At 40.3% G+C, this 72,089-nt stretch overlaps 1 protein-coding gene across 2 annotated transcripts; it reads left to right on the plus strand.

Moving 5' to 3' along the window:
- Positions 1-7,983: 7,983 nt before the first annotated feature.
- Positions 7,984-42,988, plus strand: LOC146614890 (calcium-activated potassium channel subunit beta-4-like). Of its 2 annotated transcripts, none has more exons than XM_085376786.1 (4): positions 7,984-8,367; positions 15,204-15,374; positions 38,383-38,510; positions 41,315-42,988. In XM_085376786.1, exons 1-4 carry the CDS (start codon positions 8,137-8,139, stop codon positions 41,637-41,639), a joined length of 855 nt encoding a protein of 284 aa, XP_085232912.1. In that variant the 5' UTR covers positions 7,984-8,136; the 3' UTR covers positions 41,640-42,988. The 2 variants fall into 2 exon arrangements, with proteins under 2 accessions (XP_085232912.1, XP_085232911.1); XM_085376785.1 differs by having other exon boundaries at positions 7,984-8,301.
- Positions 42,989-72,089: the final 29,101 nt, after the last annotated feature.

The following is a 72,089-nucleotide window of genomic DNA, read 5'->3' on the forward strand; positions in this document are numbered from 1 at the left end:
AAAATTGGAATTTTAGTCTCAGTTTAAACATTTAAACTTTTCTTTTAAACATTTCTCTCTGTGCTCTAATACAAAGGTGAACCTTTGCTGCTTCTTCTCCTTGTGTTAAATATGTTTTCATATTTTTATGTAACTGCCCTCTAAACACAGTTATGTAACCGAGCAACAAACTAATCTAACGTGAAACAAAGAGTGTGAGAGCGAGTGGGTGAATGTGAGAAGTTAAAACTTCACTTTATTTGTTAATTAGCTCGTTTCTTTTTATTAAAGCCAGGAAAAAAATTCCATCACACAGTTTCCTTAAAGAGTCTCACAACATTAACCGAGAACGACGTCGTGACTCTACCTTTGCTGCCTCAAACAAATCCAAACTACACTAACCTGTTTGGAAGGAGTAGAGACATTAATGAGCGTCACGTTCCCAAGGCGAGAGCTTGGATTATTTGTCCTGTTACTGTGAAATAATCTGCCGTGCATGGAGGGAAACTCACTCCATTTTGCTGGTTTCATTAAGTCTGCAAACAACCAGCCATTTATTCTCATTTTTAATATTAAGTCTTGAGTTTTAGGCCATGCTGGGAATTACAGATGTAGATTATCCATCCATCCATTCGCTTCCGCTTCTCCTTTTCAGGGTCGCGGGAGGCGCTGGAGCCTATCCCAGCTGTCATAGGGCGAGAGGCAGGGTACACCCCGGACAGGTCGCCAGTCTGTCGCAGGGCCAACACACAGGAACAGACAACCATTCACACTCACATTCACTTGCACATTCACACCTAGTGAATTTGGATTATCCAATTAACCTATCCCCACAATTCAGGACCTTCTTGCTGTGCGGCAGCAGTGCTAACCACCGTGCCACCGTGCTGCCCAGATATGCAAAATTCAAATCTACATCTGTTCTGGTGAACAGATGTAGATTATTGACACCTTAAATCTGAAATGTTTGTCCCAAATAGACTTTTTACATCATTTGTCTACAGAAAGCACTCAGACAGATCACAATAAACTTTATTAGACTTTCTCTAGCGCAGTGAGGCAAAATAACCCATCCCATTACAGTTCTACTCAAAATCAGGTAAAACTTTATTTATACAGCACATTTCATTCCACCACAGAGACTCTGACATAACACGATGCAGATAATATAAAACTTAACAGACGTAAGTGAATCAGTGGAGTCATTAAAAACCGAAGTAAAAACACATCAATCCAGCAAAGAAATTCAAGTTTAAGAAGCTGCTTATTAAAACCAGTGAAAAATTAAGTTAAACAGAAACAATTCTATTTAATTCGTTGCTGCATACTTTCATAATTCCCACCAATAGAACTAAGTCAGAAACAAATAAAGGGTCCCAAAATAGAGCCTTTTAGTCATGAATAAAGAATATTAATATTTGGTTCTTTAATTACAATAAACGAGAAGTCACAAATGCTTTTGTCTGAGGTGTTATTGTGATATACATGAACTTAAAAATCAAAGAAGTGCAAGGAAATAATAAAATACATTTTATTTATTTAATCTTATTCATTTAGGCCCAGAGAGTGGTTGCTAAGGGAAAACATGCATTCCCTAAGTGGTTGGCGAGTGGTTGCAGGGTGAAATCTGTACCAAAGAACTCACTGTGATTGGTTAATAGCAGGTTGCTGCGGTCGCCTGTAGTTTGCATGGAAGATGTCAACTTGCCTACAAATTTCAGCAGAACCAGAGACCACTCACCGCCAAAGTAAAAGCTGCACCTTTTGAAACATGCTGGTTGTGATGGTACGACTTTTACTTTGAGGGTGATCATTGGCTGATTCTGGTTTGTGAGTTTCAGCAGGGTTGGCGTCTTCCATGCAAACTACAGGCAATCTCAGCAAGCTGCTATCAATTTTAGGTGATTTTTGATTGTTTTTAGAACTTTGTGCTTAACGATTTACATCATTTCTTCTTTCCTTTACCAGCAGTCCACATATTGATCACAATCAGTCACCTTTGCATTATTGCTGTTTAAATCCACTTTGCACACAGAGCATACATTTGAGCTCTGGCTACAGATTCCAGGAGAAGAAACTCATCAGACTGAAATGAAATGTAATACGTGACAGATTTTCAGATGAATATTTCTGATGTGGCGATTCTAGCAGCAGAAGGCCGTCTGTCGCTCTGCGGTGCAGTGATGTGTTAACGCTGCCTGAAACCTGCAGACTGAGACCGGACTCTCTCCCGATGCTGTCGGAGGCCTCTGTCGCTCTGTGATGAGGGATGTTACTGTGTTGATGGAAGGATTTTTAGCCAAATGTTGCCTCTGCAGCGGCTGTGCTGCTGCTATATTATTTCAGGACAGTCGGAGCAAATGCTCTGTAGCCTAATCGCATCATCTGAATGCTGATTTCGGTCACAGGATGGCCCTGTTTTCTTTTCTTTCTTTCTTTTTTTTATCCATTTTTATTTGTTTTATTTCATGAAAGTCTAAATCCCATCCACAGAGGATGCCAACTGTTGCTCCCGGCTGCCAAAAGTGAAATGCTGCCTCACTTTCCTTTGCTCATGCATGCAAACTGAGTGTAAACCTCAAACTTGTTGAAGCTGTCGGGAGTTCCTCTCCAGTGGCTGCTTTCTCCTGCTGCTGCTGGATCTGCAGAGACAAGCGGCCCCAGTTCCTCCTCACTGATGTCCGTTATTATTTGTAATCTTTTGATCCGCAGAGATGATAATAATCCTGCCACATGCCTCTCTCTGATTACCAGTGCATAATGCTGAGCCTTTATTCTGGAGCCTTTCAGCTCTTGGCGTTTTATGCAACAGGCCGAAGCAGAGAGAGAAAACCGCACACCCACTGCAGATTGAAGGATATCATTATTTAAAAGGTGATATTTTTACTCTGCAGCTGCAGGAAGCTGCTCTTCTTTCACTGCTTCCAGCAACAAAATCCTTCCAGTGTTTAGTCTTTTCTGACCCACTCAGCTTTTCACTGGCTAAAAATATTTTAAAGACCCGACTGATCACTTCTCTTGGCCTCAGCTTAGACCGCTAAAAGTCACTACATTTAAACAGCTGGAGATTAGGATTCAATCTTAATATCTGCAGCAGAAATTTAAAGTTTGATCTCTGAAAAGCACTAGTCATCTGCATGTTGTTATCAAGCCGCAAGAAACTGTTTTCAAGTATTTTGGGTTTATCTTAAGAGAAGGATTAATCCACATTGGGTGTTCTGGTTTTTGTGGCAGTTACTGTATTTGTGATATCAAACATGGATGTCTTTTTTTTTTCTCACTGAACAGTAAATCCAGTGAGGCGCTGCCTAAAGGAGTGCCCAGTAGGAGGCGACTCCTCACCTAACCTCTGACCTCAGCAAACACTGACTGCTGCTGGTTTTTTGGGCCTGTTAGAGTCAAAGAGGGAATGAAGCAGAGGAGGTTTTAGAGACTGAATTTGCATTTCTTTGTGTCCCTTTAGATCTAATTCTAGACATTTTAAGTGTTTCTATGTTCATTTCATGTCTTTTCAGGATTGTTTTCTGTATATTTTTGGTCATTTTTCTTAATTTTATTCAATCTGCTTGCAGTTGTTCTTTTAATATGGTGGTCATTTGGTTGTTTTATGTAAGTTTTAAAACATTTCTTTTCACCTTGGTGAATTTGCAGTCATTTCACATGAGGTCTTGGTTCCTTTGTGCCTCTCCAGGATTGATTTTGTGTCTTTGGTGAAGACTGAGGTTTTGTACCTCAAGTGGTAAATTCTGGACCAATGCTTATGGTGAAAAACAATTCAGCTGATTGCTGAGGGTAACATTTGTTCAATTTATTTTGTTTCGTGCCAGAAAAACTAAGAAACCTTTATTGTAAAAAGTGACAAACTGGTTTTTAATTCTTTAAGGCATAGATCACACTGGCTTTGCACATTTATCCAGCACAAAATTACTGCAGCTGATTGAATAAATATGAGACTGATCAATCATTGGATACTGGGCGGCATTGAGCTGGTGCACTGAGGTCTCTCTAAAGGCCAGGTCACTGACGATATGAAGAGCTGGTTTGGGAGCCTACAGCTGACATGTGTCATATGTTCAAACATTACTGCAGTTATTGTTTGACAGGTTTAGAAACCAACTGGTGAACAAAGTGGAGAATTTACAGCTGTCAGTTTGTTGAGGAGCAAAAAAACTGCATACTCACTGACTAAAGAATTGTCAATTACAAGTCCTCAGAAAAATGCATTACCCCCAAAACTGTGTTTTTATTCAGCATGACCCCAAAATCAGTGACTGAGCCGTGAACTCGTCAAGGAAGTGGTTCCCTGGCCTAGCCCCTGGGTTTAATAGAAAAAAAAGCAGATTTAGCTCCACCCCCTTTAAGACACGTTTCTTCTGATTGGCAGTCTACTACAGCCAGGGTGTGACAAGCAGGTGGGTGTACCTGGGATGACCATATAAGGAGATCACCCCTCTGTGACATCACAGATCCAAGAGTAAAAAAAACCCAGTATTTCTGAGCAGTCTGAGCTTTTGGCTCACAGGGATTTCTATTCATACACCAACCTGATCTGTGTTTACAGTGAACATCCACCTTTAGTACAGGAAACATATGACAAGAAAATAAAGAAAGCTGCTTTGTGAGCGTCTCAGTGACAGCAGTCAGATATTTACGGCTCTAGCCGACATTTTAATCTTCTAATTTAATCTACTGTTGAATTTGTCTAGAATATGTAAAAAGCTTTATTCCTAACCCCACAGCCCCAAGTGACATCATCAGTGTCCTTGTGTTTACTTGTACTTCATTAGAAAAAATAAAGCATCTTTGAAGCAGGTAGTGTTTAAGCTTTGGTTTCCTGTTGGTAAATGTGATTTATCTGCTGTCATTAGTGTGATCTGAAGACTGATTAAGTCTTTTTTGCTGTAGTCGAATTTTGAGCTGAGGCTCCTTCACCCACTGGGAAAAAAATTCAAAACAGCTTCTGCATAAAAACCCAACAGAGTATTTGAAGGGGGTGACTGTGTGTCAACGGGTGCCTTTTTTTTCACTCTCTGGGCTCCTCATTCTGGCTGAGAGAGAGGGAAATCAATAGATCTCAGTTGGCTCATTGATCGTTTGGTCTTTGGAGACTACTGTGGTTGGCTGTTTTGGTCTTTAACAACAATCAACCTCTGTCTACGCCACACTCATCTCTCCTGCCTGTGTGGACGAGCAGACTGTGTCATCACAGCAACACTAATGAAGTTCTGACAGTTTAAAAGCACACAAACACCATCTTTTAATGCCAGGAACAAGATGATGATAAACGCTGTGATGACTTACAGTACGACTGGTTACCCACAGACTCTTCTTCCTATTTTTCATCCCTGAGGGCAAAACTGGTTTTACTGTTAGTATCTTTAAATGTTTTTTAGACAGAAATAGGAAAAAGGCTTGGTTCCTTGGATACAAAAAATCCATAATAACCTTTCAGCATGTAGTAATTTATCTAATCAGAGCTCTTTACTGAGCAGGTCAGAGAGAAGAAGTCCAGATAGAAGCATGTGGCTCCAACATGAACGAGAACAACAACCTGAAAATGTTAATCTGTCGCGTAAAAGTAAGAGGCAAAACCTGCAGTTCCTCTAGCATCCACTAGAGACCACTAGAGAAAATGTTAAAACTTCACAGCAGAGATAAATAGCATGATGTAACTTGCCTGTTTGAGTTGTATTAAGGCTTAAAGTTTGCATTATTAGTGGTGTGGCCTCTTTGACTAACACGTGGACAGAGTCTCTGAGCTGGACTTCTAAGCTGTGTTTGTGCTGTTGGAGCAGTTTAATGACACTATTTGACCAATAATATGGCTGCTGTGAGGTTACTGTGCTAACAGACTGTCCAAGACGTCCATGAGTGAAATGCTGGGATTTTATTTGGATGTTACTGAGCACCGTGTAATTAATGACTAAATTATCTTGAATTAGCTTATAACTCAACCCTCTTTCCCTATTTAAAAGGTTATGAAGGGTAAAACTATCCACAAAGGCCAAAATTCATGTTTATTTGTATGGCAAAGACATTTTAACAAGCGAGACTGTAGCCAGCTCCTAGTGGGCATCACAGGAAATGCAGTGTTCTGTTTTGAGGTTTTGGTTTTGTTCAGTCACAACCAAAAAAAACTTTCCTATGAAGTGAAATGTGTAAATCGTGTCATACTTTTACGTTTTACATGTTAGCAGAGCAACAACGGCATGAAGGTCTGCCATGGGCATGAAATCCAGTTGTTTCAGCCTGAGTCATAATGGTGAACCGACCAAACGAGTGTTTATTAAGCTTGCCTCAGCCACTCAAAGCCATAACTAGTGAAACTAACTGGAAACACTAACTCCATCTCTGAATACGCAGTTATCTCAGCTAAATCCTCACATCTGTCTCACCATCTGTGGGATGTTTTCAATTACTGCATTTCTAAATCCAGACTGGCGATGCTCCACTACTTCTGAGAAAGACAGATATTTGAGATAGATATAAGTCCGGTATTAGTTCCTGTGTGAAAGCAAACCTGACATCCAGAAAAACAGAGGATGTTTCTGAGAGTGTTGCGCTCTCTCGATCCGCTAAGAGGCTTATCTCATGCAGCATGTAACAGCGAGAGAACAACAAGGAGCCAGCGGCGAAATAAAACCTGATCTGGATTGAATCATCAAGCCACCGGAGTGATCGAGCATCACTCAACCTGCAGAGAGAGAGAGAGAGAGATGAAACCATAGAAACATGCCACGTAGCCACAGGCTGCACCACATGACCAAAAGTATGTAGACACCTGAGTCGCTGCTGGATAGAGTTCAGGTTAGGACATCAAACTGTTTCCCAAAGTGAAAGGTTTTCAGCAGGAGGGTTGAACTCAGACACGACACTCCTGCTGGACGTCCTTGCGCCGCTCTTTGGCTCCATTACACATGCGTCTAATCTTATAGCTTAAGTTCTGCAAATAAACCCCTAAAGTCTGACGACCACATGCTAAAACTGTCCACACTCATGGCTAAGAAGGATCAAGCTTCTGCAGTCTGTCCACACAAATGTGTCACTTTTGCTGCACCTCGCGTCTACGTTTCTCCACCATCTCCAGAGATGGGCTCTGGAAATGCTGCTGAATCTTGGCACACACATCTCCACAGAATCCAGCCAAGGAGGTTCACCTGTCCAGAAGCTGTTGACCCGTTAAGAACTGCTGACCCATTAAGACCTGACATAGATACAATCCCAAACTATGTGCAAGTACAACAAAGACTGTCTTATGCAGTTTTAAAAACACATAACCAATAAAGAAACTCTAACCATTTAAAACAAATCTGAACTTTTAGATTTTCAAGAGCAGGGAGCTTTGATCTTTCATCAGCTGTGGGTAGCTTCCTCTGTAGATGTGATGAGGTGAGGAGCTCATAGTAGAACCCAGAGCTTCTCCACCTCAAGACGAGACAGCTGAGGTGCTTCACCAGGATTGGTCCAACGAAGAGGAGACCTCTTCGTTTGACACAGGACACCCTGGAAAGACTCTCAGCTGACCTGTGACCTCTCTGAGGAGCTGGAGGGGGAAGTGTGGGTGTCTGGGTCTGATTGGACCTCTTCCCTGTGGTCACATCTGGCTCCATTAACATTAAAACTACACAGTGGCCATAGTTTATATACAGTCTTTGCTTTCTCTTTATAACGTTATCACTCGCTATGACGTCAGTGCATGCTGCTGACGCCAAACCAGCTGAAAGCAGACTTGTTGTTGACAGAGTTATGTGCAGAAGTGTCTAACCTGATGGCCACACAGGTGTCCACACAGTTTTGGCCACGTCGCTGAGCGCGTGTGTTGTGATTTTGGTGAGCTGAGCCTTTATCGTAGAAAGTTCCAGGGTTGTTTGGGCTTTTGCAGTGAAGATGAGAAGAGTGAGGAGAGTGGGAGGTGAAGGGTGAGAAGGAGGGCAGGCTGGGGTGAGGTGGGCGATAAAAGAGGCAGAGGGGGAGGAGGGAGGACAGATGAAGCGCTTACAGAACGAAAGCGGTCGCGTTTAAACTCAACAGTTTCTCAGCACACAGCGAGCAGCGCCTCCTCCTCTTCTTTCCCCTCCTTCATCCTCCGTGCATCCATCCTCCTCCTCCTCCTCCGTTCCTCCTCTCCATGCCGGCGGAGGTCTCCGCGGGGCTGCCATGGCGAAGATCCGGGTGTCGTACGAGTACTCCGAGGCCGAGGACAAGAGCATCCGGCTGGGCTTGTTCCTGATCGCCTGCGGGATCCTCAGCCTCTTCATCCTGGGCTTCTGCTGGCTCAGCCCGACCCTGCAGAGCCTCCAGAGCAAGCCGGCCAACTGCACGGTGAGCCCGGCTGCCAGCTCCGAGCTGCCACCGCCGCTGCTGCCGGAGCCGCCGCCGTACAAGGAGGTGTAGTAGATGTAGTAGTAGTAGTCAGGTTAGTGGTAGTATTAGTTAAAATACACACTGAACCCGACTTTTCTTGTCGTTTGTTGTCGGGGTTCACGCTGTGCTGGTTTTCAGAGGTGTGTTTATGTGGAAGTAGTTTTAGTGAGGACTGCTGCTACCACACTTACTGTAGTACTGCTACTGCACTCAGTACACGCTGCAGTTAAATACTTTTGATATCACACAATACATTTCTAGGGCAGGCTTTGACTGTCTATAGTACTTCACTTTAAAATATTATTTTAGCACACAGCCTATTAATAGTTCTTCTATAAAAAGAAAAAAAATAACTTGCAGCCTACTGCAGGATACTGAGAGCTGTTAAGGATTTCAGCATTTCGCAGGAACTGCTGACACAACCAGGACTTTAACTGATTAATTACACACATTAAAAGTACATCAATCACAAGTACTGAAAAATAGTAAACATATGTCTGCTGTAGTGTTGCTATAAGGCTACTAACACTCAGCGGCAGCAGGGTGGCTTTACCTGGAGCCTAAATTAGTGATGTGACTGTGTAAGTGTGTTATTATCAGCTGTGGTATTAGTGGTTGATAAAGAGAGGAGTGCTTCAGTGTTAGTAAAATAATAAGTGAAGTCAGGACCAAAATAAATGCAGTTTTTAACATAATACTGACATTATTTTCTTCATATGTGCACTCGTCTGCTTTCAGCTCAGTGTGGGAGTCTTTTTGCACTTATTTACAGTCTCCTTAGTTTCTCCTCACACACGGAGTGGAGTAGACACATTAAGCCAACTCACCACTGTACGTATGTCACCATGAGTTCAATAAAAGTGAGAAACACCTCCAGGCTGCCAACTCTCTGTTAGGTCTTCCGTTGCTGATGGTGGAGTAAACATTTCCATCGATACTCAATATCCAGATTTTGGAGTCAGGATCGGGACACGTCGGCATGATTGGAGATTTTATAAAGTATTAATGTTGATTCAGACAAAAAAAAGTATTTAAGGGAAAATAATGTTGATTCCTGTGGATCTGGGTCCAGTATTTGCATTTTTTCTGTTTTTAATCATGTGAACTTAATGAATTCACAGCTTTTTGAAATTCTATGCATTAACTGGACAAAGCTGCAGCTTTACTTATAGGTGAAAGGATCCACTTGCCTCTTTTGTTATGCTGCAGTTTTTAGGAAAGTCCAAATTGTTTACTAGAAAGTCACTGACATATTTACTCTAGTATATGTTGCACTGACACACTGACGAGAAGCACCATGTCGAAGAATTCCTGGTGTTGAGATCAATATTGAAGGATTTCTGTGAGTTTGACTCAGATTATCTGTGCTAATCTCCTTCAGCCACTCGAGAAGTGTCCAGTAATAACTGAGGGCAAACTCTAATGCAGATCAGTTATCAGACTTTGATGGACAGTGAGGGGGATCCCGCCGGTCTGACCGAGGTGATCTGACACAAACTGTCAGTCGTCTGTCAGTGAACGCGGCCCTCGCTGTTGTTTCTAAATTAAAGTCATTCTGACAGCTGAGTCTAACATCTGTAGTCCAGATTCTATGTTAGTCTGAGGTTTTGCTAACTTTAACCTCACAGGTAACATGCTGTAGTTCTAGTTTAAGCCTCAAATTTGGAAAATGCTAACTGGATACCCAGCAGTCAGACATTTTTTATCCCCCAGAGGATTATTTTTAACTTTCGGTATTTTCTCTTCCATTTCCTGGAAACCATCCTCATAACTCTCTAAAACTACTTGGTATTAGTTGGTATTTAGCTATAAATTACAAGAAGATCACAGAGAAAGTCCTACACATGGGATATTGAGAAAGAATGACATTGTTATATTTGTGTTTTTTACAAAGAAAATACGTATTAATGCATTAGAAAAGCCAAATATTGCACTTAAACTGATCTTTCTTTCTTTTTTTCAAAGGTAACCTTCACAGCTGAAGTTTTACTCCTGCTTTATGCTTGGAAAGTTCCTAATTTGTAGTAGAAGGAGTTCTAGAAAAAACCCTAATATACCACTTGTAAAATCTGCAGTTTTCTCATGCAGTTCATGCAGTGTAGACACAGAAAGAAAAGCATAACTCAACCTTAGTTGAACTTCAATTTCAGTGACTGTCTCTGCAGAATTAGAACATTTTAAGGTGCAACCTACATTTCTAGTAATGTTATGTTGACCTTGTCATTGTGTTGTTTTGATGTCGATGTTTCTAGTGGATCCAACCAGTTACAAACAAAGTTCTGTAAGATTCTTTAATCCTTCCATTGTGGGAATCCATGTTTTTGGATGGACCTTGCAGTGATGATGGTTATTTTTCCTGCCAGATTGATGGACCACGGCCAAAATTAAAGCCTTGTTAAGCTTTTACTCAGAGAAAGAAGGCTGACCTTAACATTTCCCTAAGCTCATCGTCTTTTTCTTGCTGTTAACTATTCAGTTCAGTTCAGTTCAATTCAATTCAATTTTATTTATATAATGCCAAATCACAAGCTTAAACGCTAGATTGACAAAAGCTTATATTAACAATCATTTAAGAATCTACTTTTATTTCTAGAGAGGAACTTCGTTCCATATGACGTTTCTTGAGATTGTTTATCTTCACCAAACCCATTTCTCAGGGAGTAAGACTTTCAGATGCAGAGGAACTTTTAGAATGGAACTACAGGTTAATCAAACAGATATTCAGTGATTTAAAATTCCGATGTTCTCAAATATTGTCCGGTATTGTTTTTTTCTTTATGACACACAAAACATAAACAGGCTTCTCTGATATTTGTTATGTGTACATATTTATTTAAGTTCCAACACGTGTTATTAGCAGGGAAGTTCCTAAGTGCCCTCTGGTGGACAAAGACAGCGATACGTATAATGTTTTTGAAGGGTGTTTTATTTTCCCTTTTTAAATTTCGGCTGGTAGCCAATAATATCGTCCTGCTTATAAATTGGCCGGGCTCAAGGTGGAACTTGGAGTGCTTTATGCTGTTTTACAGTATTTTGAGCTTCACAGAATATCTTTTGAAAGAAGGGCAAGTTCATATTCTTTTAAGCCTTTATCTAGAGGAAGACACCCAGTAGGAATTTGAAACGACAAGCTTGAATGAGTCAACATTTTGACAAGTTCGTCATCATTTTGTTGCTTTTCTGATGCTTCAACTGACTAATTTACCTGCAGCTGCATCTTGGTAACTTCTAAAGCTATTTTGCATTGTCTTGTTGCTGAATAGGAGGCCACCACTGTGCAATCAGAGGGATGATTGCTGTGAGAAGAAGGCAGTATAATTACTTTGGGAGATATTTTTACTGAAAGGGAGACAAACTTCCGTCTATTACCTTCAGTCTTAACAAACTCCACTGCCATCAGAAACATATTGAGAAAACACAAGCAGCCAATCAGTTTTTCTAGTTTCAGCTTTTTGTTCATGTAGCGAATCCATCTATTATTTTCAGGGGAATCTTTTTTGGTCACAGACGGTGTCTCTGAATCTCCTTCCAGACATCTCAGTTGTTTCATTTTTAAACTTTTTCTTCGATTCATATGCAGCAGGTCGGTCTGGTGTTCTGCTCACTGGCAGCTGTTTCCCCAGTTGGTAAAGCCAATCAGCATTCTCCTGCTTCGGAGCCAGAGAACCAGTGACAGAAAAATGGCAACAAGCCTGAATGAGATCAAGACAGCTGTGCAGGTTTTGTACGTTGAATTTCCCAAAGAACAACTCGTAAATCTCAGTGTTTCTTCAGATATCCTGGTCACGGATTCTCCGTCTTTAAAATGGATAAATTAGATTGAATGAATCAATATTTCCATTTAGAGCTCCTGCTGCTCTCAGAATACAAAATTACCCTTTAAATAACTTCTCGTTGGGTTCAAACATTCCTCTTCTTGCTGTACATGGCAGAAGAAAAAAACATGACCATTAGTTTTGACAGAAACTAAAACATATTGTTTGAAATCACAGCTCAAGCAGCCTGAGGCCTTTAATGATTGAGTTAGTCATTTATTTAGATTTTTGTTGTCAGGACCAGTGTTGGTCAAGTTACTTGAAAAAAGTAATCAGTAACTAATTACTGATTACTTCCCCCAAAAAGTAATCCCGTTACTTTACTGATTACTTATTTTCAAAAGTAATTAATTACTTAGTTACTTAGTTACTTTTTAAAAACACGATTTACAACCTGAACAGGTGATAAATATAGATAGATCTTTCAGCCCAATTCTACTTTTTCTACATAATCCATCATACAAAATGTAATCAAATGGAAAAGTCTCTTTTTTTTTTAACTTGTTTTATCAGTTTTAATCTTTTAACTTTATGCATCAAGCAAAAATTTAATTATATGCAACATTCTCTGAGTTGAATAAATGAGTTTAACATTTAAACCTATTTTCTACTCAAAGTAAGGTCAGTACTTCCACGCTGCACGCTCATACTCTCTCCCACAATCGATATGTGATCCATTGTTGATCTGCACACAGCTGTTGTCACTAACGGCGCACTCGCTTACGTCACTGTCGTGAGACATTCTTAGTAACGCAGTAACGCAGCGTTCCTACGGGAAAGTAACGGTAATCTAATTACCGTTTTTGCAATAGTAATCCCTTACTTTACTCGTTACTTGAAAAAAGTAATCAGATTACAGTAACGCGTTACAAGTAACGCGTTACTGCCCATCTCTGGTCAGGACAAAGCGTCCACCTTTAGCTGTTTCGGTTCGCTCGTGCTGCATCACTTTCCGCTCTGGATCGTTAAAAGTGTTTGCACAGCGTTTTGAAGCCATTGGGACTTCTCGTGGTATAAATTACAGGCAGCCACAGCCTGCACTCCCAGCTGTTTACTGTGGATGATGAATTCATACCGGCCTGATTTATTTGGCTTTTAGCTTATTGCATCATTTTGGAATAATGTTCATGCATTATGGAGACTGGAAGTCCAAAGTCATGTGGCAGAGAGCACGTCTGCTCTGTCATTCACTGATCCATTGCTTAATAACACATCAATCACGATGGTTCGACATTATTGCAGCTTTGTGACCTCTTGAGTGATGAAGCGGTCTGACTTTTATCAGATCTGCAAAGACTGACTGATTATTTCTCATGGACATTGATATTTATTTTCATGCCCGAGGTCGTTGTTTGAGTCCAGTAATGAGCCGGTAGACAAGTTTCCGCCATCGCTCATCATTAACATCCAGACATATAAAAGATTTAGACTGTACTCTGTGTCCACACATTTTTAAAAGCTGCATGAACAAAAGTTCCCACAGATATAAGTGTTTACTAAAAACTGATGCTGACTGAGCCTCAAGAGAGCTGCTGCTCCCACTGCAAGGATGTGGACTCCGTCAGAGGCTGTGCAGAAAGCACAGTCTCCTCTCGAGCGTGGAGATGTAGTTGGACACGTTCAGCAGGACAGGACAGGACTTGGATTTGGGACAAGTTGAGCAATGTGGCACAAGTCCATCTCCGATGCTGGGCCAGTGAACCAGCTGGGAAAAACTGAAACATCACAAGCTCAACTGGAAGGATCTCTGGAAAATGGAAGGAAGCAGACTCAGCTTTATAATCAGAGTCACCTACAATATCCTCCCTACAGCCCAAAACGTCCATTAGTGAAGTGGAGACGACCATATGTATGCTCTCTGCCAAACTCCAGCAACTCTCAGGCAAAAAAAGCCTGTCCCAAGGCCACAACACCTAGAAATGTACAACTTCCACAACCAGGTCCTGCAACAAATGGTGATTATCTCATAAGGAAGGAAAACTGACGCCAATGCCCTCGCTCCTACAGTGGTCTGAATACCAAGCCTCATTCCCTTCATGAGAGCAGGAGAACTTCTTGTGAAGTCATCGGCAAGAGTAAGCATAACCCTGGAAGATGCAGGTCAACCCTGATCACACTGGTCTTTCTGATAGGAACAATAACTAATCTCAGGCCAGACCTCATGTTGCGATCAGCTTTGCAGAAGATATTAGACATTCTGGAACTAATGGTACTTTGGGAATCTGGAGTTGAAGAGCCATATGAATGGGAAAGCTTGTCATAATAGCAGCTCAGGCAGAATCTTGCTGTGGAGGTTGAGTGTAGAGGGCTTATTGTCAAGACCAAAACTCCTGAAGAGGATGGGAGTGCGAGGGCACTGAGCGAAGTAGTGACTGGTTGTGGATCAAGAAAAAGGACGCCAGGTGTCATGTTGAGTCCTCTGGAGGTATTGTGGAAATAAAATCAATGAAATACTGAGGATGGAAGATGCCCATCTGATGACCCTAATGAAGCAGTTACTGCTCACCCACTAAGGACCCCAGGCAGGAAGCAGTGCTGATTACTCAAAGGATTGCACCATCAAGTCCTATAAGCTCCACTGAGTCAGAGTTCCTGTATTTGTTTTTAAATCCTTAAATGGTATTTACCCCGAGCTCTCAGGTCATCTAACCAACTGCTGCTACATATACAGAAATCTAAGTGGAAACTCAGAGGGGACAGGATTCTCTATCGCTGCCCAAAGGTTATAGAATAAACTGTCTTTGCATGTTAAACAGTCACCTCAACAGTCCATTTTTAAAACTCATCCTAAACACATTTTTCCTCCCAGGCCTTCAAATCAGCATGATACATTCAAATCATGTTATTTTTACCTTAATCCAACCTTCGGTTAAAAACCCAAACAAAACATTCAAATTTACCTCACAGAAAATTGGACAATTAGCAAATATGTATATTTCAAATAAAATTACCAGTAAAAGATGTTATTTTTCAACGAATCAGCTATCAGAATCGACGCAGTCCACTAACATATCCATCACTAATCGTGTGCTCCCCCTCTTGCAGGTGGTGTCGGTGTTGCGTCCGGAAGAGATGTTCGAGTGCGTGTTCACATGTGGAGCAGACTGTAAGGGAACGTCGCTCTACCCCTGCCTGCAGATCTTTGTCAACAACTCCGAGTCCAACTCTGTGGCTCTGCTGCACTTTGACGAGCAGCAGCTGGTCCTCAACCCAAAGGTAACGACACCTCGTTTTACCGTGTGACGTGAAGGCGTGAGCGGCATGTTTTTTATAATGTTTTTCTTTATCAGTTAGGCTCTGATGATGCTGAGCTGCTGTCCTGATAGTCCGAACTACTTTGTATCCGCTGTTTGGTCATTAAAACAGAGACGCTCATCGTGTTTCAGCGCTAAAGAGGATTTTATTGAACCTGTTTATTTCCTTCATTTACTTTTTAAATTAGCTCTCACATCAGATAAGCTGTATTCTCCAGTTTGAAGCATTTAATGTCAGCTAATTGATTCATTGATTAATCCTTTCAGCCCATATGACAGCTCATTCTGTGGATGAAATAGTTTATTAAAAAATCAGCTGTTCCAGCTCTTATATCAGACAAATCAACAGCCAGCCTTTTTGAACGTTTGTGATCAGATTGCCCACACGACCTTTAACGTCATCTTCACCTTTGGAAGCATTGCTGCTACTTTCAGATCACTTCCTGTTCACTTACTGTGTGCACTTGGTTGAGGGCTATTGCTAATGTTTAGAACTGGGTCTTCTTCTACAGCCCAGAGACCAAACAGCAGGTTTCAGTCAAAAAGTTGTACAGTTTGCAGTCAGGACAGTTGTTCTTCGGTTTGTTTGTGTTTTTCAGGATTCGTTGGTTTGTCCAGATCTCCAGGCTCAAAGTCTCATATTTGACTGATGCCAGTGCTAGCTTTGTATTAAAGGCTGGCTTTTAAAGGCCAGTTTTACAGCCTTTAAATGAAACTAATAAGCTTTGCACTGTGAATCAGTGTTGCTATTACACATCTGAATTGGGGCAGACCTGAAAACCAAGGCTGTTGGATTCAAAATGTCTGAATGATTATGGACGATAATCATCGTGTCATGAAATAACACGTAAGCTCATACGAGTGCTTAAAATTTGATTTACCAGTCTCTCTTTTCACAGATCATTTATTTTAGTACAATATACCTCACCTCACCGACGGTGTGAGAGATTTCACTACAAGCTTAATTACTGACCCTTCATTTAGCATCACAATGAGTGAAGAGTGAAAAGCTTTAATTCCTGCTGCCAAATGTGGAGATTTACAGCAGCTCAAACTACAAAATATTAACAGTGAGGCTGCCAATTACTCAGAAATGAAGTACTCTGAGTACTCTACAGTGGTATTTGTACTGCACGAACACCCCTAAGTTGTAATATCTTGAGGCAAATGCAATAATCCGGGAAAGCTGATTGTGTTCACTGAGAACGCCGCCTCCGGATGAACACAAACAACTGTCTGAGTTTTAATGGCAGCAACAACATATCAGGCAATCACCATATTAGGGATATCTGCTCTTGGTGACATCATACAGACCCAAGACTGGAAATTTGATGTGAAACTTAACATTTAGCTAATGGGTATAACTGTAGCCACATTATTTAAATCTTTGGCCATGTTTCATATGAACGTCACCACTGAAACAGCAGATTTAGGGCAGATTTAAAGTAAGTAGTTTGAGTACCCTGATAAAAGGTGGTCTATGCCTCAGTGGGTCAGAGGTTAAATGGCTGAAATGAGGAAAAAATGGAAGTGTTGCAGTGATCTTGCCATATTTTGCTGTTTTAGTTCCATCTGAGTGTCAGGAGATTTTCAGTCTGATTGTTTTTGTATCGCAGCATCTAAAGTCAGAGGTGAACCTAAACAGATCCGCTCACTGTGTGAATGAAGGACTCAGAGCGCCATTAACAACCAGCTGATGGTAAACACTGCACAGCTGCGTGACTCCGGGTCTGAGGGCTGGCTGTTTACAGTTTGAACCCCTCTGGGTTTCCACTTTAGCTGTGTGGGTCATGAAAGAAAGCACATCCATGTAGTCAGGTTCAATATCTGGTGAAACCAAAACAGCTGAATCTTTCATAGCAATGACACGCTTGCATAATCTGGATGGGTCCACATAAATTTGGATAAATAGTGCAGAAAACCCCCCACGAGGGGCCAAAAGGACAATATGCAACAAAATAATCAAACAGTAACAGAGATAAACACAGAAGTCTGTGCTGCTGCTGCTTCTTCTTCTTTGGTGCATGCCTGGGTCGTCGCTACAGCAACAGAGTAAATATAGAGGGGAGAGACGGGGCGTCATCGATGCTGCTCAGTCGCCATGGCAACCCATGATGTGGAGATGGAGAAACGGAGAGAGTGCGAGAGAGAGAAGTCACGCTTCATTCAGAAATCCTTTAATGTCGAGAGAGAGAGGCTGAAAATTGGAAAAGGACGGATGTCGCACCGTTCGTCGGCTGGGTGACCTTTACATGTAACTGAAAAAGGGGTGGGCGAGGGTTGGAGGGGAGGGTTCCTCGCTTCAAATATAAAACCTTTATTGCTCCGTCTCCTTCAAGACCAAAACATCGTTAACATGTTGGCAAAAAGACAAAAATGAGCTTGTTGGCGGGTCCTCAGCCTGCCTCACAGCGTCATCAGCTCCTCACAGATTCCTCAATGTAAACATCCAGATTCATAACGGGAATAATAAGCGCGTGTGCATCACACACACACAGGTATACAGCGATCATAAACAGACAGGTGCACCGAATGAAATATGATTTCATTTGGTGCTCACGTCCTCCTCCACGGGTTTGTTTTCAGACTCTCTTACAGCAGCTTTGTATGATTCATAGTTAAAAATAAGCCATATCTTATCCTGGGCCTCAAGCAGCTCCTTCGTCTCAAATAAGCTATAAGACAGCACAGAAGGTGGGCAGGGCTTCTGTGCCCAAGATGACCATCTTAGGGTTATATCTTTGTGTGACATCAGAAAGATCCAAGAGGAAAAAAAAAAACATGAAACTGAGTGTTCAGAGACGTGCTACACAGAGTGCTGTTTGAATATAATACCAGTGCTGGGTTCTGGTTGTACGGTCGCCATGTTTCACATGGCTTAACATGGGGCCGGTGATTGGAACAGTGGGGTGGTGGTTTGATCCCGGGCTCCTCCAGTGAACAAGTTTAAGTGTGTGAGTCTGAGTGCAGTAGTTAGAAAGCACTTAAAGAATACAGTGTTTTGTGATTAAAAACCTCTTTGAGTGCTGAGTTTGTGTGGAAAATTTGCAGTTAGACGGTTATGGTTGAAATTTGAATTTTACTCTATGTTCAGCAACAAGGAGAAACCAACAACAGCTCCGTATTTCTGTTCTTGGACTTTAAAACAGCAGCTTTGCTTGATCCACAGTTCAAAATAACCGTTCTTTATCATACACTGGTGCAGGCCCTCAGTCTGAAGTGAGCTGTAAATTTCCTCAGACTGGCTGTCCCTCATAAACAGGAGGCGTATGGAACTCCCATGACTAGATTATTAGAACTTCAAGGAGGTGTTATCAAGCTGTCTTTATGAACATTTTAACATGGTTAAAACCCTGAATGGAAGTTTGATAACATTTGAAGGATTTTTTTTAAGAACTGTAAAAATGTATAAAACGTAGAAATTACAAAATTACAAACATTCAAAAAATTGGAATTTTCACATTTCTAATTTTGTAAAAACACAAGAAAAACAAAAAAACAATCAACCAACACAAAAACACGTATTTAGTTTTTCAGTTCTGTGTCTGTAATTCATGCAGTCGATGGATAGATCCAGCTGACATCAGCTGATAACTTAGCACTCCAGCTTCTTGTTCAAATACGGTCACTTCTGGCTCTTTCTGGTGCTCAAAATGCTAAAGTTTAGGCTTCAAATGGCCAAATGTCCACAGCAGATGGGTGATCAGGGTGCTGGTGTGTCTTTTATATAGAGCATATGGTTTGGGGCAGTGCAGTAATAGATGGTTTGAACCACAGCTGTCTTAAGCAGCTTTCATGTGGTCTCAGATGACAAAGATTGTGAAACTTTGTCGTGATATTTTTCCTCTCTGAAGCTGTTTGGACTTCAGCTCATTGTAAAGGCAGATGAAACGATAAAAGGCTGTGTGCTGCTAGCTCTGCAGGGGTATAAAAAAAGACAGCGCTGGGATTTTAGCCAATCATGATTTTAATAAATGACATATCGGCAGAATGTGTCTTCAGGGCCACAGCAGATCTCAGACGAGCAGGCGAGACGCATCGATATGTCTGTTTGGTAACCTCTCAGAAGGTTATTGTAGACGACACGCACACACCGGCTGCAGATACACAAAGTGACGCACACCTGCTGAACCACTTCATGTTTATTGGGGTCAGGAGTTCATTTCATTTTTGTTGGAGGAGAAATGAACTGTGATGACACGAGCAGAGAAATGAGCTGCAAGAGATTTTATACTCAGCGTGTGTATTTAAGTGTACACGCCCAGCTATTCTCATGAGGACTCGTGTCATTTTCAGACCTCGTAAGGACCGTGGGGTAAAAGAAAGGTCATTTTGGCCATTTGTGATTTTGGGTTGCTTCTGGTTATGACGTGGTTTGAGAATTGTCACAAAAGCAGAAGTGAAATATGTGTGTTGGGCATGTCTAGCTCTCAGCTTGTGTTTAACCACGAACTGATAAGCTGGTGTTTCTGATCAGATAACGACTCAGACCTGCAGCTTTAATTAAAACCTGACAATCTCTTACGTGTGTGCCTACATTACTGTGTGTGTGTTCGTGCATCACTGCGTAAATCCAAGCGCCGTGTTCACTTGATTCAGCAGGTGTGAAAACAAATATGTGGCTGGATATGCTCTCCGTTTCCTAATTTAAATCTCTGAAGGTGACATGAAAAGTGCAGCAGGAAGGTTGTTGGAGAGCTTGGAGAAGACTGTTGCATTTTAGTCCCATTACATTAAGAATACTGATAAGTACTGATACAGATCAATGGAGCCAGTATTGATAAAATCCTGATGATAGCTATCTGTAATCCTCAGATGTGCAGATATTGATTTGACTTCTGTTTACTGCATTATTCTTAAAGCACCTCAGTTTTCCTGCCTTTGCTTTACATGAACAAATTCAGTTGGCCTGTGCTGCTGTTGATCTTAATGTCATGTCAGTCATTTGGTCCACAGGTGGCTCCATTAAGTAATCCCCCCCCATAGACACAACACCAATTAACTCAGAGTGTCTGTCTTCTTCTTCTTCTATCTCTCTTCAGCTGTTTTACAGCCACAACATCCATTTTAGACACAACTGCAATTAAGGTTCCCAGTCTGTCATTGAAAGGTCATGAAGAAAATGAGCTGAACCAGAGGTGCTTTTAAAGATGGAATTTGTTTAGATGGGTTCCCTGTTGGTTCTGTCTGGATTATATCCAATGCCATGTCAAGTTTTTCGCCTAACTTTCTTTAATTTCTTACAGAAATTTGTGCTGCCAGTCAGATCTATAGCACAATAACATGAAAACCATCCAACGACCAATCAGCTTTCTGCAATCTAACTCTATATAATGTCATCTGCAGGGCAGAGTGTGTGGATATTGACTCTTCCTGTTTTTTCTGGTGATGGTGATACACTTTGGGGTCCACAAGTACTCAGTGGGTTAGCAGAATGTAAAGGTTTCCAATGTTCTACTGACTCAGTAACTGCAGATCTCCAAACCTCTTCTGTCATTATCATCATTACAGAAACTGTGCACTAGGAGCTTCATGGCGTGGGTTTCCATGGTTGAGCAGCTCCTGTGGGTGTAATGTGAGAGTAGCCCAGTACTTTTCTTCATGTAGTTTATGTCAAAGTCTTTCCAGAACAAGATGTCATAAATAGGCAGCCATCTTGAAATTCCTCCCAGTGCTAATTTTTATTTGAGTAGTCACCAGGAAATAAAACTAAATCTATAGAACCACCAGGGAAGTCTCATCTTAAAATACAAACACTTAAAAGGTTTGATCCAAATTAAATGTTTGAAAAACATTTTTCCCCTGGGAGTTTTACTTCGACCTGCATTTCCTAAATTTTTATTTCAGGAGTGCTATGTCTGTCTCTTATAACATCTCTGCTTATGTCCCATTTTCACTTCTTGGGCTTGCTGTAAGTTGTGAACACCAGTGGGATACCATACAAACAGGACAGAAATAACAAGAGGCTAAACAGAATGAACTCAAAGCAGGACATGAGGATGAGTATAAATAAACTCAAAAGCAAAAAGAACATTAGAATGAAAATTCAACAAAAGTCAACAAAGCAAAATCTCTGGGTCCAAAAATCCAGGACCAGGAGAACATTAACAAGCATATAAAGAAAAGTTGAAGGTGGGGAAGAAATGAGAAACCTCCAAACCTCAAACTGCTGACGCTTTGCTATTACATGCTGATATAAACACAGTTATGGGAGGAGCTACTGAAAGAAATCAAGCAATTATTAGCAGATTCTCACAGAAATGACCCCAGACGTCTGCCTGTAATGTTCAGACCTGTTTAAATGTGAGACGGATCTGGATTAAAGCCGCAGCAGGGACAAAGAGACATTCTTCAAGGTTGTTCAGTTACAGAGCCACTCCTGAATTTAGGGGAGTGTTTAATGCATAACATAAAAAAATGTTTCTGCCTGGTCTTTGTAAGTTGATCCAGCTGAAAGTTATGAAGTCATAATGGTGATGGATTGATGTGTTTGATTAATTTCTCTGTCCTGCTCTGTTTTATTCTTTGTGTGCACTTCATCAGTCCAAACTCACAGTGTCCCTCTGGCTTTCTGTCAAACACACACACTGTTCAGTTCAAATTTAATGGAGTTTGCCAATCCAAGCTAGGCTGGTTACATTAGTGAGTGTGTGTGTGTGTGTCCAGCCCATAAAGTATTTCATGAGTGCAGAAATCCGACTCTAAAGTCTTAGCAACAAACTAAAGCAGCTTTGGCTTCGCTGCAGCTCGGTAATATCTCAGCACAGCGCTCTGCAGATGTTGGTGTTATGGCAGGATTACTTCTCGGCACTGACTGGTCCTGCTGCAAATGTTTCCACTGATGTCCACATCTGTAACCAAACGTGTCGGGTCAGTTAGATGTTGCATCGTATGACGTATGATTTAGTGAAGAACGATCATAAATGTTTCAAAGATTTTTTTTTTTTTTTTGGGGGGGGGGAATAAATCAAATATATGCACAGAGTCAGTGTTTACAGCAATGGCACTTCTTCGTGACTTCTTCGTCACTGTGACTCTCTGTGGTGTGCTGGATACTGATTGATGGACATGTCTTCCTGTCTCATCAAGTGATTGGTTTGTGGGCTTTTTAAATAGATTCTGGATCAGACTGTGATCTGGGGAGTTTCATAGCCATGAATTTAAAGTGTAGTTTGATGATCTCCAAGGTTCTTGATAATCACTTGTGCCAAAGGTCACTCCATCGTGGTTGAAAAGACACAGATTGAGGACATTTTTCCATATAGTCAAGAATCAAGAAAACTTTAGTCAGCCCTTAAAAAGAGATTGTGTTGTCAATTTGTAGGCTGAAATCTCTCCGCTGCTTCACTGGACACTAAAAATACCAGAATCATTTCATCCTGAGTTCATTATCCAGGAAAGCCATCAGAAGTCTCTAAATACTCTGCCTTCTGTCCTAAAATTTATCACTAAAAGGCCTCACAACCTGCAGAGGCCTGACACGCTCCAAGAAATTGATGGTGGTTTCTCTAAAGTGTGCCTATCGAGTGTGCCTATTTTACAGTTGTCTCAGTTTTTTGGGGGCCCACAGTTAGGAGTCAACTTAATTAGCATTACTGTAAGAAACAGATGAGATAACGCACAGCCCTGAATCACATGTTACACGGGACACGTGAGGTAAAGTTAGTTGCTCAGCGGAGAGAAAGGAAAGGCATGACTGATGAACCAGGTCAGTGTAAACTGAGTTTCAGTCAATACGTGTATGAAAGGTTTTTCTTTTTGGGATTAACATTTTATTGAATTTTCCAGAACACTACAGTCCACTTTAAATACAGATCACAACATGTAAAAATTGCCTCAGCATAACAGCAGAACAGTATTCTGTGATCTCTGACAGCGCTTGTCAGGACCCCAATGTCTGTCCCACTCTAAGTTTTAACCTAATCCTTTTATTCTGAACAGATACAGATCCCGCTTCAGGTGGAAGCTCTCCATTCTTCACTCCTTTAGTGGAGAATTGAAGAAAGTTAGAATCATGCAAAAGGCTTGAGTTTAGCCTCCATCTGGGAGACTTGAAGCGGCTACCAAATGAGGTCAGATGCTGGAGCACCGAGGCATGGTCAAATAAGTGTATACCTCCAATAGAACAAGACATTGCTCAGGGCATAATAAAATTTGACATAAGAAAATAATCAATCCTCGACGGAGCATTGTGGGGGGCAGAATAAAAGGTGTAATCTCTTGTGGATAGGTTGAATACTCTCCATGCATCTACTAAACCCAAGTTCCTACACATTTTAAGAGCAACTGAAGCTGATCTAGAGTGTCGCTGTGAGGGAGTGCTATGATCTAGTTATCATCCACTACCAAATTGAAGTCCCCTGCTATCAGGATTGGGTAATCACCCATATAGCTAATTATACATTCCAAATTACCAAAAAGGTAGGGTTGTCAACATTTGGTGCACAGATATTGATTAAAATCTTGAAATCTTGAATCTCAGCCAAGAGTAGCAATGTCCACCCATCTGCATCCTTAACCATCCGGGTGCATTTAAACTGTAGCTGCTTATGAATCAAAATTGCTACACCCCTACTCTGACTCTGACATGAAAAAAATACCTGACCCACCTAATCACGGCAAAGTTTATCCAACTCCTGGGGGGACAAGTGAGTCTCTTGGAGAAAGGCAATGTGAGCTTTTTTTGATTTGATAAATGTAATGATTTTCTTTTTTTTAATTGGATGGTTAAGGCCCTTTACATTCCAGGTCAATAAGGTAAAGGGCCTTTGGTGCTTATTCGCCATCATGCATTTTGTATTGGACATATAACAGTGGGGTAACATATTATTAAAACCAGGAGTTCAACACCGAGTGGACAATATATGGATGGCTGGCTATAAATAAAATAGGCTATAAATAAAATATGGAAGTAAATAAAAATAACAACTGATAAACATTTAAGCAAATACGTCTGGGGTGACAGAGAACACTAGCTACCCTCAGGTGGGCCAGGAGCCCCCAAAAGCAAAACATAAACTTTATGGTCCGTGACTCTAACCAGTCAAACAGTAATAAACAGGACCCGTTGCCTGCAGCAGCAGCATACCAAGTCAATGCATTGTGAGCAGAGCAGTCATTTCAGGACTTAGCTCCCAGAACACACCTCTGTGCAGGTTGGTTAGAACTGTCCCTTGAAAGACAGTCTTTAATAGTCTTAGTGAGATTCTCTACCAAGCAGATTGCGTCGTATTCTCAAAACTAAAGTAAGTGAATAAATCAAATCAAAGCGTGAGACCCTATAATATTGAAACTTAAACAGTTAGGAGGTGCAAAATATATCAATAATTTTAAATACTATAACTGAGCACCAGCCAAGGCCTGTTATTCAATGGCATGTTAATTACGCTATGGCAAAAAAGGGCAGTTTTTAAATCCAAGCCCTTGACTGTAAATAATTCCCTTAAGGTAAAGACAGAATGTAGTCCTGGACTTTTTTTGGGTCGATAAACTCACGTCTGCCCTCCGTCATTTTCAGCACAAGCAACGCTGGGAACAGTAGGGAGAACTTGATCTTCCTTTCGTGTAACAGCCTTTTACAGGGATTAAATGCCGCTCTTTTGTGCGTCCATACCCTTGCAGCCCTCTGGAAAGCAATCAAAGCGCAGGTGGTTTCTCCGTCCTCTGTTTTCGAGGTGGTGTAATTCCTGTCGTAGAGCGTTCACTTCGTCACTAGTTGCAGGAGAATTTTCCTTTCGTGCTCTGCTGGCATCCTCAAGGAAATCCAGGCAAGACTCGGCATTGCTTAAGCGAGTAGCCAATATCCCCTAACTTAGCCTCCACTGCCCTCGTAGCAGTTTGAATTGCATTGGGTTTGCTCTCTTGTGTCTCGGAGGTTTCCTTAAGTGTGCGTAAATACTTGCAATGTCCTTGGCTATTTGTTCAGTTGTAGCAATTTGAGTAGTATTTGACTTTGAAGGTGAGGGTGGCTGCACATCATTAGCTTTCGCCGAGGCTTCCTTGCTAACACCTTCTTGGCGTTGAAGTGTACGCTTTTGTTGGTGACTTGGCATTATGAGCTTTCACAAAGAGTCTTAAAGGCTCCCGCTGTCCTGAGGCGATATTTTGTAAATGTTGTGTAGCGTAATGTTCTAATAATAAAAATACATTTTATTTGAGGCGCCTTTCTAAAACCAAAGGTCACCTTACAAAGAGAAAAAGACATAAATAAAATAGAATCTAATACATTAAAATACAGAAAACAACAAATAAAAACAAAAAACACAAATAAACAAGATGACAGCAAGTAAAATCTGTATTAAAATCCACAAGCAGTAAAGTCAGAGATAGAAACGACAAGGAGCAGGTGCATCTAGTACAGGTAGAGCTGCTGCAAAAACCCACAGAGCCCAACAGCCAGCGCAACAAATTCTGGATCCTTGGCTTTTAGTTAGCATTAGCAGCACATCCTGTGTCCGATGTGAAAGGACTTTTATGCTGCACACTGTGACTCACAGCAATGGTCCCGGGTCAGCCCTGACTTTGTGTTAAACTAATCCTAAAGTAATAATGGTATTTCTAACCACTGATATACCACAACTTTATCCTTTCAACAGCTGCTGAAAGTTAGGGGACCTAGCTGCTATCGGATATTTATATAGAGATCCTCCAGCTTCAAACTGTATTACCCTTCAAGGACCTGCAGTTCAAAAAAGCGCCCCTCCGACAGCCAAACCCATCTGCTCTCTGATTGGATTGTTACATTTGTGATTGACATGACATTCCAATCAGATGAAAGGAAGAAAAATAGGGTCAAAATTCGTACTTGTAACTTGCAGGGTTTTTTTTGGCTAAGTCCACACCCAAATCTTTTTTACCATCCATCCATCCATCCATTCGCTTCTGCTTCTGCTTTTCAGGGTCGCGGGGGGCGCTGGAGCCTATCCCAGCGCCCTGTCATAGGGCGAGAGGCGGGGTACACCCTGGACAGGTCGCCAGTCTGTCACAGGGCTAACACACAGGGACAGACAACCATTCGCACTCACATTCATTCACACATTCACACCAGGTGACAATTTGGATTATCCAATTAACCTATCCCCACAAGCTGCATGTCTTTTTTACGCACACACAAATTCTTTTTACACATACAAATCCCGATTTACAAGTACAAAACTGATTTACAAGTATCTTATGTACCTATCTTAAGTATGGGCCTCACAGCCCATTGTTCCTTCAGTGGGCTGGTTTCAGTCATTATGCAAATGTACTGTTTATAAGATTGGGGAAACCTGCAGTCAGCTGAGACTGAAGAAGTCACTTGGATGAGTGACGAAACGTTTCTCCCAGAAAACGCTACGTCCAGATGGACAGAATCAACTTTGGTGATTTACAAGTACAAAATATTTATGACCACATTTTGAGCCCATATCGAGCCTCTAGTGGACGTTAGAGGAACAGCAGCTCTTGGCTGTTGTCTTTATTTTTCACCCACAGAAGTTGAAGTTTCCATTTCAAATCAAGATGCCACTAAATTCACCCCGTTCTCCTTTAATACAAATGTTAATCCTGATGTAAATAGCTAACGCTCCATTTTTTGTATTGTTGGATTAAACTGTTAATCAGACTGAATTAAGGTGAGCTGCAGCTCTGGTCACATATGTTTACGCAGAAGGCTGCTGCACGCACCCACTGGAAACTGCGGGTTTTATTTAGCAGAATAAGTGTGTGCTGTGTTGGTGATTAAGGAGTCATTGAGCTGTTTACTGCACATCTACTCTGATTTTTCTCTGTGACAAGCAGCAGAAGAAACGTCTCACTCTCCCCTCCTGTTAGGCAGATTGATTTAACACTCCCTCTCTGCTCCGGTTTCTGTCATGTAGCGAACAAATCGGCTCTAAATCATGTGTTTTGAGCAGTAAAATGAGGATTTGGCAGCTGAATAAAGCGATGACATGAACACAGTGTGACAGCAAAGAGAGGAAGGAAGCAAGGAGATGAAGGCAGGTGGGCGGTTTCACTCAGCTAATTACTCGCCGAGTAATTTCCTCGTCTGTGACTTAATTATGTCATAAATGTAAATGACAAGAGCTGCAGGTAACCAGAGGGCAGCTGCACACACATACATGCATGTTTTGTAATAATCTCCCCACCCAAAGTCCTACCTTTTGCATTATTTTAATATCAATAATGAACTTTGACCCCAAACTAATAATTTCTAAAGATAACCAGCAAAAAGGTTGCTCTGTAGACTTTGTGTTTTCTCATTTTTCTATCAGTATGAGGACATTTAACACAACGCCAAAGGAAACAGATTTTACTGGAATCTTTTAAAAGGTGTCTAAAACTTTTATTTTTTCTAATTATTTAATGTCAAAAATTTCTTTAAAATTATTTTTAATTATTGATGGTTGCCAGGGGTTCACCAACTGGTCTCTAGGCCTGTGTGAAGTCTAATGATTTGAACTAGACTCTACTTAAATATGGCAGATCAAATATGTCAAAATAATATAATTTAAAAACTCAAATATAAATAAATACAATAAGAAATAAATGACCCAGTTATAAAATGAATGCAATTAAATACTCAAAATATTACATTTCTTTTATCATGTTTCATTTAGTTTGGCATTGATTTACCTTTTTATGATATAATTTTTTTGTTTTTATCATTTATTTTGTATTAATTTATTCTTTTAAAATTTGGTGGTTCATCTTCTGTATATAAAAATTTATTTATTATTTGGCCAGTTTTTGTCCTCCCTACATAAATGTACTGCGGTTACTCATAAACTTATAACACTGAAACACATATGATTCTTTTCTTTTTTTTTACCTTGTGCTTTTTGATCAGTCATGAGATATACAGATATAACTCAGCAGTCTGCTCTGTTTCATGGAAGGCATTACATCTATGCTGCTCGGGGCTTTAAAAGAGTGCAGGTGTTGTGTTTTAATACTGACCTTTTTATGCTTTAATCCCAAAGAAGTAGGCAGCAAACATTTTTCATTTTTCTGTTCATATGAGGACATTTGGAGCTTACAAATACAGCAAATCTCAGAGCAGCTGGAGAGGTCAACAGAAATAAGCCGAACTATTAATTTATGAAAGTATATTTGGTTCATGGAGACAGAAAAAAAACATTTAATATAATCACTGAAGAATGACGACAGCAATAATGACTTGTGTGTGTGTGTGTGTGTGTGTGTGTGTGTGTGTGTGTGTGTGTGTGTGTGTGTGTGTGTGTGTGTGTGTGTCATGCTAAGTTAAACTAATTAACTGTGATGAGGCAGCTTCTGGAGCTCCTGGACGCAGTGGAGGTGGGAGGCAGTTGTCAGTATCTTCCTGCCCAGCCAGGAGGCACTGTCCCTGCGGACAAACGCTACCTCTCTCCACCTCTCCTCTGCCTCAGAGGAAATGTTCAGCTGAGGCTGTTCAGACATTTGTGTGCTAACAAGTGTGTTCGACCTCTACCTAAACTGTACTAGTTTATACTTTACTCAATTCCTGGACCTTAACTGATCTTTGACAAGTGGTAAATGGCCAGTTTTGTCTCTGGGTGCTTTAGAGAAATCTTAAGCGTGTCTCAAGTAATTTAATTTGAAGTTCTTGTGCAGGTGTCGAAGTTTCCAAAGAACCTGAATCAGGTTGAATGTTGATGATCAGTCAACATTAAAAAAAAAATGAGGTGCTTATTTTTATTTAATAGTGTTTTCATTAATTATTGAATCTGGATCCAGCGCAGAATTTAGTGCAAACTTTAACCGAACATTGTGATATTCTTTAAAATCACACATGAAGTGATTTTCAGCCACTGCTCCTACAAATAGGATTTCTTTGGTTTCCAGGTCAAAAGCAGGTACTTTATTTAACCACTACAGATGACAAGATGACAGACTGAAGTTAAACAGATGAATTATAAAAATATGGAAAGGGGGGGGAGGGGGGGGGGGGTTGTGGTTTATTCATTTTGCTCTGTGAGACTGTAGCTGGTCTGTTCAGTAATCCATGCTGAGAAGTATGAAGTCATCATCAAGTGGATCTATAAGCTGCTGCTGCGCTCTGATGGGCATGCAGAGAAATAATGCGCTCTCTAAATGTACTCGATGAATATTTAAAAGTGAGACGTCAACAAGACACTAATAAAAATTCAGCTGGATTTACGGCTGTCGTTGTATCAGCTGGCCGTCAGAGAGGCTGACCACCTTTCAAGTGAAGGATCTCCACATGTTCGTCTCCTCACTGAAAGCTTGAGTGGATGCTGCAGTGTTTGATCCAAGCATCTCTTCATCATTTACACACTGCCTGAGACTTGGCATAGAAAGTCAAATATATAAATTATTAAAGGCTCCATAGCACTCCCTAAAGGTGTGTTTGTATTCCCATCAGTATAGATTTTAATAAAAACTGTGACTATGAGGAGCAGAACTGAAGGGGTTAAAGAGACTGCTGAGCCACTCATTCATCACCATACTGTTCATCCACATAGAGGCACACAGGTGGACAGACAGGTCGTCATGACCTCATGTTAATCTGTTTAGCCGAGTCAGACTGAGAGGCGACAGCAGGTCACAGAAGACCAAAAACCTCAGAGCTTCCGATTATCTGCTTCAATTCAGGACAGAAACGCCGCTGTGCTACCGTCCTGTCTGTTAATCCAACCGCTGCAGTTCCTCTAACGTCCAGCAGGGGCTCCGGCAGTGGCTTAGTCCCCACAGACTCCCATGTTAAAATGTTACATCAGAAACAAACATGTTTCCAGCCTTATACCAACACTGGTTTATCTCTATAGATAATTCCCCACTCCATGTTTTTAACTGTTTGCATCATTGGAGGCGTGGCCTCCCTGACAGGGAGCTGTCTACTAGCTGCCTAGTGGTTTTGCAGCTATTGTGATCACATGCTGGTGATCACATGTTGTTGTAGTCTCAAGGCTTTTGTGGTTGTTGGATTGATTTAAATTTCCTTGCAGTTCTTTGATTTTTTTTTCCTCTCCAACAACAAATAATGACAGCCGCTCAGCAGTGAACAGAAAGCTCTGAACATGTGACCTCCTGAGAGCCCCCACGCGGCTGATCAATAAGAAATATAAAAATCAGTGAAGAGATCGATAACTCCCCGCAGCGTCAGCTAGAGCTGAGAATCCTGCTGAGAACCTTTGTCTTACAAGACACAACAACAAACACCTGAAAAAAACCCACCTGAGAGTAAAACATGAACCAGGCTTCCTAAAGTGAGAGCAAATTTACAGAAAAACCAAAGAGCAGTAATTCCACAGGTACAGCAGGTGACACTGTTGGTAAAGTTGGTGCTGTTAATCCATTACAGAAAAAAACTGAGCTTGTTTCATGTCTTAGTCATAGACTGAGATGGACATAGCAACTATGATATCATCCACTGGCCTCTTGGTGCTTTAGCATTTGCCATGAATGGTGTCAAAGGCTAAGCTAGCCTGTATCACACGGACACAGATACCTGCTAATAGCTAACTGGAGCCTCCGGTGGACGCTGGAGGAACTGCGGGTCTTTGTGTTTCTTTAAATTTCTAGCAAGTTTCCAGGTTGATGTCCTATGTCAACATGAGGAAAATGACAGTTCCCTCATTCCCTCCTGGAAGCTTCAGTGCAGTTAGCTGATCTTTGCAGGACAAAGGTCACATGTTCATTACCGTCCAATCAAAAAACATTTCTCCTTGTCTGATCTAATCAAGACAGACGGTGTTTGTGCTGTCAGCCTGTCAGAACATGATTGATGTTCTTCAACTCACAGCTAATTGTGTGTTGTCATGTCCCAGTCGTTTCCTGGTTATTTGGGTCAAGTGTTTGTTCAAGCTGAGTTTGTACTGAAATTTAGACTGAATGAAAAAAAAACAACACATTTTGTACAAAACTGCGTCAAACTAGCTTTTTACCTGAGTATCTTTGTGACAGATCATTCACCGTCTCACTCTTTTAATGCTCCTAATGCAGCAGGACCTCTCAAGTTCTTCTAACATGTGGTTGAAGCTGTGGAAAAAGTATCGCTTAAAACCGCATTTTCACCGCTTTTTCAGTGTTCTTAGGTTGATGGCTCCGTGTCAGAGCACTGGCTACGAATCTCAGACAGATCAGGCCTTAACTTAACGAAAAAGTTATCAATCGTTCTTTTCATCTTTTCTTATTACCCACAGCTACATCCACTTCTGTTGGGCCTAGGCTACTCACTAGGGCTGAGTATCATCACTGATTTCTATAATCCATTAGATTCCGATTCACAAGGTCCCAATTCGATTCGATTCAATTTTGACTCAGACATTCAGAAAAATTATAATTCTGATCATTTATCAGTACTGACACTTGTGAGACTTCATCTGAGGTGTGAGCATCACAGCAGATGCCTTTGTGTCAAAGTAAATGAAGATAAAACACAGAAAAACATGTAGCAGATTTTCCTGGCCTGGCTTTTTATAGCAGATCAAAAACTGAAGAAAACCATGAATCAACATTTTAACATTACCTGATGCTGTTGAAGTGAAGGAGAGCAAAGTTACAGAGGGTTTTATTAGAAACACAGCTAACTCTTTTGCAATTTGCCATCATTTTAAAAAGTTTAAATTTCTTCACTATTAAACAGTAGAAATTAGGCTTTCTTGTCGGAGGTAATATTTGGGAGAACGAAAAAGAAAAACAGCGACCAACTGTGCAGTACATGACTTGTGCGTAATAAGCAAACAAATAATGCAGAAAACAGAGATTTGAGATGGGAAACTGTTCTAGAATTACACTGATAGAAAGAAAGAGCTGTGCAGGAAGTGGGAATTTAATTGTGGTGGAAGCAAAACAGCAAAAGAGGGAATTTATGACGATGTTTATCAAATGTGAAGTGTAGTTTGGTTGCTTTTGTTGCTGCTGGTTCAGTCAATTTTGGTTGGAGAGAGAAAAAGCCTGCAGCTTCAGAATCTGTGCAAAAAAGACGTAAACACAAAGTGCGGACCCGACGCATCAGAATCAGTGAGCTGTCGGCTTTAAGCCCTGACAGCTAACCAAGTATGTGCTGTCGGTTGAGAAAGCCGACATCTCGCTTATTCTGATGCGTCGTGCTCTGTGTTTACGTCTTTGTGCAGAATCTGTTTACCTGCTCTCATTTACTGTTTGGTTGTTGTTAAAATAGTTTTATGAGCTTTAACCTGAGATTCTGGCGTTTCTGGCAAAATATATTTATATTTAAAAGTCAATTCAGGATTTAATGAATCGATATCGCTACTCACCTCCCTCTATCCACCTGCGCTTTCAAACTTATATACACGTAGGCTGACAGGAATATCTGGACCAGGCCAATCAGAGAGGCCCCGCCCCTGACTATCTCTGATTGGTTTAGACCATGATATGGGCATAATGTGTGTCTGTTGTTGATCACACAGAGACTTTCAGAGTTGCAGAGATTTTTTTTTGTACTCGAACGGCTGGTCGAACCAGTGCGACCTAGGATTTTTTTTAGTCACACCACTGAGAAATTAAGTTGCATATGTGACCAATTTGGTCGCACTCTAGAGCCTTGCATAAGTTAGGCAAAGACCTGAAAAAGGTCATGCTAATGCCTGCAAGTCCACTAGAGGCTCCAGCAGTGAGTCAGTCCCCATAGACGCCCATGTTAAAATGTTTAAAGTGTTTACACAATGTCACATTCCTATTTATCAGGATGAACATGCATATTTCTCTTAGTGTTGTTAGCTTTAACAAGCTTGTTAGCTCTAACAACACTATTCCATATTCCAAGCCCTAGATTTTGTACATTTTTATTGATTTTAGTTTTTGATTTTAAAACTGTTTCACTGTTTCCAATGTCAGTGTGAATAATTAAGATGAATTTTGCTGTATATCGTCAAATAAATTAGATTTTTCCTGATTTAAAAGGAAACAAACACAGACTGATGTTTGATTCTAAAGAAGTGCCGTTAAATGCCTGAACGAGTCCACGCTTGGACTGTGAGGAAGGGGAGATAACAGCAATCAGAGGCTGGAGTGAAGCGAGCTTGTGCGTGGAGCAAACCTGCTGCGTGTTCAGAGCGCTGCTGCTCGCTGATCGCCGCGTGATGGTTCATCCTGGCTTATCACACACTACAACACACACACACACACGTAATTATAACCTCAGCCTGTTGGCATGGCAACCGCAATCATCTGGCAGGGAGCCTCACTTATGATGTCATCAGGCGAGCCGAGTGTGATTGGACGGGTGATGAATGGCTGCTGAGCTGAGAGGGCTGATGAGCGGGCGTTTACCTGAAACACAGAGACAGAGCGATGGTCTCACTGACTGCACGACAGGCAGAAACTAACCCCCGACGGTCTGACGTCTCTGCACTCTCAGTAACTGTCCAACATATCACAGGCAGACCACTTCACACCCAAGCAAATGAGAGCTGAGGAGCTCAGATTTTAAGTGTAAGTTTTTAGATAAAAGACAAAGGTCTCCAAAAAATACCACCTGTGGTTAGAAAGTGAGCAGTGGGCACTTTCAGACACGAAGTCCACTCATTCAGATAATCTAAGATCAAATCTAGTTAACTATTTCTCCTGTATTTGGACTGGATATCCATAATAGCCTTCTGCAGCAGCCCATTCATTTTGCAGCAGTTGATGTGGGTCCAGGCTGTCAGGGCAGCAGTGATGTTCAGGTCTCACTCTCCTCAGACGTCACCTGCAGCTCTTCTCTGGGGACATAAAAGCATTTCCAGGCCAGGATTAAAGTGTAATTCAGGTTAAGCAAAGGGTCCCAAGGTCCCTCAAATGTGTCCATCTGCGTAAAAGTTAGCATTTGCTAGATGTGGATTGGTTGACAAGTGAGGAAAAAATAGGGAACGAGGGAACCACAAAAAACTTAGAACATCTGTCTTTTCCTTCTGGCGGACCAACAGCAGCACAAGCAGGAGTAGCCCCCAGACCGCTCACTCCACCTCCAACTCTGCAGGCAGACAGTGAATGCACCACCCAGGAGTCCAGGAGCCATCATAATCACATGCTGAACCACCTCAGCTGCTTCTTTGCCAAGTGGAGGAATGGTGGCTCAGCTCTGAGTGCCTAAGGCCGAGCCATCCTCCAGAGGAAGCTCATCTCTGCCACTTAAATCCACAGTCTCATTCTTTCAGTTACCCAGAGCCCATGGTTGTAGCTGAATGTTTAAACACCAACTACCTGGTTTCATGCTCACTCGTTTGAGACAAGCTTTCTGTTCATCCCACTGTGAGCAGCACCTCGTCCCTGTCCTGGAGTGGGTGTGTTCAGTTATCATCTTACAACCACGGCCTCAGACTTGGAGGTGCTAATTCCCAGCCACTCTGCTGCAAACCACCCAGTATGAGCTAACGGTCATCATAAAACAAAGCCAGCAGAGCCACATCAGCTGCGAAAAGCAGAGAGGTGATCCTGACACCACCTGAACCATCTCCCTTCTCCTCTTACCTGCACTTACAATTCTGTCTATGAAAATTATGCACAGTGAAAAACCGCAGCTCTCATCATCATCCTAACAACATATCGAGGCTTGTAGATCAATAAAATCATTGCTCGCATTCAGCAGAGAGAAAGTTGCTCCTGACATCAAACATGAGAAACTTTATATCTAAAAGAACTCTACTGCCATCAGGGCTTTTGCAGGAATGATGACATAATTTTCCAGGGAGCTGATTGGTTAGTAGGTGTTGGTTATGTACATGTTGAGTTGTTATGTCACATAAGTGAAACACCTGCTTCATAACACATGAGGTTACCTCACTAAGCCAGTAATCTTGCAAGACTCTCAAAGCAACTCAGAGAAATTAGAAAATAATCCTCCCCATCACTCCTAAAACTGATGCCATATCAAACTGTTTTGATTTGAAAGGTGTGAAAACAACCATAAAAATATTTCTGAATGAAAGTGGTTCGATGAGGGAAGACCCACATTCAGAGGCCAGCCTGAAAAAGCCTGAATAAGAGCAGTTCAGTGAGTCACACAAGCTCAGCGCTCACAGAAGAATAAACCTTAAAAGAAAACAACAGCATCCCTGCTGAGAAACATGGACGAGGCTCAGGTGTGTTATTGGGCTGCTTGGCTGTGTTGAACCTGCGCTGGACTCATAATCAGAAGATTATCAGTAAAACCTGGAGGGAAACAAACCACCTGGTGTCAGAGAGAGTCTGACTTGGTCGCAGCTCAGCAATCCTGCTACAGGATAATATGCATGTAAAAAGCATGGAGTGTGCTGAGAAGGGCCTTACTTCCTGATCTTAATTAAAGTGAACAGCTGTGGAAAAATCTGAAAGTCCTCAGAACACTGGCAGGATTTCTCAGTGGGAGGCCCACGGGAAATCAGAAAACTGCCCCAGAAATTAATTAATACCAAACGAGATGAAAATTCATCAAGTTCTCAGGATTTTAACTGTAGACAGACCTACCCCACTAAACATGCACTTGGAGTCATGGCCACAGTGAAGCGATGACCCCAGGGTCTGAAAAATAAATCCATTGTAGTGAAATCAAAACCTGCAGTTCCTCTAAAATCCAGCAGAGGCTCCCTCAGTAAGTCAGTCCCCACAGACTCCCACATTAAAAAAACTCTTGATAGATAATAAGGGACACCCCCATTAGCCCCTCCGGTGAATCAAAGCTGCAAAAAAAGAGCTTAATTTCTAGCACCGTTCAAAGGTCTACTGTATTTCTCGCACCATAAGGCACACCGGATTATAAGGCACGTTAAGCGAAACAAAACAGTCAGATAAGTCAAACTTTACTCAAGCCACTCTTCTTGCTTCCTCCACTTCTGTACCATTGATTCATTCTCTTGCAGCTGCTTTATTCCCATGTTTCAGTATATTAATGACTAACCTCCTATTGTGGATGGATTATCTCAGTTGTTCTCCTGACTGAAGTTTGGTCCGTTTACAGCATCCTGCTATGTGATTGCATTTGTCTCTAATTTTCAAACAAAATTCTGGAAAAGAAGAAAAAAAAAGACGTGCCCACTTTTTTTTTTCTTCCAGTGACCCTAATCCTCGTTCGTAGATTTGCATTAGTTTTGGTTTTTAGGTGATTTTTTTGCTCTACTAAAGAATAAATGTAACGTATTTCGGCAGTAACACATCTGGGGCCACAGCTGTGCACACTGGTACCTCATCTGGAGAAGAGTGGTTGATTATTCTTGAGCTTTGTTGGGAATAAATGTGCATTAATTAGCTCAAAGAGATTTTTTTCTGCTTTCATACGGTGACTACACATACTCAGGGAGGGACTGAAGCCAATCCAAGCAGCTGCTGTTGCCCCTCCAGAGGAATCATTTAGCTGGCTGTCATCTTTAATTTAGTTCCACCTACTATCCACAAACTCAGGTGTGGCTCCATGCTGGCGAGAGATGCTCCGTTCTGCTTTTGACCTTTGAGCTTCTGATTCGGTTAAAAACATCCACCACAGTTCCACAGAGTCCACAGCTTCCATGACTGATGGAGACGACCCCCTGCCCCTTCTCTGCACCAATCAAGTCATCATCATGGCAACCAGTCGATTCACAGGAACCAGCCAGACACCAATCAACCTCCTGCTACATGAATCTGAGTGTGTGTGTGTGTGTGTCACAGAGGTTATTTTTGTTCGCTGAAAATAAAACTGAAGAAAAACAACGCGATGCTGACCCCCCTTTAAACTTTTCAGATTATTGTGACCTCATTAGAGCACCTCCTGCCGAGTAATCACTGTCATTTATTTATTCATTTAAGAGCTGCCACAAAATCAATGTGATGAAACACTGAAACAATCTGTCAAACCCTTTAAGTTTTGTCTGCACAGTTTATATGTTGTATATTTTGAATCTTGTTTTCACCTGTTTGCATCACAAACTGTATATTCAATTTAATTCAATTCAGTTTTTTTTTTTTATATATAGAGCACCAAATCACAACAACAGTCACCTCAAGTCACTTTATACTGTAAGGTAGAGACCCTACAATAATACAGAGAAACCCGACAATCAGAAGACCCACCATGAGCAAGCTCCATGATAGTAAGAAGGAAAAACTCCCTTTTAAGAGGAAGAAACCTCCAGCAGAACCAGGCTCAGCTTTTTGAACCCCATTGTGGTTTTCACCATCTTTTTTCTAAAACCAGAAGTGTTATATTTGGATACGTTATTAGCCAGTCCTAGCTAGCAGTGTTGGCAAACTACAGGAAGTAGTTTGTTTAGATGCTGTTAGTACAGTTACCTCACAGCAGCCATAATATTGGTCACATCATGTCATTAAAATGCTCCAAAAGGCTTCAGCAGCACAAACATGGTCCAGAGATCCACTTCAGTTAGTTGAGGTGTAACCTAGCAGGCAGCTATCAGCTACAGCTGGCTGTGTCGTGTTGTGGAAATTTTAATTACCAAATCCTGCAGACACGATGAGTTGTAACAACACCTTTATTTCAGCTATCTTATGCATAAGGAGGGACGTCAGTCAGGGGGCACTGAAAGTCGTCTCTCACAATGAACAGTTCAGGTTCCTTTTATACACAGTCGCAGAACAAAAGGCTTTTACAGTTGCAGTTCACACCTTGGCTCTAAACAGAAAGACTCTCTATCATCTGTGTGAATCTCCCCCCCTCTGGGGTCAAGTCTTCCTGTGTGAGGTTCCGTCTCCTGGTTTTCGTCTCCTGGAAGACATTCACCAGTTTCTCACCGTCTGTTTTCCAGCATGAATGAGGTGTGAACCAGATGTACTAAACTAAGTAACATGAAAGCATTTCATCAAGACAATACATTAAAGGACAATACATTAAAGATAAATCCCACAACAGTCGCCATTCACCTGTCAGTCAAAGAAGCCACGCCCCTAATAATGCAAACTTTAAACAGGTGTGTTATTAAATACAGGCGTTAGGAAAAGAGAACAGTTTCTGTATCCGGCTGTAAACATGTCTAAGTGTGCTGATGATGTTTATATGATGTAAAACTTCATGTAAATTAAATTGAATATTTGTGCTGAATTTTTTGTCGCAGTGTTCGTTTGTGCCTCCGTGTGAGAGGGACAACCAGAAGAACAGAGACAGCGTTCTGTGGTGGGAGGATTACTTCACCAAAGAGGTCAACAGCCAGTCGTTCATCTGCTTCTTCAACCAGCAGCGGCGGTGAGGCTCACGCACACGTTTACAGCTCAGTCTATTTGGAGGTGCGATTCAGATAAATTGGAAATCAAAGAAAGTGTGAGCCTGTCACATCATTGTTACCACAGAAGACGAATGACCGGACTTTCTGACAGACACACTTTCCACTTTCAAATTTGCTGTTCCTGACCTTTGACCCTCAAGAAGTGACCTCTGACTTCACTTTAATAGTCTTTCCACTTCAACTTATAATTAAAGTCATTTTTTTGTCAGTGCCCTAGAAGGATTCAAACTTCATGCTTATACTTAAAATTTTAATATAAATTCAAATTTTTATTTCTTTTATGCCATGTTTTACCTACTGTCTAATAATACCATCATATTATTCATTTAAAGGTTTATCTTACTATAGTTTTATTGTAATATTCATCTTTTCTTCTGGTTTCATTAGTGCTCTGTGTGCATTATACATGATTTCTATTTACATTTTGCTTTCAGGGTGAATTTATGTTGCAGGTTCAGATGAGAAGTGGTATCTTAGCTCTTTAACTTTGATGCATTTTTAAGAAATGTTCATTCATGCTTATTTGAATATTTAAATACATAAAAAATATACATATAAAACATGATGAAAAACAAAGTGATTATACTGCATTTTCAAACAAAATCCTGTCAAATGCCAAAAATCCTCAAACCGTTGGTCTTTCAATCGTTGGACCAAAAATTGTTTAAATGAATAAAAAATAACCTTTAATTAAAATCCCAGAGCCACTTCATTCATTCAGATTTTAAATGCCTTATACATTATTGTTATTTTAATTAAAAAATGTGAAACATCAATTCAGGCTCCAGCCTGAATTCTCAAAATATATCTTGTAACCAGTGAATAATTTCAGTCTATAGAACATGGAACAAGTACAAAATTAAACCTAAAAAAATCAGTCGTGTACCGTCAGCAGTGACGTTGTCAGGAATTCGAGTAGATGATGCTTCAAACTAGATTATCACACTAATCAGAATGATTTTTTCTTCCAGAGTGAAAATAAGACTGCAGAGTCAAATAGAGACCAGCAGAAAAAAATGACTTTGCTGTTCATCTAAAATAAGATATTTTGACTTTCTGAATTTCCTTTATCACACTACCGATGACATAAAGGTGAAAATGTAGGTCAACAGTATGATGAAGGTGGATTATCAGAGGTGAGCAGGAGATACTGAGCAGAACAGCAGAAGGATGCTGAGGTTACAACCTGAAAATAAATACTGCAGTGAAACATAATAAGAGCAGGAGGAGAGATGTTTGAAGAAGCTCTTCTTTCCTCTCTTTTTATTCAGGCTCTGTCCAAAAAACTGATGAGACAAAGAAAAGCCAGAGATCTGCTTTAGCGTGTCAGCTTAATCCTCCGATAATTCACCGTCAGTGCTTACCTGTGACCTTGGTTAGTTTTATTTTTATCTCTGCACCAGAAAGATCCGAATGAGGAAATGCTGGTTCATAAATGAGGCCCCAGTGGGAGCTCATTGATGCTACACATCAGCTCTTCTTTGGTGTTTTAGAGAACAAACTGGAACACGCAAAGTTTCTTTTTTCATTAAGTTTAGAAAAGCATGTAGTCTCTAGATGTCTGGCTTATTTCAGAGGTGGCATGAAGGTTATATCCCAAAACTTTTTGGTGGTGTCAGTCAGAGTATGAGAGCTTAAATTAGACTGTGCACAGCTGGAGGAGATCTTTCTTCTGGTCACTTCCAACTCCCTAATTTTTATTTTGGGATTCCACTAGAGCATCGGTATGATTCACAGTTCACAAAATCCTTACTGATCTCATAATGGCCCAGAATTTAGATGCTCACTTCAGCATGAACTTTACTGAACACTTTTTAACCCTCATCCTCCATTTTCCCTCCGCTAATGTGTTTGTATTAGCCTAACCACAGCTCTATAGCTAGCCACCAGTTATCACACCACTATCTGTCAACTAGTAAGACTTCACCAGCCGCCCAAACATTGCTGATATTTAATTTTCTGTCTTCATTTACAAGTAACAGCAGTGCTGTACATTTTAACTTTTTTGGACCCTGAAATGATTAAAGATGCTCCACAGCTAACTGTGGAGATGAATGTGTGCTCAGTTAGACTGCAGATAGCTTAACTCTATTTTTGGGAAATTTGCTGTTAGTTTTTGTTGTTACATAGAAGCAGCTTTGCCTTTCTTTGTTAAATTGTTAGGTGTACAATTCATTTTAATCATGTGAAGATTGAGATTCAGAAATGAGACAATGCCACTTTTCAAAAGGAGAGATAGATTTTGTTTATCTTTAGTAAGATGTCTATTTGAGTATGCCGATGTTGGATTGCAGTTAACGATATCCAGCTAATGTAACATTAGCTATACTACCTAAATGAATAACAACATAAACACTTGTTGAGTTAAGCAAGCTAGTCATTAAATATACTCCGAGTGAGGCCCATGGACCTTAACTGCATTCTTTCTAATGACCAGCAGGGGGCAATTCCTCTTATAGAAAAAAATCATTGTCATTACTGTGGAAAAATTACTCTACTGCTCACCTGATTCGGCACTTTCAAACAAAGCTTTCCTGATGGGATGTGATTAAGGGGGTGCTTGCTTCTATCTTGCTTTCATTGTCTGTAACATGAAATATTAGTAGGAAGCCTTTAATTTTAGTGACAGGAGATGGTTTGGTATGAAAAAGGAGTAAAAGTAGAAGGACCTGCAGGAGGTCAGTGAATTAACAGTCAATCCCAAGAGTAGTGTTTTAACACCATGTTAAATTCGTGCTTTTACTTTTTCTTCTTTTTATTTCAGGCCTGATGACGTGTTGTGGCACCGTTCCCATGACACCAGTGTCCTGTTACACTGTGTTCTTTGGCCAATGGTTTCCCTCCTTCTGGGCACACTCATTGTGCTCCTGACGGTATGTGCTCGCTCCCTGGCTGTTCGAGCCGAGGCCCTCCAGAAGAGGAAGTGCTCCTATGAGGTCTGCCAAGACCTGTCTGCCATGCCACCTGACCGCTGCGGCAGCAAGGCCAGAGACCCACTCACGACAAACTCTGACCCCGAGCTGTCATCGCCCTCAAGGACCCTGCCGCTGTTTGCGGTCCCAGTGCGGCGCAGAGATCGGGAACATTAGAGCGAGCAGAAAGATGTTTCTTCAGCATGAAATCACTAAGAATGCCAATGAGCCGGTGGGCGAAGTCGACTTAATGGCTAAAGACGCCACCAACAACCCATTGCTGTCCGGACTGGTTGGTATGATCAGAATGTTTGAATGAGGTGAAGATGAGGGGACATCCACTGTTGCCTATAGATTTCAGCAGGAAGACTATACAAAACTTCAGACTTTTTCCTGATTTTAGCTTAAAGTGGATCAGTGGAAATCTTCTGACTAGCAATGAAAGGCTGTTTAAATGAGGGTAGTTGGTGTTGGGTACTGATAGCTGATTCTACTTTGGGTCTGGTTTCTAGTCATCAAGAAACCCAGACTTATTAAGTTCTGGTGTTTTAAGGGTCTCTTATCAAGTATCTTTATCTGTTATACTTGTTCAGTCATTTCAGCTTACTTGTGAGCTCCAATATTTGGATTATATAATTTGTTATAGACCAGCTATATAAATAAGTTTGTTCCAACTATTAAATGGGAAAAATCTGTATTCATCAGAGATCTTTCAGTGATCATCCATCAGTTTCTGGCTTCGTCCAGCAGCAACTAATCACATATAGAACAATATATGTTCAAGATATTCTGGGAATGGGCTAAAAGTTATTTAAATTTAACCATCTCCAGTTCAGATTATTGAACTGGAAGTCCCATTATGACCTACTTTTGCCTCAGCGATGAGAGCTGGATCTCCTCCAATCTCAAAACGATAAACACTGATCTTAATTTCAATTTTAGAAAAGTGGACAAAGTTGGATTGAGGTGAGTCTGGCAAATACACTGTCGCAAGAAAATGATTGAGATCAGCCAAATTTGAATCAGGTAGGGTTTTTGATTCTTAGAAATTTTTGACACCTTGTGCTGATCTTTGACTTGTGTTTTTAAGTTGTTATACAAAGCATGAAAGCTGAGATTCTATCAGAGATTTAGATTTAATAGGATGCTATCAAAGCCCAACCCAAACCCTCGCGCTGTGATTGATGATGCAGTCAGGACAAGACAAGCATAAGGACTGACTCTTGGGAAGTAACTGCTCTTCTGTAGCTCTCTTATTAATGTAGTTTCCCTTCAAGTCCCAGTAGCCATGAATGTTTCTTAACAGAGGTGCAAAGTCCTGATGTTACCTTCAGGATTGTCTCTGCTGTTCTAGCTTGTGCAACTCAAGGCAGTCTTTTGCTGAGAATTTCTTTCATCAGTCTTCTAACAAATGAGACATATTACATATGTGAAGATAAATAGTTGTCTACTACAGCACTTTTATAGTACAATTTGAACCCTATAGGAGCTTAGCAATGATTTTGTTTTGATGAAAAAAGTTTTTACCAGCACACAGTCACAACTGTTGTTTTCTCTTTGATTTGTATCAATGGTCATAGAAAATATCTGGATTGTTTAGTCGTCTCTTGTGCTCTTGGTTGTTTACTGGGGGGGGGGGGGGGGGTTGTGCAAGATGTTTTTAACCTCGTAACATCTGCCAGATCACTAGTTTAGGTTTACATCAACTTTTCCTTGTAATTTTCACCTGTTTTGCATACACAAATGGACATAACTGAAGAACTGTAAGACTGTGAGACTGACATTTAACTCTCATTTAACAACTCTAGTTTTTGAAGCCCATATAACCCTAAAGTAGGGGTCCCCAACTCCAGGCCTTGAGGGCCGGTGTCCTGCAGGTTTTAGATCTCACCCTGGGTCTATACACCTGAATCAAATGATTAGTTCATTTCCAGGCCTCTGGAGAACTTCAAGACATGAGGAGGTAATTTAGCCATTTGAATCAGCTGTGTTGGATCACGGACACATCTAAAAACTGCAGGACACCGGCCCTTGAGGTCTCGAGTTGGGGACCCCTGCCCTAAAGTTTACACTAAAAGGTTTGCCAGGTACCTGGTGGATATTAGAAGGTTAAATCCAGTTGGTTAAAACAGTCTTGGAATATTCTGGAAATACTTTCAGAGACAGAGTTTCCAAAGACCTTTTTGAAAGGTCGACTGGTGTGGGTTTTTCTAACATTTTGGCTGCTCAGCTCTGTGACTGGATTTTAAGGTAAAAAGTGAAGAGGTGAAAAATATAAAGAGCCAGTAAAAGGCAAATAGACGGGTATTTTTAAATCAATATTTGGAATTCAATTTAAATAATTAAACCTGCACTATTAATTTATGTATTCAAATACACTGGTGACTCATCAGAGTGCCCATTAGTGGATCCTATTGCTTCAGGGACTCGAATCCTCTATAGGGTTGACGATGCAAGAGCTCTTTGAACCGTGAAGGTGTTGGCAGACAGCAGGGAGCTCAGCAGAAACAACCACAGCTAATGTTACTGACAACGTTACCCTTCAAGTCGCACCCAAAGAAATACAAAGTTCATGTATTCAGCTCAGTAAAATCAGCTGCACCACAGTTTCCCTTCAAAGTAGAGTGTAAAAGAGACCAGGCGCCTGCAAGTCAGTTATAACTTTTTTACTTTAAGATATAAAGCATCCTGAAGCAACTGACAGATTACTTTTGTCTGATACTATATAATTAAAAGTGAATGTTGGAGGTAGAACATTCTGTGGTCTAAATTTGGCAATTTATTATTTCCTCTAACTGGGCTGAAACTGCCCTAATTATGTCAAAAGAAAGATGTTAAACGTGCTGTCCCATTTCACTAAGCCAGGTTTCCATCCAGTTGAAACCAAACCTAAAGCAAATCATGAATGAATCATGAGTTGGTTCATCAAACTGCACGTGGCTTTAACTTACCGGTCAGTACCATTAAAATAATAAGACACAAGGCAAAAGCTCAAAAGGTGGAAATGTAAAGTACACTTTTGCTATTATTATTATTATTATTATTATTATTATTATTATTATTATTGTTGTTGTTGTTGTTGTTGTTGTTGTTAAGGTTTTCAATCCTTCTATGGACATTGAAGTGGTGTTTCAAGTACATCATAAGTCTCTTTAATTGAAACATCACCAATTTTGTCATATTTTGGTGATTATGGATTAGACTACTAGTTCTTAATGTTTTTTAGTCTTCAATCCTTCTATGGACATTAAAGCTAAACACCATAACTAAATATTACTCTATGAAAAATATCCATAAATGGATAACTTTAGATCCCAATGTTATCTACAGGACTGCAGTTGTCAGTATAGGGGTTCTGGCCCATTAAAAGATTAGATTAGATTAGATAGAACTTTATTAATCCCTTATATATATATATATATATATATATATATATATATATATATAATACACACACACACACACACACACACACATATATAAATACAGAGACAATATAAATAAAATATACGAAGGGGATAAATAGAATAAATAGGAATAAAAATACAAGTGAATTGCACATTTCAAGTATTGAGTCTATTGCACCGTTGACTATTTACAAAAGTATTGCACAAAAGGTATTGCACCGTGAGGTGAAGAGGCACTACAGCTTAGTTGTTCCCCCCTCCTTTGTCCTCCTGTTTCCCCTCCCTCTCCCCTCCAGGGAGGAGTTAAACAGTTTGATGGCGTGTGGGACAAAGGAAAAACTGCATTTTAAAGTATTTAGAAGTAGAATTCTACTTTAATTTATGCCACATTGTTCACTTTTCAACGCTTCAAAACAAAGCAAAGCGTCAGTAAGTCTAATTAGGAGGACAATAACAAGGTTGTAGTAGGATGTTAAACAGACACGTTGTTGCTTGGTAAACACTCCAAGGTAAAAAAAAAAACGACACATGCCCATGGCCCGGGGTTCCCTCCACATGCTGCCTTCAGAAGTAATGAGGACAGAATCTAGACCATGTGAGTAAAGTGTGCGGGTGCTCGGGGGATTCTCTGTGCTGCAGATGGTTTCGCTCGGCTTCAACCCTGATTGTACAGGCAGGAAAAACCTCTGAGCTGACAGCTAAGGGACAGGAGGCTTATAGCTTGTACGTTATACAGGTACCCACAGAGGCAGTATGTACTGCTTCCACAGAAATGTCTCACAAAATCTTCTTATTGGTTCCCAGTCATAATCAGCTTGTGAAAATTTAGAAATATTCAAATGTACCAAGGAGCACTACAATAAATTCCAGCTCAAATTATTTCTTTTTTTGATTTCCTGGACGATGAACGTTCATCCTGCTATCCATTCTCTTCCGCTTATCCAGCTCAGGGTCAGAGACTAGTGTGCAGCTCGGTGCCCTAACAGAGATACATTACACAAAAAAAGGCACCGGGCAAACGTTCAAACATTGTTTTATCTTAAATAACAGTTTTACAAATTGGCGAAACAAGAGTTAGAGGCTTTTTCAGTGAAAGTTTTAATCCTCCTTAACAGTCCATAACAGTTAGGATCTAAATTAAATAAAAATATTTAAGTTATTATGTATCATATTATTATGTGTCATACACATGCTAATACTGGATCATAAGGAAGGATTTATTTGTGTGTATAAAATTTTAATTTTGCACTTGGTATGATTTATGTTAATTTGAAGGGCCACCTGAGTATAGCAAAGTATGTAAGTTAATTAAGTGTTATTCTTTTATCTTTTATTTCTCGAGTCAACAAAAGAATCAGAAGTTTAAAAATTTTGGGAGCAGTAAACGTCTTAGCCTCATATGCCACAGGAGATTTTGAGACTTGAAAGTTGGCCTTTGAACTTGCAAGTCTGGAAATGGCTGATCTATATTAATACAGCATCATATTTAAGCAGAATTATGTTTCAAATTTTGCTAAATAAGAAATCACAAACACTTGTTTTGAAGGCATCAGCAATTCCTCTTTTGATTCGTGATGACGTTCCTCCATGGCAGCAGTTGGCACCCCACGTCACGTCCTGTGGAAAAGGCAGCCATGTTTGGTGGTGCTGAAGCCTCTCTGCTTTTCTCATTAAACGGTCTGCAAACTGTAACGATGCTGAGCAGCAGACAGCAGGTGGTGGAGAAGCTGTAGGGAGTTTTAATTTGAATATCTTCACAGCTCCCACATGTTGGCGAAGACATTGAAGTAGCTTCTCAATCTGGATCTGTTCAAGAACGATCAATGTGAAACATGTTTCAGGAAGTCTGCAGAGCTGCTGGGACATGTGATGTTTGGTTTGCACAGCTGTGTTTGCCTGGTGTTGCTGGTATTCGTGACAGTTGCTGAGGGAAGAGTTTAGACAAAAAATTAAGTGCTTTAAACATATTTAAGCTCATCTCCAGAAACGCTCTGGGTAAAATTACTTAATTTTCTGCCAAGTAGCAGAGTTAACAATAGACCTGCAATCACGAAGTGTGATTCATCTTGTATCAGGGGGAGTTTTTAATCATCAACTGTTGTTTCCAAATGTCTACCACCGCCTTTCAAACATGCCCAGCAGTCTAAATTCGACCCTGCTTTAAGCAATATTTTTGCCAAGCTGTTCTCTGAGCGAGTGAGCTGTTATTGTCCTGTCATCTCCTCCTCGGGTTCAGCTAGGAGACTGCCATCATGTTTCGTTGTAAACTTGAATTTTGCTGCTGTAACACATTTTATTCACATCACTTTTCATGAGAACGTCCATCCTGTCTTAGATTTGTGTTGACTGTTGGACACCTTTTAACCATTCCTTAAAAAAGCCTGAGAGCATGAATGTATTGTTTGTTTAATACGTCAGATTCATATCTGATTGTTCTTTGTCTTCATCAGTGATCTTTGTGCAAAATTCAAATTTATTCACAAGTGGCGTTCCTCTAATGTCCACTTGAGGCTCCAAAAATGAGCGTCTGTCTCACTTGCAGCGCAATGACCCAAATATGTGTGTATGATGACGGGAGGCTTTAATTTCTGATCTTAAGGAAACTGAACAGCTGTGGAAAAAGCTGAAAGTCCACAAACCTGAGAACATTGGTGGGACTTCTCAGTCTGCTGACCCATGAGAAATCAGAAGGTTACCCCTGAAATTAATTAATACCAAGCAAGAATTCAGTTTATTCTCTGTATTTTAATTGTAGAAAGACCTTTTCTCTCAACAAAAATTCATTGGAAGTCATCGCTTAAGGGACAACACATGGGTCTGAAAAGTAAACCCAACATGGAAGTACCAAAAGCTGCAGTTCCTTTAACGTCCAGCAGGGGCGCCAGCAGTTGGTCAGTACCCATAGACTCCCATATTAACACTTTACAACAGAAATAAACATGTTTACAGCCTGATACAATCACTGAATTGGCCTTTATACTGTATTCACCCTTTAGTTTGTAACTCATCTTTTTAAATTGTATTAAGGTTTAAAGTTTGCATTGCTGGGGTGAGGCCTCTTTGACTGACAGGTGGATAGTGACACAGGTGGCTATAGCTGCTAGCTGTTTGCTAGGCTTCGCTTCCGCTAACTGGTCTCCCTGAACTGGACCTCTGTTTGTACTGTTGGAGCCGTTTGGAGCCTTTTAATGATGTTATCCGACCAATAACATGGCTGCTGTGTGATTACTGTACTAACAGACTGTCTAAAGAAGCTACTTAATGTAGTCTGCCAACAAAGCCAGCTCACGTTGGCTAATAACATATCCAAAGATGGTACTTCTGGTTCTAGAAACAAGATTATACATATAGCACCTTAGTGTGCCACCACATTTCAAAATTGAGTTGAACCATCTGATGCATACTGTCTGTCTGATGCTCTTCAGAAACCTGTGAAGAAAAACAAGCTTTCGTCTTCTGGTGTCCTGTGTGAGACACCCGTGACCCTAACACACTTTCTTTCTAGCACAGGATGTCTGGTTCCCACGGGCACTTCTCTGGAGTGCTTCCTCAGGGAGAGTGGTCCATCCTAATCCCCTAATTAAGATAAAAAGTCTGAGCTTGGCTGGGCTAATGTTCTCCAGACCGTTTAGGGAAACATAAACACCAGTTTACAAAGATATTGTGTCAGTCATTTAAACATGTAGGGGGAATAACCACAGATCCAGTCACAGTGAGAATGAACAGTTTGACTCCATGAATGTAGAGAGGCAGAAACACGACTGAGTGATGTAGCGTCATTAAAACATAATCAGTGCCTGAAGGAGTCAATCAAAAGTCATCAATTCTTTACCTTTTCTGCTTCTTGGACCCTTTCTTCTATTTGTACAGCTGCTCCTTTTAATACTTGTCCTTGCTTGCTTGCTTGCCTTGTTTTTGCCACTTTTATCATTTTAATTCTTCTGATTCTCTCATCTACTTTCTTTCTGCCCTTTTCTCCAACATTTTCTCTTTCCATTATGCTGTTGGATAAAAACTTTCTAAAAACAAAACAAAAACTAAGGGATGTTTATCTGAAAGAAAATTTGTGCACACTTTGAATCTGTTTCTACCGTTAGCTCCTGTTTTTCTTCTTTAACACCATTAAAACTTCCTTATAATCCAGGATCCAGCTGTTTAAAAGCCATCATGCCGTCAATGAATTTCATTTGTCCTCTCCAAAGAAAATGTAGCTTTTGTAGCATTTATGTGTATTTTCGTGAGACTTGATGAGGTTTTATTGTCTCTGTTTGAGGTCTCCATGTTAGATTTTCTATCTAAAGCCATATGCTAAGCTGTGACCTGCAGTAGCAACTAAACGCTGTATTTAGCTTCTTAACACAAGCAAACGTTTCATTTCATTCTGACAGATGTTTCGGTTTTAATCCACAATGTAACAGTCAGTGACTGAAAGGTGGATGATGGTTAAATGTTTTAATTCTTCATTGACTGTTTCTCCATAATTATTCTCGGTGTTATTCTAATGACTGTCAAATCATTTCTGTTTTTTGTGTTTGGATCATGCCTCTGTACTAAGAACTGTGTTGTCTGCAGGTATCTTGTCGTCTCTCCATCTTTTTTGAACCTCAGCACTGTATCATGTGACCCAGGTAGCCGCTTCGCCCGTGTTTTCACGATAAAAATGATAACTATTGTGCCTCATAGAAATCTTTAAATAAAAACAAACTTTTTGTCTTCAAAGCCTCGCCATAGAAGATTCTTTTTTCATTTTCAGATCTTCGTGACTTTAATTTATTGATATTAGCTTCACAGAAGCAACTGTGGCTAATCAAATTAAATGTGTATATGAGAATATCAGTTATCTATCAATACCAGATATAGGCGTTTACTTGCTAATGATAGCTCTGTTTATGTTACAAAACACACCGTTCCTAACTGATCTCAGAGTTGGCAGCCGCTTATATAGCATGCTAGTCCAGAGATTTATGCACAATATGCAATTAATCAGAAATGGCTGCTGGTCTTTCAGCTTAACAAGCTCAAGCTCAGAATACAAACTCTAGTGGCTCACAGTCAAGCAGAATTACAAGGTGACAGTAATGTAAAGGATGGTACTAACAGAATGAGAGTTCACTTTCACTTTGACATATTTTAAATGACGTCTATTTTTAGATTTCACAAGATAAACACTTGCTTTTCTTGACCTGGTGGTATGTTGCTGGTGTTTGCATGAATTGGCTAAACGTATCTACTCAAGATAGTATTTTACAATAGCCTTGAGATTAGTGTTTCCATTGTTGGTTTAAAAAAAAAACATATGATGAGAAGGGGCAAGTCTGACTATGAAACCAATTGGCCATTGGTTAATCACAAATCAATAGCCAATGAACATACCATGGATAATCCTTCATTTTGAAACAGAGTTTAGAGTGACTGAGCCCATAATCTCTGTAGGACTAAACTAAGTGAACTAAACAACAGAAGCGTAAAACCCTGTGTTGCGCGGGAGTTGATGATTTGAAGACTTAATTTCTAAGCTAATGTTACCTGGTGTTTTTTTTTTTCTTTTTCCGCATTAGGACTATCAATGAGAGGCACTGACTCAAAAAACCTGTTGTGGGAAACAGAAACGACTCCTCGGGCCTTTAGACTCAAAGGGGACAACTCAGACAGAGCTTATTTTTTTCTTCTATAGGAAGTTCTGTTCACACACTGGCAATAAAAATGGCTTCATGCATTAAAAAAAAAAAGCAAGCCCAGGCTATACCAGAAGCAACCAGATGCAATCTTCATCAGCAGTCTTCAGGCAAGGTTCAGTTTCTAGGCCCAGTCACCAGACTACAACCAGGCTCCACCATCAGCCACCAGGAAAGTCAACCAAGGCTAGGATCAGGCTCCAATGGCCCAGGACCAGACATCCTTATTAGCCTCCAGGCAATACAACCGACTGAAATTTCAGTTGTAGCTTAGGCATTTAGCCTTTGTACAGAAGAGGTAAGACTGTTTGCATTATGCCACCAAGAAAAAGTGTAGTCAATGAAGAAGCAAGCAAGCAATTTAATCATATAGCACTTTCAGAGCAACTCCCAGCTGAACACAAAGTGCTGTACACTTGACATGCCAGAAATGATACATTGAATAAGTGAAAAAATAAATAAAAATAAAATTTAAAAAAATAAGATGATAATTAAAATGATCTTAAAAATAATAAAATTACCACAAATAGCAAAAAATAAAATAGTAAAAAATGATAATTAGAATTACATTTAAAACAATAAAATCAGCACATTAGATTAAAACAATAAAATCAGGGTCATATTGTGTCATATGCCAAGGAGTAAAAATGGGTATTAATAAGACATGTTTTAAAAGTGGACAGTGAAGGGGCCTCTCTAATGTGCTGGGGCAGATTGTTCCAGAGATTAGGAGCAGCGATAGAGAAGGCTCTGTCCTCTGAGCTTTCTCTATATATCTTCCAGAATAACTGGAAGATATATAGAGGTCAGTTAACTTCATGTCTGAAGAAATGACAAAAATCTCAAAACAGCCAAAAAGTGATTCTGGACTTAATGGGAGAGATAAAAGACCTTAAAAAGCAAAACGAGGAGAGGGTTAAAAGGATTGCTCTCTCGAGTTTGTGAGCTGGAACAATACTCCAGAATGAATGGCCTGATAGTGAATGGGCTGGAAACCATGCACAGATCATGTGCAAATGTTACTGCAGGAGAAAATAGGCAACCTTCAGAGAAAGAACAACTCTCCTTAGAACAACAGGTATTTGCCTTTTTTGAAACAAGGGTATAAATTTAGAAAGCAAGGACACTGACGTATATCACTTTCTTCCAAGAAAAAACTTTTGAGAAAAGTTGAGAAACCTCTCATCATAATTCATGTTATTAACAGAAAACAAAAGAAACAGTTCCTTAAACAGGGACAAAAACTGATAAAACTATGTTAACGAACACCTAACAAAGAAAAATGCTGACACTTGAGAAAGCAACTAAAAGTAGTACTAGTGGAGAAGTACTAGTCAGTAAAAAAGTAAATGTTACAGCTATTATAGAGAGGATGTCCTGTGAATGATGTTGACAGTTATATATTGCAACTAACACAATATACATGTTAGAAATTGAAAATGAGATTGATCCAGACAACAATTTACTAAATAAAATGGAGACTAACTGTTGCTATTACAATGAACAACAGTTTAATGACACAATTCAGCATGTGCAAGGAATATCACTTATTCATTTCAACATCAGAAGTTTATATGCACATTTCCAGAACATAAAAGAATACTTGGCACAGTTTAAAAAACATTCATTATAATTGCAATCTCTGAAACATGGCTTATGGCAGATAAGGTAACCGATATTGAGCTGGATGGATATGAATTAAATTGCATGAGGAGGTGTGGCTCCATATGTTGGAAAGAGCCTCGTGTATAAGATTGTTGACAGCATGACAGTGTCTATAGACAATATATTGGAATATGAATGGAAAAAAAACGAGAGATATAGTTGTCAGTTGTGTATAAAGAACACCTGTCACGGTCTGGCTGGCAGACCGTGGGGGTATGGGGAAAAGGAGGACCCAGGCACGGAGCTCTATGTGTAGACAGTGCGTTTATTTACAGTGAGGTAACAGATGCACAATAAATCCCGTTTGCTCCCTAGACTCCCATGTGTGTCTTCCCCTCCGACGTCCATGCTCGTGCTTCCGGCAGTTGTGTTTCTGCACACCCTGTGCGTGCTGCCCTTCTGGTCCCTCGTTCCACCTGCAGGACAATAACAGAAGCAGCCGTTAAACACTGAACCCGTGCGCACACACAATCCGCACTTCCTAATACTACGCACACACACACACACACACACACACACACTGACTTGGAGTCTTAGCTTAATGATCCCGTGCCGGTGGGAGCTCCAACACTCTCCCAAGTAGCTCCCCCGACGAGCCCTGATCACGAACAGGTGTGTGGCAGGCAGTGTTGGGAAGGTTACTTTTAAAATGTATTCCACTACAGATTACAGAATACATGCCCCAACATGTATTCTGTAACATATTCCGTTACGTTACCCAATGAGAGTAACGTATTCTGAATACTTTGGATTACTTAATATATTATCATGCTTTTTACAGCTACATGAATGTACCACTGCTGTGTGATTTATTACTGTTACTGAAGGTCCGCGGCTCCGAACCGTAGTAAAGGGACCTTAGTAAAGGTCTAATTCCGTGTCGGCTCGTAGCCGAAAAATAGCTTTACTTTGTTGTGTGGCTCAACTTTGCTTACAAGAGACGCGAGAGACAGAGAGAGGCGTTGAAAGGCTGCTCCAACAGAACTTATTGTTTTGGAGGAAAACACGAACACACTGTACAGTCGAGTCTTAATAGCTACTTATAACTGGGCTCGTCAGGCACTCTTCTTGGCTGCAGTGGTTATTATTATATTTACATGCTTCCAGCTCCCGTTTTTGCTCGATTACAACTCGTACTTTTCCACTCACTTTTTTCTCCCTCCTCACGCTCACAGACACATAATGTGTATGGCAGTCCATTCTCCCTGCAGCATGGACTACACTGCCCATGAGGCTACATTCTTTAGGCCAGGGGTCGGCAAACTGCGGCTCTTTAGTCCTTTTAGTGCGGCTCTGCGTGGTTTGGGAAAATAAATTAGAAGTATTTAGCTGAAGTGTATTTTATTTATGTTAGTTCTTTTTTAACTTGTAGTTCTAAATTGGAAGATTATTGTGATATTAAAATATAAAAATAAAATTATATTCTATTATTTTTTCATCGCTCAAAATAAGCGTCATACTCGCGGAAGCTGGTGTACACGCTGAAACGCCGTGCATTTATCGAGACTTTCAACCCGAGGTAGGCCAATTATGGATCTTCGGATCCACATTATGTCAGCAGCTATTCTCCACCGTGAACTATGTTAAAAACAAACACTGCTCACGCCTCACAGATGACAGCTTACAGTCCTGCGTAAAGATGAAAGTGACTTCGTACAGCCCCGATTTGCACATTCACCAAAATGTGTTAATTACATAAATAAAATGTAATTTTCTCTGTAGCACTTCATGGATTTCATAAGCAACACACCTTAGTTGTTCACACAAAGCATAAAGGTAAAAAACAATATATACAGTGTTATCTTCATTTTAGACGTCAAAAAGTATTTGCGGCTCCCAGTGTTTTCTTTAGGCGTGGAAACCGGGTCCAATTGTGGTGAGCTCAGACAAGGAGGAGACAGAGGTGTCGTTTGGTCTTGCGTCCCCGAGTTTCCAGGGAGCACAGCCGTTTATTTTCCAAAAGAAACACACTGCCGCTAACCAAACTGCTCGGCATAGCTTAGCACAACAACAACATCAAAAAGGCGCTCTCTCAGCCAGGAAACACACAGTCGCAGAGAGAGAGAGCGTGTCACCCTGTACCTATGGCAACTGTAATGATGCCGCCTGGAACGACAGAACATCGCTGTCAAACAAAACCCAAATGGTCCTGACCCGCCAAAATATGAAACAGGAAAGTACCGCAGTGTAATCCATTTATTTCAACAAAGTAACTGTATTCTGAATACCACCTTTTTAAACGGTAACTGTAACGGAATACAGTTACTCATATTTTGTATTTTAAATACGTAACGGCGGTACATGTATTCCGTTACTCCCCAACACTGGTGGCAGGAACTTCAGGCGTGGCCAGTCCTCCTGCAGGGCCACACCCATCAGGCCTGCATGTGGCTGTCCTCCAGCCACACATGTACACACCCACACCCTGACTATACATATAAGTGGAACACAGAAGCATAGTGCAGAAAAACACACATCCCCAAATAATAATAATAATAATAATCCCTACTGCTCACAGAGACCTCCCGAGCCGGGTCCATGACCCACCAGGATCAAACATACAGTGGGGCAAAAAAGTATTTAGTCAGCCACCGATTGTGCAAGTTCCCCCACCTAAAATGATGACAGAGGTCAGTAATTTGCACCAGAGATACACTTCAACTGTGAGAGACAGAATGTGAAAAAAAAATCCATGAATCCACATGGTAGGATTTGTAAAGAATTTATTCGTAAATCAGGGTGGAAAATAAGTATTTGGTCAATAACAAAAATACAACTCAATACTTTGTAACATAACCTTTGTTGGCAATAACAGAGGTCAAACGTTTACTATAGGTCTTTACCAGGTTTGCGCACACAGTAGCTGGTATTTTGGCCCATTCCTCCATGCAGATCTTCTCGAGAGCAGTGATGTTTTGGGGCTGTCGCCGAGCAACACGGACTTTCAACTCCCGCCACAGATTTTCTATGGGGTTGAGGTCTGGAGACTGGCTAGGCCACTCCAGGACTTTCAAATGCTTCTTACGGAGCCACTCCTTTGTTGCCCGGGCGGTGTGTTTTGGATCATTGTCATGTTGGAAGACCCAGCCTCGTTTCATCTTCAAAGTTCTCACTGATGGAAGGAGGTTTTGGCTCAAAATCTCACGATACATGGCCCCATTCATTCTGTACTTAACACGGATCAGTCGTCCTGTCCCCTTGGCAGAAAAACAGCCCCATAGCATGATGTTTCCACCCCCATGCTTCACAGTAGGTATAGTGTTCTTGGGATGCAACTCAGTATTCTTCTTCCTCCAAACACGACGAGTTGAGTTTATACCAAAAAGTTCTACTTTGGTTTCATCTGACCACATGACATTCTCCCAATCCTCTGCTGTATCATCCATGTGCTCTCTGGCAAACTTCAGACGGGCCTGGACATGCACTGGCTTCAGCAGCGGAACACGTCTGGCACTGCGGGATTTGATTCCCTGCCGTTGTAGTGTGTTACTGATGGTGACCTTTGTTACTTTGGTCCCAGCTCTCTGCAGGTCATTCACCAGGTCCCCCTGTGTGGTTCTGGGATCTTTGCTCACCGTTCTCATGATCATTTTGACCCCACGGGATGAGATCTTGCGTGGAGCCCCAGATTGAGGGAGATTATCAGTGGTCTTGTATGTCTTCCATTTTCTGATGATTGCTCCCACAGTTGATTTTTTCACACCAAGCTGCTTGCCTATTGTAGATTCACTCTTCCCAGTCTGGTGCAGGTCTACAATACTTTTCCTGGTGTCCTTCGAAAGCTCTTTGGTCTTGGCCATGGAGGAGTTTGGAGTCTGACTGTTTGAGGCAGTGGACAGGTGTCTTTTATACAGATGATGAGTTCAAACAGGTGCCATTCATACAGGTAACGAGTGGGGGACAGAAAAGCTTCTTACAGAAGACGTTACAGGTCTGTGAGAGCCAGAGATCTTCCTTGTTTGAGGTGACCAAATACTTATTTTCCACCCTAATTTCCAGATAAATTCTTTACAAATCCTACCATGTGAATTCATGGATTTTTTTTTCACATTCTGTCTCTCACAGTTGAAGTGTACCTCTGGTGCAAATTACTGACCTCTGTCATCGTTTTAAGTGGGGGAACTTGCACAATCGGTGGCTGACTAAATACTTTTTTGCCCCACTGTAAAATGTTTAACAACATTATGGAAGAACTGTTCACAAAAACAACTCCAAAGACCAATTTCATCCGTGAGGATTTCAATATAGATTTGTTGAATCCAAACATAAAAAGACTGATGATTTTATTGAGCTAATGTACAGAATGAGTTTTTTTTCCAACAATTACAAAACCAAGCAGACCATCACCAACCATCTTATAGTGCCACTCTGCCACTATTTCAATTTACCTACAGGGAGAAGACAGGGCATAATGAAGTGGAGTATAGGAGAGTGAGAACAGAGTCTATATATGCTCTTAGAATGGATTTACTAAACCATAACTGGAAGAGTGTATATGAACAAACTAATGTAAATAAAGTATATCATTTGTTCTTGCACACATTTAAAACCTTGGATGGCAAACACTGTCCCATAAAACAATACCGCTTTAAAAGTAAGTATTCAGTCGCTGGATGTCCAATGGTTTACAAAATGCTTGTAAAAAAAACAATAATCTGTATCAAAAATGTAGAAATTGCAGAACGAAACTGACAGAAGTATAAAAAATATAAAAATGTATAAAAATGCATTAACTAGAATTAGAAGAGAATGTAAGAACGATTATTATAACAAAACGCTAGAGGATAATAAGAATAACACTAAAGGTAAATTGAATATATTAAAAGTATTTTTAGAAATAAACAAACCAAAGCTAATTACCCAGACTATTTCAAAAAACATGGTTATTACAAATAGGAATAAGGTGATTAACAGATTTAATGAGTTCTCTGTCAGTGTGGTCCAAATCTAGCCAAGGAAATAAAAAATACACTGCCTAAGGAGAACAACGTACGTGAGGACTACGCTAGTTCTTTCTAGAAGAAATAGTTAATAAATGTAAAACTACATTTTCAACACTGATTGATGACATTGATATGACTATAGTAAAGAAAGTAATTGATGGAATTCTATCACTACCAATATATATATATGTAATTTATCATTCAGAACAGGTACTTTCCCAGAGAAAATGAAAATTGCCAAAGTTATCCCATTACATAAAGCTGGTGATAAGCATAATTTTACTAATTACGGGCCATTTTCCTTATTTTCACAATTCTCTAAGATAATTAAACATCTATTTGTTGCAAGACTTAACAACTTCATTGAGAATTGTAATATTTTAATGGGGAGTCTGTATGGCTTTATATCAACTGGATTAACATCTATGGCAATATGGAGTTAATGGAAAATATAACTGAATATATAGATAACAGAAAACATACAGTGGGGATATTTATTGACTTGAATAAAGGCTTTGATACATTTAACCACAAAATATTGTTACAAAAACTGGAAAGATATAAATACTACACATAAATTGCACAACTCTCACGAGCAGAGATGGGCAGTAACACGTTACTGTAATCCGATTACTTTTTTCAAGTAACGATTAAAGTAAGGGATTACTATTGCAAAAACAGTAATTAGATTCCCGTTACTTTCCCGTAGAAACGCTGCGTTACTGCGTTACTAAAACCGTGATTTTTTTGCGAGAATGTCTCATGACAGCCACGTTCGTGACAACAGCTGTGTGCAGATCAACAATGGATAATATATCGAGTGCGGAGAGAGTATGAGCGTGCAGCGTTTAAAGCGTGGAAGTACTGACCTTACTTTGAGTTTGATTCCATAAAAAGTGACAAAAACATTAGTGTCCGTTGTGCGTGGGAAGAAAACTTCTTTTTACAGCGAAAAAACCCCTAAACTTCCAAGCAAGCACCGAGTGCGCAACGACGTAATGGGAAACTCACAGAGAAACTCACAGAGAAACTCGCGGATTCTTCCACTGACCGCCGCGGCACACCTGCCGCCTACCCAACTCCTGCTTTACAGGTGAAAATAGAGCAAAAGGAGCGCTAGTCTTTGATCTTATTTATTTTCTGCTGTGTTTTACTTGCATCTATTTGAAAGAGTGAGTGTAAACACACACAAAAAAAATTATGTGCTGGAATGTGCAGAAAATAGGTTTAAATATTAAACTAATTTCTTCCAGTCAGAGAATGTTGCATATAATTAAATTTTTGCTTGATGCATAAAGTTAAAAGATCAAAACTAATAAAACAAGTTTTTAAAAGGGACCTTTCCTTTTGATTACATTTTGTATGATGGATTATGTAGAAAAAGTAGAATTGGGCTGAAAGAGCTATCCTTTATCAACTATTCAGGTTGTAAATCGTGTTTTTAAAAAGTAACTAAGTAACTAAGTAATTAATTACTTTTGAAAATCAGTAATCAGTAAAGTAACGGGATTACTTTTTTGGGGAAGTAATCAGTAATTAGTTACTGATTACTTTTTTCAAGTAACTTGACCAACACTGCTCACGAGTCATGCAATTTATGTGTGGTATTCAAAGCAAGTAATAATATGCTTCCAAGTAATGTTCAAAATGTATTTAAGAATAGAGAAGTACGACCTGAGAGGAAAATGCAATTTAAAGCAGCTATGCGTTCGCAGCACTTGTTAAAGCATGTGCACATCAGCTTTTGGAATAACTACAGGCAATACATATTTGATGAGTATACAAATAAAGAGATTAGGTCCATCATGTATAGTTTTTATTCTGGTTTTTTATGTTTTCCATTTCCTGATTGTTTTGTTGACATTTTAATCGTTTGAAATGAAATAAAGAAAGAACGTTGCATAAAGAACATTTATCTTCGCAAATTTTTCTTTGTTTCAGGATTGACCATGATGTTTCAAATCCTTCTGAGCCTAATTTAAGACTGAGTAAATAAGTAGGATAGAAAAGATAATGGTATGTTTTGTGGGAAGTGGAGATGATGAGAAAAAAATGGTGATGAAACGAAAGTAGTTGGTAAATGAGCATTGATGCTGTGGGCAGCGTTGACCGTGTAATCACAATGTTCCTGTTTGATTACCAGTCAAGGATGTTTGTTGGATTTAATTTTCACCCTCTTTCCCCTCACTTCCTGCCACCTCACAACTACCCTCCATCAAATAAACCTAATTAGTAATATTAGACATATTTAGTGACAACAACAATCATACTGTGAGCATGAAAAGTCTTCCCTTGGAAGAGATGGAAGATTTTAATGCTTCTACCACAGGTTTGGAAAGTGGAAAATGTTTTTTTGTGTTGTAATAAACTAAAATGATTTTAGCTCTTATTATTCTACACGTTAGTCAAAGTGAAATCAGTGCTCTTAGACTTGTCTTTAATTTGTAATTGGACAAAAAGAGGAGCTGATTTATTTATTTTGTGTGCCCATCAAATGAAAACTCAGTCATTGCTTGCTGTGAGTCAAAAAGGGTTAACAAGCCATTTCGCACAGTTTTTTTCTTCTCTTGGATTTGTATGATGTCACGGTGGGTTGACAGCCTTATACGGGCATCAGAATCAGAACACTTTATTAATCACTGAGGAAATGATGTGGTCACAGTTGCTTCCACACAGTAAGAACAATAACTAACTAGAAGCAATCAAATAAATCAAATAATACAATAAATTACAAAGTATAACCAAATTACTCTAAGCATCGTCCTTACAACACCACCTTACGGCAGTCCAGCTCCATCCCCACAACATTGCTGGCCTTAGGATGTGTTTATTGAGTCTGTTGGCATCTGCGACCCTCAACCTGCTGCCCCAGCATGCAACAGCATAGAGGATGGCACTGGCCACAACAGACCTATAGAAAATCCTGAGCAATGTCCGACAGATGTTAAAAAATCTCAGCTGCCTCAGAAAATAGAGACGACTCTGGCCCTTCCTGTAGAGTACAGTGATGTTTTTACCCAGTCCAGTTAATTATCCATCTGTACCTGCCCCAAACAATAGTCTTTATCAAACCAGATTTTACAGTTTAATTAATTTAAAACAGTCTCTTTCAGAGAGTAACAACCTCATACTCCTCCTTAAAAATTAGATGCTGTAAATTGTAATCCTTTTGCCCTCCCTTTCTCCGGACTAAACTAGCACTGTTTACACATATTGCATATTATATGTACATAAGAAGAGCAGAAAACATCTCCAGGGTTACAAACCGACTGTTCAACTGAGGAAAATATATCTAATTGCAAAGTTTTAATATTAGATATCAGGCAGTGAAGAAGGTCCAGCAGTGCGCTTTGATGTAAATAGAAATATTTCTGCAAGTTATTCAGTGTGCGGGAGTCTCCCACCCCTACTCAAAATTATACTATTGTTTACACAGAGCATTGTTATGTAATATGAAATATTCCAAATACCCACGCAGTGATGAAACCCTGGCAACACCTCCAGAATAAAGCCAAACTTTTCACTGGGGGAAACCACACAAATTGTATAAAACAAAGCCTGAATTAGAACAACACACTGAAAATGTGAAAAAAATATGTTTCTGTAATGCTAAAGTGCAACAGAAAGCTTTGTTTTGCCTTTCTTCCGCACTGCTGCTGCCTAGTGCTCAGAGCAGTTCAGTGGATTTGTGTAGCACTGCAGGGCCTTTCCCTTACAGTGTGAAACAGCCACAGACGCTCCTTACAGATAACAATGCACTGAATTAAAATGAGCTTGAGTGCGTGTGTCCTCCCTTTCATTCGATGTCCTCCATTTATGCGCTTTCATTCATAAACCCCAGGCAAACGAAGGGAGACGAATGGCTTCCTATCGGACAAGAGGAGCGCACACACACGCACACACACACATACACTTGTACTGCATGAGTCAGTGCACTCGCTCTTTGTAATCAATGAATATTCAATGACTCGCTTACAAACACATATTGACCCTCACTCACCTTGCTCAGCACTGTTAATGCCAAACCACTTACCTCGAGGCTCTGCTGTGATGAGACACACACTCTCCATATTACCATGTCACGCTTTGTCATCACTGTTAACTCAACACATCTGATCATTAAAGCGAGTCCTTCAACCTAAACGACCACATGAGTGGTTTGATAAAACCCCTCCTTATGAAACGTGAGAATGCTACGGTAAAGGTTCAGCTATGTTTAGTCACCAGATGAGCTCAGGTGGGTTTAAGGGTGACCTGTTCTTCTCACTTCCAGCTTCATATGTTTATTTTTGGACTCTTCTACAGTATCTTTGTACGTTTCACAGCACAATAATAATTCTTCTTTATCTTATTCTAACCCTCAGTTCATCCTCACTCCTCAGATTACAGCCTTCTGATTGGTTATTGATGCACATCAATAGTGTAGCAGGAGATATGTGACTGAAGATAAGGGCAAGCAGGTGCAGAAGACCCTTTTTAAAGAGTGCCATCATGAATACAAATAACAGACTGAAGTTCACTCTGTTGGAAACCCATCCATCCACCCCAACCTCCTCACTATGCTGACATTGTTGCCTTATAACTTGAACAGCTCACAGCCTGCAAACCAGTAAACACTCAGGATAAAGCAGCTTTTTTTGTTTATGTGACTGCCACCATGACTTTGTAACTGATGTATTTCATTGGGAAGTATATTTCCCACTTGCAGAATGTACGCATCTGTGTGAAAGTGTTTATCGATGGGCAAGGCAGCCCAGAAATTTTAGTTTTTCTAAACATAAGTGCCCCAACCTAACCAGTATGTTATATTAGAATTCTAACAAAGCCATGGGCTTCCACTTTTGTTCCCATCATAATTACTAAAACCACTAGGAGGTGCTACTGGGGTACAGGGAAATAATGCTTAAACACCAGGCTGGTGGACGTAGAGTCTAGCTGTGAAAACTGTAGTTAGAGTTGAAGTGTTTTAAACCTGCAGTTTTTCTAGCATCAGAAGGGGGCGACCCCTCAAATACGATAAAAAAATAAGCAGCGAGGTTTAAGGTCAGGTTTACCTCACTTCAGTATGAATGTGCAGTCTCTAATTCACATCCACCCCTCATTCATCACATCTAGTTTCTACCAGGGCAACCCTCAACTTAAGGATCACTAATGTCAGCTACAGCCATGTTTTAAATACAGTCTATGGTTGGAATATACTCCAGTACGAACCGCCTGCTTGTTTTGGGGGGGGTTGTTCCTCCTGAGGATGACAGACATTTTCAAATGTCATTGCGCTAATTTGAAGTCAAGCTCAGGATTACATACTCTGTTTGAGGTCAGTGAATGTACCATTGTCAGTCTGTGATATTTCAGCCAGAACACACAGCTGTAGATTCACACTGTGTCACTTACATGCACTGACAACTGACTCGCGCTGCTGCTTTATAGCTTATTTATGGTGTGTCATTATTAGTATTGTTCTGCACTTTTATAAGAACTCCTAATTTCATTGTCAAATCAGTTAAGTTTGGTATTAAAGACATGAAGTTGTCACTTTATGTTTTACTGAAGCTTACCTTTGTGATGCAGTAGCATTTCTTACTCCTTAATACTCTTTTATATGACCTTCCATATGGAACAACACACCAAGAAGTCATGTGGTAAAGTACCTAAGATCATCTTTTTGCAGCCCATCTTCAGGAATTTGTAGTTTCATAACATCAGATCCATGCCTGACCCTGGGTCTCACATCTGCCAGAACATTATCAAACACTCCAGAGTCCTTTTTTCCTGAGTCCTTCTAAATTGGGTAGGAGCTCATTTTGGGGCCATGAACTGGCCAGCAACCAGCACAGCTGAACTGGGATATTATCAGCCCACTTCAGGTTTAAGTTCAAGTTTAAGAAGAATTATCTGAACAGCTTTGTGTATGAACATTTCTAATTTGGACTCTGCTGTATGACTGGGATGCTATTCAGTTAGAAGCTGAATGCTAATGGAGGACAACTTTTCATGTAACTCCACGTCAGCAGAGCTCTGACAGCTGCCATCACTGAAGGGAACGATGCTGGTCTCCATCTTCACTCAGTGTGAGTAAAATTGTATTATGTATTGTATTGTATTGTATTGTATTGTATTGTATTGTGTGTTTCAGTGAGCAGACACAGAGGCTGTTTTAATGTGCTGTGTTTCATCTGTTTCCAGTTAGGTCAGATTCAGTCTGCAGTACTGGTTGTTTAATTTCTGCATCCTTGCTGGTGTTCAAAGCTAAAAACCAAGTAAGCAGTTTTGTTGAGAAACTGCAGTGTAAACATGAGTTTGTTTTACAGGATATTTAAAGGTGGTTTTAATAAGATGTCCTGCAAAACTTTGTCAGCAGATTAAAACTGATTTTTCGTGCCGCTTTAGACATTTGACTTTAGACATCTTGTCTGATCTTTCTTTACACCTAATGAACTCCTTTAGTGGTGGTGGAGCAAGGGAGTGTAAGACTTTATATATTAAACACACTCTTTTAAGTTTCACTAACTTATTGAAGTTCAGTAATTTATGTTTTTTTTAAACACATGACAGTGGTGGTGGGAAGTCGGTTTTTTGTCAAGTCGTTTTAAACTTCTTTTATAAATGTTTTCAATAGTTTTAAGTGTTGCTGGACAAGCAAGTGACCAGGACGTCAAACAATAGTCTATATGAGAGATGATCATTGAGTAAAAATAAGTTTTTGCAACATTCATATTTAAATTACTACGTATATGATTAATTCAAGCTCTACTCCATCCAGGAATATGTTTGATTGCTTCAAGTTTAAGGGGTGTTTTGAAAAATGCATGCAGACAGTTTTTGAGGTGTTCAACATTAGGCATGAGTCCTCCAGCCAGCTATGCAATAATGCTAAAGCAGCTGTAAGATCTTTTGCCACCTGCTTGACACTTTTGGCTTACGTATATATAACTGCATCATCCGCATACATTTGAGCAAATATATTTGGACAGACTTCAGGTAAGTTATTGATAAAAAGAGAGAACAATAAGAGTCCAAGAACGGATCCTTGAGGAACCCCTGTATCACAGTCTAAATATGGAGATTTAACCCCATCTAACACCACACACTGTTTTCTGTGTGAGAGATATGAGGCAAACCACTGAAGAGCCTGACTGGAGATATTAAACTGAGTCAATATGGACAACAATATCTGATAGTTTACAGAGTCGGAAGCCTTCTTCAAATCTAAAAATACAGCTCCAACACAGGGACTCTTGTCCAGCAAGCTCTTCAAGTTCTCCACTAACATACACAGGGCAGTATCTGTGGAGTGATGGGCCCGAAAGCCAAACTGCAATGGATGTAATGAGGGTTGGGTGTTTTCTAGGTGAGCAGTGAGGAGTTTAACCACCCACTTCTCAGCTATTTTAGATATGACTGGGAGTATGCTTATGGGGCGATAATTAGCCATGTCAGTTTTCACACCTGCTTTGAAAATTGCAATTTTCCAATCTGTTGGAACAATGGAGTGTTCGAATGACATATTCAAAACATGAGTTTTTGGACCTACAAGCAAATCCATGTTCCTTTAGGAAATTTGTGTTAATACCATATACATCAAGTGCTTTTGATTTTTTTAACCCTGTAATTAGTTTAGCAACTTCAGTGTCTGAAATATGAGTGATGGTGAACAAATTTTGACCAGCATCATTCACATTATCAGAGCATACGACTGAGTCAAAGCTCTGACTGATCTCCTTAACCCTTTAAGACCTACCATAGAACCAAGTCCGCCAGAGCTTATATTATATTTTTACATGCTGTGGAGCCATTTTTGGGAGCATTTCAAGTTGCTATACATCAATACAACCACTACAGCCTAAATTTTAATAATATGTATGCATTAAGTGCATAGTACTGACATAAATTGCAAAAAGTGCAATAAACTACAAAAAAATTGAAAATCGTTTTTGTTTTTTTAACATGTATTTCTAGTTAGAGAAATTTAAAAGGCTTATCCCTCAAAACTGTAAATACAAAAAAGTTGCACAAACTAGTTTCCCACCACAGGAAACTTATTTTGAGTGTCTTCATAGTTTTATTTTTGAAATACACCGATTTTCATATACTGCAGGAAAAACGAAAATAAATATTATAATGCAAATTTGCAAAATAACAGCATATGCATCACAATAAACTATTTCCAGCAGTGCAATATGAGTCCTAAGCATCCCAGAAACGACACAGAAAGTCATAAAGTCAAACATAACTTTTAAAAACACCAGTATAGGCTCATGAGGCCTTGACGGTAAAAAACTACATTTCCGCAAAATGACGTCACTTCCGGTTTCGGCCAGGTCATGGCGGACATGCGACAGTTCACGCTGATGGACGTAGGAAGTGTTAGGAACAGCTGATCGGATCGGCAAAGCGTGTTTCTGGAATATTATGTTTTTGTTGCTGCAAGTGCTTTTAATGCAATTTTTGCAAAGCTATATGTGGAAGGAAACTGTGACCTAGGACAAGCTGATGGCATAAGATGGAAGTACAACTTCTCGCGAGTTAATTAATAAATTTTTTTTTCATATGCAAAAAAATTATTGCGCTAGCTTACGTGGTTGCAGTGCTACCGGGATTTTAAAATAGTTACGCAAAATGGAGCGTGTCCGCTCCGACCGGCTTTAAAGGGTTAACAGATGAAATAAAGAAAGTGTTTAAGTTACTGGCAATAGATAGAGGCTCTCTAACAATAGAGTTATTTACATAAAGTTCAATTGTATTTTTGTTTTTGTTTGAATGACAGCCAAGTAATTTATTTAGGTGTTGCCAGATAATTTTATCATTACCTTTGGCTCTTTCAATTATATTTATAAAAAAATTTGTTGTGGCCTTTCTCAAACTTCTTGTTACTTTGTTCCGCATTGAAGTAAATCTCTGTCTATCCAGAGTTAGTCCTGTTTTCAGGAACTGTTTTAGTAATTGATCTCTTGTTTTCATTAGATTCTTGTACTCTTTGTTCAACCAAGGCAGATTAGATGTTGTCTTTATTTTTTGTCGACCTCTAAAGGAGTATGTTGATATAACACCTTGACAATGCCAGTGAAGTGACTGCTACAGAATTGTGGATCATCACTACACAATAAAGGCTCCCAGTTAACTGATGCTAATGCTTCTGCTACATTTTGTCGCTGACTTCTTGGTATAAATTCATAAAAGGATCTCCTATTAGATGAACTATAAAAATGATTCTTAAGCCGTGATTTTACAAGTTTTCTAGAAAATAATATATGGTAAATGGCCTGTATTTGTATAGTGCTTTTACTAGTCCCCCCTAGGGACCCCAAAGCACTTTACACACCTGGTCATCCACCCATTCACACACTGGTGGAGGCAAGCTACGGTTGTAGCCACAGCTGCCCTGGGGCAGACTGACAGAAGCGAGGCTGCCATATCGCACCATCGGCCCTTCTGGCCAACAGGTAGGTAAGTGAAGTGTCTTGCCCAAGGACACAACGACCGAGACTGTCCGAGCCGGGGCTCAAACCGGCAACCTTCCGATTACAAGGCGAACTCCCAACTCTTGAGCCACGATCGCCCACAATATAAAATTGTGGTCTGAAATACCAGTGATAAAATTATAAGATTTAATAATTCGCTTGGGCTTATTGGGTTCTAGAGAGTTTCGTTATTCTTGTGGGTTGTTCAATGTGTTGAGTATAGTTTAAAGTCTCCATTAAATCCTTGAGTGTTTTTCTGTCCTTTTCACAGTCCCAGGTGACATTAAAATCTCCCATTACAATTATTTCATTAGACTTATTATTTATAGTATGATATTTAAGTAATATCTGTAGTTGTTCATAAAAAATATTCTTTGCGGAAGGAGAGCGATATAATCAGATCAACGTAAATGACATTTATGGGGAAAGAGTGATTTTAACAGAAATATGTTCTATTTCAACATCTATTGGTGAACTAAGTAAGCAGCAATCCAGGTGTTTTTTTACATACACAAGTATTCGTCCTCCTCTTGTTCCAATTCTATCCCTTCTGAATACTGTGTACTCTGGAAAGACAACCGCAGACTCAGGAGAAGAACTTGTGAGCCAAGATTCAGAGATACCCAAAATAGAAATATTGGAATTGCTTAGAATATGTTCCAGTTGCTCATGCTTTGGTCACATACTGCAAATGTTAATGTGTCCACATAGAAGCCCCTTTGGTTTATTTTTAGTGTCCCAGATTACTTTAGCCTGTCTTGCAGATCTTTGTTCCTCTGTAACTTTTAATAGCAGGATTTCTTGTCCTTTTGTTGACAATGCTATGAGCGTTTAATGATGAGAAACCCTTTACCGGAGACTGTAGTTGAGGTACAGCAGGTGGGGGCACAGGCAGCCGAGGTGGAGGCCCAAACAGCAGAAGCGGAGGCCCGGAAAACAGGGGCGTAAACACTATTAGTTGCAGTTGTAGCCTTACTAACTGAGACGGTGGTTGGAGCACAGTTAGTTGAGGTGGAAAGCAATGCAGAGATAGCTGTGCCCATAGGCTAACTAGGCTAATTAGTTGTAGCCAGTCTAAATCACTGATGTTTGAAATAGGTCCAGGATTTAGTTCTATATCACCAGCCAAAAGTAGCATCAGAACAAGTTTCAGAATCTCCAGGGACCATTGTGGTGTATTTAATTGTTCATGTTTACCTGTGGGTGGTCTAGCATGACCAAAATCCAAGAATGTTGTGAACAAAAGATGTTGACTCCATTTGGCTGGGAAAATGGTATAGTTATCCATCTTTCTTGGACATGTCGAACTCCACAGAAGATAAAAATGTATAAAAACAAAAAGACAAGTTGATGTCAAGATTCAGGGGTTTTTAGATTGTTTTTTAGGTGTTTTTTTTTTTTTTGCAAAAGCACAGGACCTGCCAAGCTGTGTGTCTGCACCCATTCCAGCTTCTCAGATGTGATTACTATCAAATATGAACTCAAGTTTGGAACAAAACTAAACATTTTAATTCTCCACATAATGAATGAGAACTTTTTCTCATTGTTGACAAAAATAAATATAATTGATTTCAGTCTTAGAAAGTGTGCTGTTGCTTTTTCTCCAATAAACCGCCAGCGTGTCCCAGCACTGTCACAGCACTGTCACAGTACTTTTTGGATTACTTTTGATGAGTAATGATGAAGGAAAATGTTCTGTTCTGCTTATGTTGGACCTTTTGAAACTGTTGACCACCACATTCTCCTTGAAAGGCAGATGTGTGTGGAGGCCTTTTTTGGTTCGGTGCCAGTACAGCGGAGGGAAGTGATGGGTTGGTGTATCTCCAACTGCCTTAGAGTGGTTCTCCTCATATTTACATCATCAATGTTTTTCTGTGGAGGTCTCTTATTTCAGACCATCCTCTACCTCCCTTACTTAGAGTGTCCCTCAAGGTTAAGTTTCGGTGCCTTTAATGTTTTTATCTTCTTCCCCTCCAACATATAATGAGCCCCTTCAAGGATATTTTCTATCACTGTTATGCTGATGCCATTCAGTTATACATTTATTTCAAGCCCAGAGATTTATCTGCGCTCCAGCTTGTGAATGATTGCTTAGATTCAATCAAACGTTGGATAGCTGTTAACTTCCTACAACTTAATGAGGGGAAAACTGAAGTCCTTGTATGCGCTCCTGACAGATTTTTTCCTCAGATAATGAAAGCCCTTGGTCCTCTTTCGGTTTATGTTAAATCCTCTATCAGGAATTTAGGTGTCACTTTTGACTGGACTCTCACATTGGACGGTCATGTCAAATCTCTGGTTCGGCCTTGCTTTTATCATTTAAGAAATGTTGTTAAGTTAAGCCCTATTGTGTCTCACTCTGAACATTTATATCTGCACACTTGGACTACTGCAACTCATTGTTTATGTGTCTAAGCAAAGGCTCCCTGGAACGTCTGCAAGTTGTGCAAAATGCTGCAGCTAGGCTTCTGACCAAATCCTCTAAATATTCACATGCTATTCACATTGCTATTTCAGTTATACTGGCTTTGAATTCAGAGTCCATTTTAAAATCCTAGTTTTGAATTTTAGAGCTTTGCATGGACTGGCGCCAGCTTACATCTCTGATCTTCTACAGCCTTATGTCCCTAGCAGGTGAACTCATCTGATTAGGGCCTGCTTGCTATACAGCACACTAAGATGAGAACTAAGGTTGATAGAGTTTTTGCCACTGTGGCCCCTAGACTGTAGAAGTCTATCCCTCTGCACCTCAGTAGTCACTTCTAAAAAACATCTCAAAACTCACCTTTTTAGTATTTCTTTTGGTTAATTTTTGCCTGCTTATGTTGTTTGTTTTATGTTTTAGAACTTGTTATTCTATGTGCAGCACTTTGTGATTCTCTGTCTAGAAAGGTGCTATATAAATAAAAATTTTACTTACTTACTTACTTTGAGGTTAGCAGACTCATCAGTGCGGGCGTGCAGCCACTGAGGGCTCGGCTGGATTAAAAAGCTGCAGACGCTCGGCCCTCTGTGGCCATTTAACTCCTCTGCTGTTCAGGCAGAAACACAACTCTTCCCGAGGTGCCTTCTTTTCAGCTCAATGTAAGGAGCACTCTGATCAGCAGAATGAGAACCTAATTGAGACCAGTCCATCACTTCCCCCCGCTCTACTGGCACCGAACCAAAAAAGGCCTCCACACACATCTTTTAATACAAACTGATGATCAGAAGCTTAAAAACACTTTCCCTCCACTCTTCTGCAGAAATGTTAAATTCAGTGATGCTCTGAGAAAGCAGACGTTTCTCCACAAAGATTTAAGTAAACCATAATCCTGTGCTGCTGCTCACCCTTTGTTACACATGATGACGTTTTCTGTCTGGTAATACTAGGCCTCAAATTCTTGTTTTAAAAGAAACATTTCAGGGTTTTGACAAGTTAATGAATTAGAATAGAATAGAATAGAATAGAATAGAATAGCCTTTATTGTCATTGTACAGAGTACAACGAAATTGGAGTGCCACTCCCTTGGTGCAAGTTTCAATAATAAATATAAATGTAAAATATAAAAAGTACAAAAAAAAAACAATCGTAAGTACTCAAACAATAGTATGTACAATATATACAGGATAGCAGCATTAATATAATGACAGTATGAATAGCAGCATAATATAATGACAGTGACGGTATGGAATAGGTTCAATTGTTTTTGTGCTTATTTACTACGGTGATAGCTCTGGGAAAGAAGCTATCCCTGAATCTGTTTGTCCTGGTTTTATGTGACCTGTACCGTCGGCCTGACGGTAATAGTTCAAATAGTTGGTTGCTGGGGTGAGAGTGGTCCTTGATGATATTGCCAGCTCTGCTGAGGTACCGAGAGTTTGCAGTGACCTCCAGGCTGGGCAGAGAGCAGCCAGTGATCTTCTGGGCTGTGTTGATGACCCTCTGCAGTACTTTCCTGTCTGCAGCTGAGCACCCTGCATACCATGTTGTTATGCCGTACGTTAGGATGCTCTCTCTATGTCACCAGCAGCCTCTCCTCCAGGTTGTTCCTCCTGAGCACTCTCAGATTAGAAAATAACATGCAGAAATTGTGTTTAGTTTTCATTGATCCAAAAGACACTCATATATTAATCAGCACATTAAACAGTCTTAATCCAGGTAATCGGTGTGTCTGTGTGGAGTATCATGTTTGTTTTGAGGTTTATGTTAGCTGAATTTGGACATTAACTGCCAGGTCACAGAGGGGAGGCTGAGCTGGATGTTGGTCCTGGGGGAATGGGGTTCAGCTTGGCCCCTCTGACAGGACCTTCTCAGCTCTCCTTTAAGCATGCCATAGCTGCTCTATCTGGGTTACCCAGTTCTGTTCGGGCCTCAGCATGCCCTAGATCAATATGGAAATCAGAGGTTTTAAATGAGCCTCACAGATGCAGATTGGAGCAGTACACAAGAAAGTTTTCTTATGTGTGACTGTGCTTCAAGTTCATGTTCAGTTCTTGTTTTTGTATAAAGTTTTCAGGTTTTCTGACGATCCAGATTCTAACATTGTATAACGTCTTTAACTGATGTGAAACTTTGGACAGTGATACTCAGTCTTAGAGGATGATTCAGTCTCAACTACTCTGAGTCAAGTACAGGGTGGGCCATTTATATGGATACACCGTAATAAATGTGAACGGTTGGTGATATTAAAGTCCTGTTTGTGGCACATTAGTATATGTGAGGGGGCAAACTCCTCAAGATGGGTGGTGACCATGGTGGCCATTTAGAAGTCGGCCATCTTGGATACGACTTTTGTTTTTTCAATAGGAAGAGGGCCATGTGACACATCAAACTTATTGGTAATGTCACAAGAAAAACAATGGTGTGCTTGGTTTCAACGTAACTTTATTCTTTCATGAGTTATTTACAAGTTTCTCTTTGTTCACAGCCATTGACATGTCGAAGAGGTTAACACGTTAACACGTGAAACCAAGCACACTATTGTTTTTCTTGTGACATTACCAATAAGTGTGATGTGTCACATGGCCCTCTTCCTATTGAAAAAACAAAAGTCTTTTTCATTGTAGCTGAAGTCCGGGACAAACTGTGTTCCTTTTCACCACAATACGAAACGCGTAATATTTTCTCTGAATACGAGACAATTCCGTTTTTTGCGGGACGCTTGGCAACTCTAATAATTAACCTTATGAACAAAATAAAGTTCAACATCAGTAACATCATAGCACCACCCAGCTGTATAGAAACTCCGTCATGCTAGCTAGCACGCAGTACGAAAAAGTTAGCATAACGAAAATAAACTCCACCTAAACTTGGTTCATATCTGACCCAGATGGACTGCAGGTTATAACTTCTTACCTGAAGTTCAGTTCACCTGACACTCTCAGACCAGCGGCCGCTTCGGGTCTCTCCTCTTGCCTCCCTTTTCCTTCATCCACCTGCTGGCTTCCACCACTTGCTAATGTTATTGAATCTGTGGAAGCTCCGCGATAGCCA

The sequence above is a fragment of the Diplotaxodon limnothrissa genome, linkage group LG17 (assembly GCF_057381915.1).
Source record: "Diplotaxodon limnothrissa isolate DT_005_m linkage group LG17, D_limnothrissa_male_GT1.1, whole genome shotgun sequence".
NCBI classification, from domain to species: domain Eukaryota; kingdom Metazoa; phylum Chordata; class Actinopteri; order Cichliformes; family Cichlidae; genus Diplotaxodon; species Diplotaxodon limnothrissa.

Bases quoted from the DNA above. Each gene is read 5' to 3' on its own strand.
- LOC146614890 (XM_085376786.1), top strand. From the start codon at position 8,137: ATGGCGAAGATCCGGGTGTCGTACGAGTACTCCGAGGCCGAGGACAAG. The intron at 8,368-15,203 runs GTGTAGTAGATG...CCCCTCTTGCAG, and splicing joins AGCCGCCGCCGTACAAGGAG to GTGGTGTCGGTGTTGCGTCC. The intron at 38,511-41,314 runs GTGAGGCTCACG...TTTTTATTTCAG, and splicing joins TTCTTCAACCAGCAGCGGCG to GCCTGATGACGTGTTGTGGC.